The sequence below is a fragment of the Brachionichthys hirsutus genome, chromosome 17, assembly GCF_040956055.1.
Source record: "Brachionichthys hirsutus isolate HB-005 chromosome 17, CSIRO-AGI_Bhir_v1, whole genome shotgun sequence".
Classification (NCBI taxonomy): domain Eukaryota; kingdom Metazoa; phylum Chordata; class Actinopteri; order Lophiiformes; family Brachionichthyidae; genus Brachionichthys; species Brachionichthys hirsutus.
The window spans coordinates 4,314,080-4,384,596 of NC_090913.1; the positions used below are offsets into that span (position 1 = coordinate 4,314,080).

Genomic DNA, 70,517 nt, shown 5'->3' on the forward strand with positions numbered 1-70,517 from the left:
CAAAGATGAAGGGCGGTATTAAAACCCCTGACTTCGATGTCCCAAACATGAGCTTGAAAGCTCCAAAGTTAGATGTGAATGCTCCCAAAGTTAATATCAGTTCACCTAAATCAAAATCAAAGATGCCCAAATTAAAGATGCCCAAATTTGGTCTTCCTGGAGCAAAAGGACCCGAGATCAGTGGCAGCTTTGATGGTCTAGACATGAACCTTAATGCACCAAATGTCAATTTTAAAGGCTCTAAACCTGATTTAGACTTTCCAGATGCAAATGTTGCAGGACCAAGGGGAAAATTCAAGATGCCAAACATAACCCTGCCTGACTTGGAGCTTTCTAGACCAATGTTTAGTAGCCCGAACCTCGACGTTAATTCTCCTAGCCTTGATATTGCTGGTCCCAATCTCAGTGGCGGTATAAATTCACCAGACATTGATATGCCTAAAGTTGGTCTCAAAAAACCCAAACTGGATCTACGTACCCCAGACTTTGATTACAAAATGCCATCAGGTAACCTGATTATGCCAGAACTTCACAATCCAGACTTGGATGTTCATGCTCCCTCTGGTAAATTGAAAATGCCTAAATTCGATCTTTCAGGAACATTACCAAAGGCACCGAATTTGGACCTGAGCTCAGAGCTTAAGTCACCAGACTTTGGTTTTAAAGCTCCAAAGTTAGATGTGAATGCTCCCAAAGCTAATATTGGTTCACCTAAATCAAAATTAAGGATGCCCAAAATAAAGATGCCAAAATTTGGTCATCAAAGCCTAATGAAAGGACCTGAAATGAATGGAAGTGTAAATGGTCCAGAAATACCAGATTTACCGTCTGGAAAATTAAAAGGCACAGACTTCAGTCTGCCTGATTTTGGGCTTTCTGGTCCAAAGTTAAATGATCCTCACTTAAACCTTAAATCACCAAAGCTAGATATTTCAGGTCCTAACCTCGGTGGGATGAAAGCACCAGCCGGACCCAAAGTTGACCTAAAAGGTCCTAAACTAAACCTCAATACCCCAAACCTCAACTTAGGGATGCCATCAGGAAAACTCGATGTACCAGAAATCCCTGCCCCAGACTGGAATGTTAAAGCTCCCTCGGGCAAATCTCCAAAATTCAATCTTCCAGGTACATTATCAAAAGGACCAAATATAAACATAAACACAGACATGAAATCACCAGACTTCAGTCTGAAAAATCCCAATATTAAAGGTGAAATTCATGCCCCCGACTTTGACTTGCCTAAAACGGGCCTTCAAACTCCTAAATTAGCTGTGGATATTCCAGATGTTGAAATTGGTTCACCAAAAGCAAAGATGAAAATGCCAAAATTGAAAATGCCCAAATTTAGCCTCTCGAACCTAAAAAGACCTGCAATTAATGGCGATTTAAACGGACCAAGTGCTGACTTAAATGCACCCCCTGTCAACCTCAGCTTGCCTAAACCTGACTTTGATGCTGGTGTTGGTGGTTCATTAGGAAAATTCAAAAAGCCTAATATGGACATGCCTGATTTTGGCTTTTCTGAGTCAAAGTTAGGTGGGCCTAACTTGGACCTAAAACCAACCAACTTAGATATCTCTGGACCTAAATTCAGCGGTGAAATAAATGCACCAGACATAAACATGCCAAAAGTTGAGAGCCCCAGGATGGATTTTGATGCCCCAAAGATTGACTTGAAAATGCCATCAGATAAATTGAAAATGCCAACTTTGACAAATCCAAAGGTCGCACTTCTTCCCCCAAACTGGGATGTTAAAGCTCCATCAAGCAAATCGAAATTTCCTAAATTGAATATTTCAGGCACATTGCCAAAAGGACAAAACATGGAAATGAACACGGATATAGATTTGCCGGATTTAGCCCTGAAAGCACCAGGAATAATGGATAGAACTCATCAAGCTGGTTTGGACATTCCTAAAATTGACCATAAATCTCCCAAATTTGACATGAAGACTGCAGGTGGTGTCTATTTCGATGGCCCAGATATAGTCAAAAGTGCAAACTTCAAAGCGCCCAGACCTGACTTTGGCAGCCCAAATGCAGACCTTAAAGCTCCAAAGTTGGATATGAACACTCCAGATGTCAGTATTGGCTTGCCTGATGCAAATATTCAAAAGCACAAAATCAGGATGCCAAAAGGCCCCAATGTAGAGCGAAATGGGGACATACCTGGCATGACATTCGCTGCCCCTCAAGTTAAAGGAGCAGCCAAACAACGGGACTTTGATGTAAATGTTCTCTCCGGCAAGATTCAAGATCCTCAATCTGATCTTGATTTTGCAGACAGGAAGTTTAAACTTCCTTTTTTAAAGCTGCCTCAATTTGGAGGCCCAGCTCCTAATAGAGAAGGGTCTGATATTGATTTTGGTACCTCTATGACATCAGCAAATATGAATATTTCACCTCCAAATGCTAAGCCGGGCGCGAAGCCTCGACTGTTGAGGGGTAATATGGCGAGTCTTAATGTTAGTGATCCAATCATTGACCTCACCAGTCCAAGAGCGTCAATGCCAAATTCACCGTTGAATTTCAAAAATCCAGATCTCGACGTTGATGATTCTTCACTAAATTTACAACCGTATAAGAATTCCAGGTCGGATATCACCGGAATAAATGTGAAAGTCCCTTCCCTGGATGTAGATGGAGATGTCCGACTTCGAAACGCTGATCAAAAGTCATCGAGGACAAAAGCAAGGTCGAGCTATCCTCAGAGAAATGCTCAGTTTGGCCCCCATGTTGATTTGAACCGCTCAGACCTGAATGTAGATGATTTCACAGGAAAGGATCACGTGCTTAGAGCCCGAGGTTCAAAACTGGACCTCCAGTCTCTACGGAGAGACGGACCAGTGAGCGCATCAGGACTTAATATTGACATGACAGACTCCAGATATATGAGAGGAATGCCAACTAAAGATATTGACATTCATTCAAAGCCTCGGAAAATAATGCAACCTGATGCTAAAGATGGGAGAGTACGAATACCCAACAGTACAGATGGATACTACGTCACTGTTTTCCCTACGCAAGAACAAAAAGCCTCAAACCATAAAACGTCTACGCTCGGAAGGCCTGGGCTTCATCCTACCAACGTGGAACTCGAAGTTCCAAGTGAAAATGACCTAAAAGATTCAACATACTTTTTACTCCAGTACTAATATGTCAAAACTCATGTAGTTTTCAAACCATTGATGTATCTACCGGAGGTTCCAAATATTTATTTTAGTATTGGTCATGTTCCAGGTGTATTTATTTGATTAAAGCTGCAGTATTTTATTGTATAGTTTATGTAATATTGGCTCATTTATTTTTTACAAAAGAAAACACAAAACTGTTGCTTTGTAATGTTTCAACCTGTATTATGATGTAATATTTTTGAAATTTATTTTCTGTTCAAAATGTTATTATTTTGCACTATATTTGTACCATATAATGCTTGTATTGACAATATTTTTAAAACATATTTAAGTTAAGTAATGTCTCCCCAAACCTCTAAAATCCATAAATTCATTCCCTGGTTGAAAACTAATGAATTTCTGGATTTTCGGATCCCATTACTAAAGATGATCTGATATGTTTCCATCTTTCACGGGAACGATTGTGATCGAACCCTGACCTGCCGATAACTGGAGATCAGTCTCTGGCATCGCTGTGGTGATGGAAATACGATGGTAATCCCGACCGAATGCTGATTGTCAACTGCCGGAAAATAACAGAAGAAAAAATGCAAAGGGCTGTTTAAAGATTAAGACAAACGAGATATAGAGATTTTACTAAATAAACAAATTAAAGGAGACTTTTACATCATCAGTCTTTGCAGTCTTTGCAGTTTTCTTGATTTTGTGGTCTTATATAGTTTATATGTATGTTTGGATTAGAATAAATTTGCATTTACAAGGATGACATTTTGCAAACAATTATTCCCAAGGAAGTTATGTTTTTGCCATTCATGTAGGGCGGGGTCCTCTATTTCACGACCGAATTTCATCTGGATCTGATCCAGCTTGCGGATACTGTCGCAATTCTTTGAAAAATAGGGGTACACATTGCTTTTAGCAGGATTACGGAAAAACTGCTGGATGGATCTTAATTCGGGGGGGGCGGGCGATCGGGGTATGAGAAAATGAATGGAAGCTGAGTTGAGGACAGACGCCTGATCACACCCCGGGTCAGTAGGGGGCGGCAATGCCCTTTCGAAAAGGAAGCCAGCCGCCGTTAAACACCAGAAGAAGAAGAAGAAAATACGTCATCCACATGCGCCTTACGTTTCATTATAAAGGAGGGCGACCTTCCATCGCGTTGTTTATGTTTATGCTGTTTTTGATGTAATGTGTCGTTATATTACTCGGTTATCGAGCAGTGTTTATTGGTGAAATGTTTCTTTGTTGTCAGGTAATTTGTGGCAGAGGAGTTATCAAAAGGGTGAGTGGCGTTTAGCCTGCAGCCACGTTAGCTGTGTGCCTTTATGTATTAGCGACGTTGTTGTGCTTCCGCGGTGTCTGAGAACGATGTTCCAGAGTGACGATGAGGCTAGCTGTGGCATTAAACAGATAAAGTTATAGCTTTGAGGCAGCTAGCAAAACAATGGGTCCAATATTGATTTATAATTGTTCCCACTTATTCTTCCACTCATTAATGAAAGTTATGGAGATTGATTTCCTTTCAGTTAACAATTTCCGTTCATTTTAAATGATACATTTTAGAAGATTTTATATTGTAATTGGAGCGTTTCAGACTCCGACTCGTGCAAATATATGCAATAAATGATCTGGCATCATCAGTCATGATGCTAAGAACCTTAGCTTGGAATGCCATTTGAACATCTTTAAAACTGTACAAAAATAAACTACTGTTTACATATAGTTTATAAGGTGTCTTAACTGCTATTATTCAGGTGACAGAAACAAGTTCGAGTCCTAGTTCTATAACAATGTGCTGACTAGTGAATCAGATAATGTGATCTATGAAGTTCTTGCACTTCCTGCTCAAAATGAAATGTTTATTGTGTGCTTCTTGGACTGCTCCACTAATGCTCGGCTTCTCCTCCTCCTCAGTTTGCCTCGGTGTTTTCCAGTACAAGTGCTCTCCCTCCAAATCTACTGCTACCCACTAACCTTGTGGATCCTACCAGATTAAGTGAGGACAATCTTGTAGTGTCTGTTATGCATATGGGTTAAATCTAATCGAAATCTCTAAAGGTCACAAACCGATGATCAGATCTCCCTCAGGATCTTCTGGTAGCGAGTTGAATTCATTCTCCCATCAGTTACAGTACGTAGCAAAGCAATTACTTTTTACAAAGGACCAGGTCGTTCTTAATGTATTTTTTCTCCCTTAATAAAATCATAATTTGATAACTGCCTTTTGTAGTTACTTTGGCTATCGGGTCAAATTTAAATTTGTTTGAAACACATGTGACAATTATGTAAAAAAGAGAAGAAATCAGGAAAGACAAATACATTTGACAGCACTATTGATAAAGTATCACTATTTTCATCACTGCATTCTTAAGCTAATATCTATATTTCATAGTATTGAAACTACAGAAGCTACAATGAAGCAGAGATGCGATCAGAATTTCAGTCCAAGGCAGCACGGATTATAACTGAATGTGAAATAGGTGTGTGCCTTGTTTAAAAATCCATCATCCATCCTCAACCGTCTCGTCTCCAGCTGCTTTTTACACATTTTTGGCATTGCCATGCTTGTAAAATATAACTGTGAATGTCTGGTTTTATACCACTATTTGTCTTGGTATTATAAACGGCATATTAGCATATCAAACGTCTTCCACGCTAACTGGCTCCTCCTTCTACAGAGCGTCCTCCTCCTCCCGCAGACTGCCCACTGCCTCTCCTGAGAAACTGTGATGCCATCATCCCGGCTCATCTGAGCCCTGTACAGACGTGGGTGGAGACCCTGCGGACGGAGGACAGCGAGCCTTTGGGTTTGGCTCATCTCCACCCAGATGTCTTCGCAGTGCCTCCGAGGTGGGCTGAATTTTTAAAGCTTCAATATTAAAATTCTTGCCGTTTTGTCAGGAAAAAATATAAATTCCTGTGCTCAACATCAATACGTTATCGGTGCTGTGTAGTTTGGGGACTGTACTCTTGAACATTCTATTTATTTTAAAGTTGTGGATACACTAAATATCTACCGGTAATGGAGCGGAATGGAGGTATTGATGTCTGATAACTGTTCATGCATCCTGAGTTCCTAAGGAACAACTGAAGTCATTACCCAGAATGGGAAAATCTGTCTGGAATGACTCGTCTTTTCTTTGCTTCCAGGCTCGATATTCTCCATCAGGTTGAAAGATGGCAGAGAAATTATAAAAGAATTGTAAGTTACAGATTTTCTCACGTTTATATATTTATAATAATAATTTGTCGCCCGTTGAAAATGTTTGGCACATTAGAAATGTAAAATACGGCAAAGCCTGAACTCTTGAGCAGCTGAAATTCTGGATCAGGCAATGGACAATATTTTGTGACACTACTGTCCACATTGAGTAGCACTTAGTTTACATCACTCAATATCTCACGACAAGAAGAAAATATTAATTTGTTAAATGCAGCGTATTTTACTTTATACAGTATTCAGTTTTGGGGACAACTGATAATGAAACCGCCTTAGCTTTTCTCATAATTGTTGTATTCTTAATGTATAATTACGAGATCTATCCCCTTCATGAAATTCAGATATTTTAAGAATGGAGAGCCGCCATTATTAAGAGAAGCAGCTTTATTTAACGGGATCGGCAACCTTTTTCATGATGCGTGCCACTTCACAATATACTCAAGCCCAGAGTGCCAACCCTTCTTTAATAAATTCATTTGTAAATGATCGTTTTTTACAGGGTTTTTTTTGCAGTATTTACAAATGTTCACTTAACTACCAAGTACTACATCTATAAATCTGTGTTGTGTAGACGAGTCTCGTCTACAAGCTCAGCAGAATGACATGCAGTGCTACAGCACCACCTAGCGGTGTGTTTTAGTTATTGCCTTGAAAAACCTCACATGTGAGCCACTTCCACCCACAATGCTTTTCTTCTGCTGGACTATTTTGACACATTCTCATGAAGCTGTTCAGGCCGAGGAGAGGCTTTAAAAGAATCCTCTTCAAATATCAAACCTTTTGATGTCAGTCAATATGAGCCCTGAGAATTATGACGGAACAAACTCAAACCAACTGAACTAAAGCAAGTCATTCCTTTACCGGTCTTTGTTGTGATCTGCCAGAGTCATGCCAACACAAAGGTCAAGTCGGAGGTCAGTGGGGGAGGCAGGAAGCCGTGGCCACAGAAAGGAGGTGGAAGAGCTCGCCATGGAAGCATCAGATCACCGATATGGAGAGGAGGTGCCTTCTTGTAGCTTTTGTCCTCGTTCGCCTGGTTTATCTAATGTACATGATGGATGTCACAGACCATCCTGAAGGAGCTTAAACTCCTACCTCAAAGTGATGGTGCTGCTAGCGGTTCTGTCCTGAATGATTTAGAGGTGAGACAAGAGGATGCTGACAGGTTTCTGTGTTATTCTAAGGCGGGGTGTCTCACGGACCCAGAGGGCCGACAAGTTATTACTACATGCTGCCCATGAAGGTTCGAGTTCTTGGGCTCAAAGTGGCTCTGAGCTCCAAGTTGACCCAGGTGAGTGAACCGATGTTTTGGTTAACTATTACAAATGGTGTCAATTTAAATACCTACCTACCTTTTGATCAACGTTTTGGTCTATAATTAATTATTACTTAGTTTTATTTATTTAGCTGGGTATTATTCAGGATTGAGAAATCTGTGTTTTTCTTGCCAAAACATCAAAGCTCTTCAACTTTCTTTAGAAATAACGAAGCTAAATCGTATTTGAGTAGCTGAACCAGACAATGTGTCCTACAATTAATGTCTTAGTTACTAGTAATGCATCTTTTTTTTGGGGGGGGGGGGGGGGTAGGTCTATCAGATTTTCACTACTTCCTCATCCTGCTCTAGATGAATTCACAGTATTGACATTATTCCTTTCCCTACATTAACAGAAAAATAACTATTTCGGAGGTTGTGGTTATCATCACTATCATCACTCTTGCATGTTGAACTGAATTTCGCACGTTCCCTCAGAACTACCTCTACGTCGTGGACTCTCTAAATATCCCCACTCCGGACTCCCAGTACTTGCTGGACCTCATCAAACACAGACACTGGGGAGAGTCGCTGTTAATAATCAATCTGTGAGTATCGGCAGCAGCACGAGAGGGTTTGGGTGATTTACTCGGTGCTGAAATTGTCCTCGTTGCTCTCAGAGATGAAGAGATTCCTGAAAACATCAAGCAGGCGACGATGAATTTGAAGACCGTCAACATTATTCCAGCCATCGGTAAATTCACACTCGACAATTGTGTGTTGAATATTAAATATATTTACTATCGGAACAAATACGGTTGTTAGAAATGTTTCTACCGTCTATAAAATTGTGCAAATGTCAGTGGCGGGTTTTTTTATTTATTTAATCTTGTCTTCTTCAGGTCTGAATGTCCACAGCATGCTGAAACACGAGGCTGTCCTCCTCACGCTGGACACCATCAGGTTCTTCGAAGACAAGCTGCTTTGGCACGACCAGCGTTACTCTCCTCTGTACCCATTTAGCCTGCCCTACTCTGATCTCCCATAGATGTCACGTGATATCTGTTCATCAATAAAAGAGGATTCAAATATAAAATGAGCGTTTTATTGAGAATTATAAATGTTAATATAAAACATGTTAAAATAGTTTAAATGGAATTTGTATAGAAGCAGAGAGTTGACCAAATTTTACCTGATTTCTCAGTGAGGAACTAACTTCTTGTCTGTTGGCAGCATTTTTTTTTTTTTTAAAGGCACTGGCTTTTGTAGATTTCTCCAGCAGCACAATTGAACAAGACTGAATCATGTACCTGACATTGCTGGCCCATCCCTCCTCATTAGTGGCTTTTGTTTCAAAAAACAGCATGAGGTTAGGAAATCAGGGCTTAACAAAAAAATACATTTGGGTGTACAAACTGCAGAATCTTATAATCTTCTTCTTGTTTTTAATTAAGCTCGACCTCATTCCACTCCATTACATTTTTTTATACAGATACACTGAGCTCGTACACAACACGGCTGAGACAACACACTGAGCTGAAGCTATGTAGGGAATCCGGTGAAGTAGGAATGTGGCTGCTCAGTGTCCTGTTTCTGTGGGTGGGGCAGCAGAGTTGGCTTTAAATCGGGTTGTGTAATTCTCGCATATGGATGATTTCTGAATGAACACGTGATCCCTAACTTGACAGCGGCTGTCAGGCTTTGCAGACGTTTGTCCAATATTTTTTCATAATATTGCTAGAATCAACCAATTAAAAAATGAATGGACAGGAGGTAGGAGAGTACTGGTTGTGTCCTCCTGGGAGGAAAGGAGATAAGGAGACATGGTGGTGGAACTGGGAATTGCAGAAGTGAATGCAGGAAAAGAGGATAGTTAAGAAGAAATGGGACAAGAAGAGGACAGAAGAGAGTAAACAGGAGTACGGGGAGATGAGGCACAAGGCAAAAGTAGAGGTCGCAAAGGTCAAACAGAGGGCATATGATGACCTGTATGCCTGATTAGATAGTAAAGAGGGAGAGAAGGATCTGTAAAGGCTGTACAGACAGAGAGACAGATCAGAAGGATGTTGGAGTGCTTAAAGTGTTGACAGAGGCCAGTAGTGTGCTAGGAAGATGGAATTAATGAATTAGGAAAATGAGAGATAACAAAGGGTAGTAGAGGCACCTGTTGATGACCAGGAAGTGACAAAGATTAGCATGAGTGAATTTATAAATGCATTGAAGAGCATGAAGAATGGGAATGCAGTTTGGCCGGACGACATACCTGTGGAGGTACGGAAGTGTCTGGGAGAGGTAGCTTTTAACGGGGTTGTTTAATACAATCCTAGAGGGGAAGAAGATGCCAGAGTAATGGAGGAGTAGTGTTCAGGTGCCCATTTTCAAGAAGAAGGGAGACAAGAAGGCAGAAGGGAGACATTCAGAGTTGCAGAAACTATAGTGGGATAAAGCTGATGAGTCATACGATGAAGTTATGGGAAAAAGTAGTTGAGGCTAGATTAAGGACAAAAGTAAATATTCCAGAGCAGCAGTACAGTATATCTTTATGCCAAGGGAGAGTACCACAGACACAATGTTTGTATTGAGGCTAGGAATGTGGAAGTACAAGGAAGATCAGAAGGAGCTGCATTTTAACTCTTATGAGCTGAAGTTTCTCGTTGGTGCCTTTTTAGTTACCTTATTTTGAAGTAGCTTTTATCTTTTCTGTAATTGTTGATTTGGCTTTTTTGTTTTTAATCATTGCATGTTTTATGTTTAATGTTTTCTTTTCAGTGTATCTTGACCATGAGGCATAATTATCTATCGATCTATCATCTGTCTCTGTATTTGTGTCACATGGCATATATTTTCCTGCTCATCTAAGTAGGAATCTAATTTGTTCATTTGTTTCCAGCACATGGAGAAACTTCATCCTTCTGTGTCTCACAAACATTCACAACTAGGTTTTAACACTTGTCGTACTTTAAGTGTAGCTGATTTGAGCTTGTAGTAATTTGATTTGTCTGCTAGTAAATTGAGCAGGAATGAATTCTTAGAATTATTTGCAAACCAAGCCCGCAGACAGATTGAGTCAGTTGGGGCGAGGCTCACTGTTCATAGGAGGCCAAACCCGTTTCTGTGTGGTGGGGGTGTGTCCCTTCCAGCTCGACTAACCTGAGCAGCTCGTCTTTGCGATCGATCACACGGCAGGCAGCTCGCGTCTCCTCATTCATTCACTGAGCCTCTCCTGAGAAGGGATGCCTCTCCATAGCACTTTGTCCGGCAGGACGTCCAGCTCCGTCAAGGCCTTGGACACGCAGTATGATGGGAAGTCATTCAAGCAGTTGAGGCAGGAGTGTCTGGAGAGAGGGGTCCTGTTTGAGGACCCAGACTTCCCTGCTGCAGACTCCTCGCTCTTCTACAGTCAGAGTGTCCCTGTGAACATTGAATGGAAAAGGCCAAAGGTATGTGGTCACATATATATATATATATATATATAGTACTTCTGATAATACAGTGCATTATTCTAATGAAACTGCCACTGAGGTCTTTGAAGCAATTCTGCTTCAGGGGCATCAAAGAAAATTAAGTTGACTTTGTGTGCGATGATCCAGTAATGGAAAAAAAGAAAAATGATTCCAGTGAACGTACATTCAAAGTTGGTTTTAACACAAAATAAAACAAGTCTGTGTTTAGCCAGCTGCAGCTGCAGAACCAGTTTTGCAAGAAACCATTACAAACTGATTAACGTTCATCTGTGTCCTGCTTAGTTGCATTCTGCAGACTTCGCATTTGTATTAAGCTGCTTTTAACTAATCCATTTTAAACCCAGTCATTTTTACAGTTTCTGGATTTTTGCATGACATTTTTGCTTTTGGTTGTTGTTGGTTTTTACGTTGCTTCTTATGTCATTTTGCTCTGTAAATGGCTGCTAAATCTAAATTTTTAGCTGTTAGCATGCCAAATGCTGACCTGGATAAATAAAATGGACAAAACTGACTGGTTATGTTCTGTAGAATTTCTTTTTTGGGCGTTCCCTTAGTAAGAATGCTTCAATGGCTTGCATGTAGTGTGTGTGTGTGTGTGTGTGTGTGTGTGTGTAGGGCTGTCTGTGTGTGTGTGTGTGTTTTATTGTTACTATGACTGTGGACTAGGACTATGTCTGGAATTTGAACACACCTATGAAAGAAGCCTGTGTCAACTCTCACCTATCACTCTTTTTTTGCTGTTTGTTAATAACCTGTTCTTCTCACCTGTTCAACAGGAGATCTGTCCCAACCCAAAGTTTATCGTAGGCGCTGCAGACAGGACGGATATTTGTCAAGGACAGCTTGGTTGGTATAAATAATCAGCATGAATCCTTTTATATTCCGTACTGTATTCGATATGCGCACACTTCTTTAACCATGATGACTTTTGTGCCACCGCAGGCGACTGCTGGCTCCTGGCAGCCATTGCATCCTTGACCCTCAAAAAAGATGTTCTGACGCGAGTCGTGCCCCACGACCAGGAATTTGACCACACGTATGCTGGAATCTTTCACTTCCAGGTACACTGCCAAGCTGATTAGATGCAAACTGAACCAAGACAATTGATTGGCTGGCGCTTGGACTGGATTCCATGTAGTCCCGATCCATTAGAATGAGAAAATAAAACATCTGCCATATGAAACATACAAATAAACCTCCCAAATGTATTCATATTGGATGCAATAACTATAGAACATATTGAGCTATGGGTGGTCCTCATGTAACGACGGAGCTACCTTCTGAAGAACCCATCACTGAACAATTTTCTCTTTAAATGAGACCCCCTTTAATTGACATTTTGTGTACATGTAGGCCTTTTATACTGTAGATGTGCACGCACTCACTCACAACTCTGCAGGCGGTGCCTTCCGCTGACCGTAGCAGCGATTCCTTCCTAAACACACACTTTTAAGTTTCGGAAAGCCCGTTAAATAAGCATATCGTTAAGTGAGGACCACCTGCTTTTATTTTCTTTTGATGGCCAGAGGATCAAATGTCACACAACTGCATTTCATCCAGGAAGTGGTGATATACTGTAATGTCAAAGCAATGATTTGCCTTGCTCTGTGCACTTTGCTACATAGAACAGCAGCTTGTAATAGCGGCATTTGAATTTTCCACCCTGCGCAAGATGTCATAAAAAAAGGCTTCCTTGTCTGTTCTGATGCCTTTGATCAACAGCATCATCACCTTATTCCAGTTTGATCAAAGTGTAGCCATGGGCAGATCTCATGCTATATAGATGAGCTCTAACTGGCTGCACTGAACCGCACCACATAAAGTGTTTGATGATGTGATTTCAGTTCTGGCAGCACAACAAGTGGCTGGACATCGTGGTGGATGACAGGCTGCCATCTGTGAGGAATCAGCTCATCATGCTTCACTCTGCCTCCAACAACGAGTTCTGGAGTGGCTTGCTGGAGAAGGCTTATGCTAAGTAATTATTACACTTTCTTTGTTGTTGTTTTTTTTATTAACAGTGTGACAGATAATAAAAAATACCTAAAAATGGCCCTTTCCATCCGCCCAGTTTCTCAAACGTTCAGTCAGTTTCAGCAATTCATTTTTAGTTTACTGTGAAAAGGAATTCATCTTCCACCGTGGAAGATAAGATGGTTTCTGCTCAAAGCCCTTCAATCGCTGGAAGCATTTTTTGTCAAAGTTTTTGCTTGCAAATTTTAGAAATCTAAATTCAACTGATACCATAAATGTTTCTTAACTTTAATCATTAAATATATGAAGTCCATATCAACCCCTGTGATGTTTATTTTAGATTACATGGCAGCTATGAATCCCTGAAGGGCGGCAGCACAATGGAGGCCATGGAGGACTTTACTGGTGGGGTGGGGGAAATTTACGAAACCAAGAAAGCTCCAGACAATTTGTTCTCAATAATGAAGAAAGCCCTTGATCGAGGCTCCATGATGGGATGCTCTATTGATGTAAGGAACTATACCACGGAGAAGAATTAGTTTTCATATTAGGGGATCTGCTCTATTTGGAATCTGTCTGTTTTTTTTGTTTTCTCCAGATCAGCAGCTCTGCAGAGTCTGAGGCCAAGACAACCACTGGTCTGGTGAAGGGACATGCGTACTCCATCACAGGCCTGGAACGGGTAAGGGCCCCGCCCCTTTGTTGCAGAACTGCTTCCTGTATGTCACCGATAAGTCAATGTCAAGTTTCAAATACTGTAAACCAATTTTTTTTTTTGAGGAAAGAGGAATTTTATTTAACTTCAAAGGGAAATTCCAAAGGGGAATAAAATAAAATAAAACACAATAAATTATTGATGAAATCCAAATTGCATTGACACAAACACAAGCCAGCTTTGTAAGAAATCTGGAGACTGCTTTTTCTAAAAACACAGTAAATTAGCCTCCGCCAATGTTGCTGTCATCGAGATACAAAACAATCATCTCCAGGCTATGGCATACAAAAAATAAATATTGTATTGTAATGTTAACCATCCATTTACTTTATATAGAATTGTTAGCACAGCCTACATTGCAATTAGTGGCAGGATATTTTAATTAAAATGTTTACTGCATACAATTACAAACACACATAATGTTTTATTTTAAATGGACAAAAATGACAACAATATCCCAACCTGGATAATCACTGAAATGTAATAATCTCTCGGACCTTCCTACCTGTCTGGTTTTCAGGTGAATTATAGAGGGAAGCCAGTCCAACTGATCCGGATCAGAAACCCCTGGGGTCAGGTTGAGTGGAACGGCCCCTGGAGTGACAAGTAAGCATGAAGGACAAAAAGAAATACGAGATGATGGACAGATGTGCAAAACTTTGCCCTCCATTCGGATCTCTTTGTGTTGTTTTTACATCTCAGTATTCGGAAAACCAAATAAGCAAAAAATATAAAAAGAAGAAAATAAAATTATGTTTTGAATGCATTATAAAAAGCCAACAACATGTTTTATAAAATGTTCATGTTAGTGTTTCTCTCACGTTGGTGGATGATGTGATTTTTCTTTTTTTCTTTTTTCAGTTCCAGAGAATGGGGTTATATTGACAAGGCAGAAAAATCCCGCATTCTGCAGAACTCAACAGACGATGGAGAATTCTGGTCAGTCCATGAGACAAATGTCCAAACTCAATATAATAAAATGACATAATCTTCAGCATTAGGCTGTGCAGACTACATGCTCTTTGTGTGCAGGGATGTAGTGACACATGCATCACATTTAATTTTCACAATGATTTCACACTTTAAATCGATATAATATAACTAGATGGAGAATAAATATGTCGCTGAATCACAAACCTCTAAAGATAATGTCAGTGAGTGTCACAGAACCCTTCACACTACTAAACATGATATTCTCATTGTGTCCCGCAGTAATGGAAAGTTTTACACACCTGTTCAATCCACTGCCAATAGAAGTAAGCTGTCCATTTCATAATTGGAGATGAAGTTGGTTTTGTGTTTGATCCAGGATGGAGTTTGAGGACTTCAAGAAGAACTACGACAAGGTGGAAATCTGCAACATGACCCCGGACGACTTGACTGACAGCACAAAGCGCCACTGGGAGGTGAACCTGTTTGAGGGAAGCTGGATTCGTGGCTCCACCGCTGGAGGCTGCAGGAACTACATTGGCAAGAACAACTTTTTTTTTAATTTGAGACTGAAAAAACTTTTTTTATGGTGTTTAATGTACCGGTATATATAAATTGAAAGTGCCTTTAAACGCTGCATCTTTGATCTGCAGACACATTCTGGACCAACCCGCAGTTCAAGGTGAAGCTTGAGGATGCTGATGATGAGGATGATATGTGCAGCTTGGTGGTTGCTCTCATGCAGAAGAACAGACGAAGAATGAGGAAAGAAGGGTTGGATTTAGAGACCATCGGCTTTGCAATGTACAAGGTCAGAAAGGAACCAAACACATTTCTGCCTCGAGTGTTTTTTTGTTTTTATGGCTTCAAATTTTTCTCTATCGAAGTAACTTGAAAAATCCCTCACAAGTGAAAGTAACGCAAAGACATCAGATTGGTGTTTCTCAAATTTGAAATGAAAACTTCAGCAGAATTTACTTAACTCAACTAAAATAAAAGTAATTTAATCCTATTCTAATTAAATGTTCAGGAAAAATGACATGCAAATATCTGCAATCACAATCAAGCAAAGCCCGCCTTCTGGTAAACACTTCAGAAAGGCAATATTCAACACTTCCTTTGTCTGTCTGCTCAGGCACCAACTAACGAGGACCAAACTGCAAAAGATTATTTCCGTTACAACTCGTCCACGGCTCGCAGCAGAACCTACATTAACATGCGGGAGGTCTCCGAGCGCTTCACATTGCCGCCTGGGGATTACCTGTTGGTCCCGACCACCTTTCAGCCCCACCACGAAGCTGACTTCCTTATCAGGATGTTCACTGAGAAGAAGGCTGAAGCTCTGTGAGTGTTCCCTCCTGGGTTCAGTGTGAAGAACAGAACCCTTCATTGAACAAAAATATTGGTGAAAAATAAGAGGGGTCGGACTCGGTACACAACATCAGCAGCCACTGACTCTTTTTTTTTTTTACGCAGAGAGATGGGGAGCAACATTGATGCTGACCTCCCAGATGTATGTATATCATCAAGGATTTGAAAATCAATGAACACACACCTCCCGTTTCCTGGTGCTGATGCTGTGCCTGTTTCCGCCAGCCTCCACCACCCAGTCTTCCAGAGGAAGAATCCGAAGAGGAGAAATTCCTAAGAAAGTTGTTTGACCAGCTGGCTGGCGATGTAAGCAAAAACAACAACACAGCTTTAATATACTTTCAGCTGCATACTCACAGCATCCAGAATGCTGCTCCGGCACAAAAAATGCTGCTGATTGCAGAGTCGTATGCATGATTTTTAACCGCAATGTTTCTGCAGGACAGCGCTATCTCTGTCAGAGAGCTCCAGCAGATGCTAAACGGTGTTCTCAGCAGACGTAAGTAAATGTCATTGGAGCATTTTAGAATTTTTGGAGCGCTCGTATCTCGGAACACTTCTTATATACTGTCTTATATACTAATATATTACATTATATTACATAATTATAACATTATTTTCCAGGAAAAGAGATCGAATTTGAGGGCCTGACTCTCAGCACCTGCCACAGCATTATCAACTTGATGGACGTATCCTTCTACAGAACCGACTGACTATTCCAAACCTGCGATGGCTAAATTTACCTCACCCTAAAATGTGTATGCAGGAGGCTTTATGATGACCACGATGCAAAGTTTTGTCCTTGACCCTTAGCAGGTGGACGACTCAGGAATGATGGAGTTCCAGGAGTTTAAGGTCTTCTGGGAAAAGATGAAGAAGTGGATTGTGCGTATTGATTTGCATTAATGATGTTCATCCATTTCACTCCATTCATTATCTCTTCATCCACGTGCTGAAGAAATTATGGATGAAGTTGATCTACAAAAAAATGTATACATTCATGAAGCTTCACGCCGCTGTTGCAGCATTCTCCTGAAGCTGAAGCAGATAGGAAGAAACAAACAAACATTAAATAACTCCAGTCAACTCATATGACTGACATAATTCACATTTCCAGAAGCCCTGAGATCCCAGTTTGGTTTGAAAAGATGTTACTAACAACCAATATAAGATGGAATCTACACAGTAGCCTCTAAGATAAAAGTATTAGCATTACATCACGTGCTTTATGTGATGAAGCACCTCCTGTTGTAAAATCCTCCACTTGTGTGTTGTCCTTATCAAGGAATGTAAATAACATCCTTTCAAATACGCCTGGGATCTTGGGGCCGTTGGTTCTGGTTCTGGTTCCGGTGAGGTTCCTCAGTTTGTCCAACTTCTCTTGTCGCAGATGCTTTTCTTGTCCTTTGACACCGACCGTTCAGGGAAGATGTCTTCCTACGAGCTTCGCAGCGCTCTCAAAGCTGCAGGTGAGAGTCGACTGAAACTTGAACATTATTGTCACATCTTTGTTTTTTACTTTAAGAATTTAATGTAAAACTGAAAGAAAAGAAAAACTGAAGGCCATTAGTATGTTTGCATTTCACTTCTGATGTATAATCAATATAACACTGCAAAAAAAAAAAGGATTCTTGCAAATGGCATAAGGTGCTTAGTCACTGCAGCTTTGATAGTGGGATCCAAGGTTGTACAACTTGCTGTTGTACTCTAACAAAAGCATGAATAATAAAACGGGATTAAAGTCCTACTGCAGCTGCTGATAGAGGAAGCAGCAACAGTATGAGTCATCCTCTTTAGGGAATGGCTTCGTGTTTCGGCTTTAATCTGAATGCTGCTCCTTTGTTCCATGAAGGAATACAACTCAACAACGAGCTCCTGCAGCTGATCTGCCTGAGGTTCGCTGATGCCAACTATAACCTCGACTTTGACAGTTACCTCACCTGCATCGTTCGTCTGGAAAATATGTTCAGTATGTGGAAAAAAGACATTAATAGAAAATCCTCTGTCTCGGACTGAATTAACTGCACTAATACTTGAAAAATGGTCACTGCAACTTTGAGCTGACAGAACTTGTTTCTCTCATCCAGGAACTTTCCAGGCCATGGATAAATACAAGAAGGGACGTGTGAACATAAACATGTTACAAGTAAAATGGCATTATATAATTACCTGGTGTACTAGTGGTGTACCTGGCTTATTATGTCTCTTAATATTTGATCAAATTCATATTATAAAATAATCAGAGTTGTTTTGATGTATTTTCATTGAAACTTGTTTTCTGCTTTACCTCACAGTTCCTGTTGCTGTCAATGAATGTGTAGGAACCCTGGGAGGAACCAGGAGCCACCAGAAGAACAAAAGCACAACAGTCGGTTTTGGAATGCAGGGTGTTTAATTGTCAAGCAGAAACGATGAATATGAAGACACATTTTAATTGTTATATTTCTGCAAATGATAGGAGTAAGTGTGTGTTGAGCAATTATTACATGGGTCTATAAGGTATTGAAATTCATATTTTTTTTCTTTCTTATGCTTTTGTGCAATCCACTTTATTTTCTCTGTATGAATGTAAAGACGTTTTGCATAAAATTACTGCCTTTGATGTGGAAAAATGGACAAATATGTTTTTCTTTTTTGATTGGGTAAGATTGAAGGAATATTTGGAATGTGAACAGTATTCAGAACAAGACATATTTCTGCTTAACTGTATCAACAATTTGGCTGCCGGTGAGGTTAATCTTATTGTTAAATGAAGTAAAATAAAATTCAGGGGTTCCACCCTTATATCTTGATTGACTCCAAAACTCTCTTCTTTGGGAAGAACAAATAAGCCTTATCTCCCAATGTAAAAAAGAAATATGAACTACTGCATATCACATAATATTAATTATTGCTGTGAAAGAGATTAGATTATTTGTTTTTGGGCTTGTTTATTTGTTAACAGGATCATACAAAACATTTATGGATTTCTATGAATTTTGTGAATGGGGCCACATTTATGGTGAGTTCGTGGCATTTAAAGCGGGTACAGATACAGTGCACATTTGTTGTTAATAAAGGGAAGAAGTAGACATAAAGGGGATTTAAATTTAGTGGAAAAGACTCAAATGATTTTACAAACAAGTATTCCATAAAGTGCATCGACAGACACTTCGGCAGGGCAGCGAGATCAGATTCCTTGCACTAACAAACTTAACTGGAGACAGCATGTGAAGAAAGAAAAATGCAAAAAAGTTAATTTTATTTGAATTTTGACAGACCAGGAAAAGGGAGCAAACAGTAGGTTTTATATTAAATATCTACTGGGCTTTTATGAAATCAGATTACGACTGTATGACACACATGTCTGCAGAGGAGACACATTTAAATAAGATGGATGCAGAACACGTTCAGGCCCTGCGAACATGTAGTGCCGCATTTCAGACTTCCCCAGTGACTGCAATGTGGACCGAAATTGGAGAAATGCCACAGCAAATCAGAAGAATCACAATAATGTTGGACTTTGGAACCAGTTTGAAAGAACAGAGTGGAACACACCCTAGCAAAACGCTATCCTACATTAGTGCTGGAACCACAGTAAGAAGAATGTGGAGGATAGGAAATAAAAAACCTCAACAATTAGACTAGATGAGCTAATATGGTTTAAGTTTTAATATTCATATTACATCTTTATTTTATGTTAGTTTTCATTATTATATATACCGGTAAATTGTATTGTATTTTATGTTTTATGTTTGTTTCCCCCCCTGTTCTGTTCCATACTCCAGTCCAGTAGGTGGCAGTCTTTGTAAAAGATATTATTCGAAGTGCTTACATCCGGTAATGGCCGGAAGTAAGTAGCATGGCTGAGGAGAGTCAACGTGGGTAAACACCTACAGTTTCTGGATTTAACTTGTGAATTCGTTCACCGGTTTGTTGTAGTTTGAGGTTTCCTCCGGTGGAATGAACTAGAAAGAGAGTGAGTCCGTTTCAAAATGGTAAGCAGACATTTCTAATACAAAATATCGAATGGTTTATATTTAACTTCAAACACGTACAACGTTAGCTAGCTAAAGTTCCTACCTTACTTTACGGTGGTGTTTGACAAAGGGCAGACTGAAGATTGTTGAGAGTTCAAACTGCTTCTTAAACAAATCCGATATATAAATATGAAGGATAGAGACATAAATATGGGGGGCTTTCTTATATCCCTGTGTTACACTAGCTGAGTAAGAAAATGTAACATAGACAAAACACGAGTGATAAAACAAGTAGAATAGGACAAACATGGTAAAACGGATTAGTAAAAGGGTTAATCGCGTTTAAAATTAACCCAAATTAGGAAACACAGAACATTATGAAACAGGTAGGCTTTACGAGATAAATCGTGGAGTTTTGATTATTTATATTCCATTAGATATCTAGGTTATGGAGAGGCTGTATGTATGTATTGTAAGAAACCCATGCATTATTGTACTGTAACAGGATTTGGTATGCGAGGCACAATACATTTTTCACACTTTTGTATGATATGGTTGGGAAACGGTGTGTTTTTCTGAATTTTGATGAAATGCTTGTCAAATAGTGAAATTCCCAGTTTGTATGTTACTTGGCTCATCAATCAAATCATTGGAGCTCCTAGAAAACACCTCGCAGGCGTTCACTGGTGTGTTTCTCTTCCAGCCTCATCGAAAGAAGAAGTGTTTCATTGAAAAGAAGAAGGCCGTGACCTTTCACCTCGTCCACAGAAGTCAGAGGGATCCGCTGGCTGCAGATGAAAAGGCCCCGCAGCATGTTCTCCTGCCTGTCTCCAAGGTAGTAACCGGAAAATGATTCAGAATTTCAGATTTAATTTTGCTTTGGACCTTTCTTTCCTGGCTCATTAATCCCCTCGCTGCCGATCAGATTTATTTTGCACTCTCTTTGATTACAAGCAATCAAATGAACATTAAAGTATGTGATATTTCTCAGGTGGTAGCAGAGAAGAGGCGCGAGGAGCAGAGAGAATTTGGCGTGTTCTTCGATGATGACTACAACTACCTGCAGCACCTGAAGGAGTCGTCGTGCCAAAATGAGCTAGTGGCAGCTGATCCTTCCCCCGCTGACGGGCGACTGTCACGTCTCTGTGAGGACAATGAAGAGGATGATGCGGGGGCTGTTCCTGTAAGTCGGCCGTCAGATATTTTGGATGTGATTCGTCTTTTAAATGAGGGTTTAACAAAGTCATGACCTCACCATGTAATTGACTAGCGTGTGGTCACGCTATCAGTAGTGTGAAACTCAAATAACTTTGAGTAACATCCCTGGCGGTCAGATGTTGGCCACTTTAATCCCCAGAATCCCACAGTATGTTCACGAAAGAGAAACAAAATTAGAGGTTGACCTTTTTTTTTATGTTTGTGCTTCGTGTGGAATCGTGCTCGTCTCGTCGATGAACAGGTACCTTCCATCAACCTGCCATCCTCCGTCTTTGCGTCCGCGTTTGAAGAGGAGGTGGGACTTCTGAATAAAGCTGCTCCTATCTCAGGTGAGAAGCCTCGTATTGCTGCTAAATGGGACCGGTGGCTTTTCACAAAAGCAGTGAACTGTGTGGAAACTGCCCTGTTCAGTCACAGCATCGCTTAAATAGACTCTCAGAAGCACAAAGCTGTCTCGTTAGGTCTCACCAATAGTTGTCATCGTGACAAAATCCAGTTTGATGCCGGAGTTAAAGGTCAGAGTTCATGGCTCCTCTGTTCCAGTAACACTGGACTAAGATGGCATCATGGGAGCCCTGCAGCCAATCAGAGTTCTAAAATGTCTCTGTGACACGTTCAATTCAAGCAGGGAGATGATTCTGGCAAATAAGCAGTACTCTGATTACACCTACCGGTACATTTATTTGTACTGAAGCTCCCCTCAGATTCAGGCATCAATATTTAGTTTTATCCTCTTGCTCACTTTTTTCACGTGTTCCTGCAGGACCCCGTCTGGACATGGACCCCGACATTGTGGCAGCTCTTGATGATGACTTTGCCTACGATGACCCCGGAAACGTCCTAGAAGATGACTTCATGCTCAAAGCAAACAGTTCAAGTGGAGCAGTGGGCAAAGAGTAAGAGGGAATATATCTTTATTTCCAGCTGGTATTGTGATTTTCTTTTCTTGTCTTCTCGGCAACTAAATGACAGGTGAATATAATCATCAGCGATCGTCTCTGGAGCATATCTGGAGAGCAACGTTTAACACAAAGCAACCATGATAAATAGTTGTTGGTTTTTTCCATGGATGTGTGAAGGTCCTCAATAGCGTGTATCAAAACCGAGATGCACCGCTCTCTGGTGACGAACGTGTTACTCGGGGATCAGGTCCACGTCGCCTTCAGAAATGTAAACTCGCTTCGTAATAGTGATGATTCAAGTTGTCTTTTTCGACTTGAGGTTCTTCGTGAGTTCGTCTATCTCAAAAATCACTGCAGCTGCTACGTTTTCTGTAACCTGTGATAGAGATGATGATGATGATGATGAGTGGGAGGACACGGATGAGGAGTGCAACTCCGAGGACGGGCTTTCTGGTGATGAGGGTAGTGACGAAGACGGCGAGTGTCTGTTCATGGACGAGGAGACGAAAAGTCGATTCACGGAGTACTCGCTGACGTCGTCTGTGATGAGGAGGAACGATCAGCTCTCCTTCCTCGATGACCGATTTGAAAAGGTAAACGTTTCATATACTGTAACTCCTTATCGTGGGATTAAAAATGTACTTCAAGAAGTTTTCTGTCATGTTTTCACCGAATGTGTGCGATAAATCAGACGGAGCAGCGTTTCTTTTGCTGCCCAGTTAAATCATATCCCTACGCATAAGAAACATGACGGGGTTAGACATGCAGATCAGCTAATTACCGGTAGTGTATTCCACACACATCCCGGAATCAGCTTTCCAGCTCATCCGGGGGATCTCAAGGTGCCTCCAGGTTGCATCCGGGCCGGTCTGGGAAGTGCGACTCATGTTAGAACTGCCACGAGAGATTTTCTGGCACCGTTTGCTGAATGAAATGTATCAAATTGCAGCGATACAGGATGACTTGGATTCCACATGGGAGATGATGCGGAATATTATTCCTGCTCCCACTTTGAAATGTTCAGATACTCGAGTTGTTTTTCTGCCTTACCTCGAAGCGCTATTTCAGTTCTGTGTTCTGTTCTGTGTTGGTTTAGTTTTATGAACAGTTTGATGACGATGAAATCGGTGCTCTGGACAACGCCGAGTTGGAAGGCTTCATTGAACCGGACAGCATGCGCCTCGAAGAAATTATCAAGGACTACTTCATTCAGAAAGAAAAGGAGTGAGTGAGAGCTATTTTCTCTGCCCTCAATGTACTTGTGCGTCTTATGGGACGTTTAATTAAGATATGGATTCCAGGTGATCAGTAAAGCATCCGATGTTTTAAATAACTCAGCTGACTCCTTTCTACCTGCTTCTGGTTTAGATTCCGGAGACCTGACGACCTGGGTCCCAAAGAACTTCCGGTTTTGAAGGAGGAAGAGAACAGTGACATGGAGGAAGAAGAGCTGGAGACTGTTGTCGTGGTCTTGCCAGAAGAGAAGTGGGACTGTGAAACAATCATCAGTGAGTTGTAAACATGTTGCCAGCATCAAATTCTACATGACCTGTGTTTTTGTGCTATTGCCAATCACATATTGGTCTTCCAATGATTTACAAATCATCGCAGACTGTTTTTTTATTAACTTTTTTCCCCTCCGATGTCCCGAAATGTTCTGAAACGTGTTAATACAATGAGAAGAGTTTATCATGTGGAAGGACTTTTCTTTGACTGTGTAATGTTTCTCGTTTTCTCGAGGCACGTACTCCAACATGTACAACAGACCCAAAGTCATTGAAGAGCCAACGGCGGTAGGAAAATGCCTTCTTTTGCTTGATTTTATTTCCCATTACAATAAGAAGCACATCAAACGGCCATCCATCGGCAATCTGCTCAGCGACACAGGAAGATCCAACTTTATTATGACCAGCTGGTGGCGCACATCGCACCAACTCCTCTAACCCTGCTGAAGACGATAAAGATTCACAAGCAAACAAGTCTGGAGAGAAAATCTTCTGAGAAAACCAGCTAAAATGAATGAATTAGACAACGAGGAGAATTCACGCTGCAGACCAACATATAGAATGTCCAACTTTAGCTTTATGTGACATAAAAACAAGTCAAATACATGTTTTTGTCTGTTCCTGTTCTCTCTGTCTCTCTTTCTCCACACCTGTCAATTTCCTTGAGATGACTTTCTGTTATGATCTGGTGCTACAGAAATACAAATGAATTGAATTAAAAGTTGAGCATATTTTATCTAGGAAAATGATAAAGTAATAATTTATAGTTGACAAAATTAGAGTGGCGATGAATCTAGTATCTAAGCCCATTCGTCTCTGTCTTGCTGAGTCCCATGGACCAGTCTGCAGCAGAGTTTTAATCTACACGGTGGACGTTTACTTCCTCTTCCCATTTTCTGTCGAATTCTTGTACAAATCTTCCAAAACTAGAAGACAACCACGCTGATCCGAAGCTGTTAATAATCCATCCATCGGTCCAGCCAGTCTTGAGATACCGAGGAAACTATCTATACCCTTCTCTTGTTTCCATCTGTCCTTAGCCAAAGTTGATCCATGTTTCGAGTAAGACCGGTATTCCACTTGACGTACTCCACACCAGAGGCCCAACCAGCAAGCAGGCAGAGCGCATGGCGAGGATTAATGACTCGGACCTGCCTCGCGTCTCCACCCAGCCCCGCAACAAGCAGGAAAACAAGCAGGAGAGGAAAGCAAGGAAACAGGCCGTCAAGGAGGAGCGCAAGGTGAGAGAGAACGATGTAAAAGCCAATGATGTCGCTCTGATGGGCTGTGTCTTTAGATGACAATAATTCATTAAGTTAAAACTTGATGTTCTTTATCCATGACTCATCTCTGTTCATAATAAATAGAAGTAGAAGGTTTTTAGTTAGAAATCTGCATCGCTAATGTTAAATGCACGGAAGGGGAAAATTGCGATAATATCCGGTTCCGATCCAGATGAAATGTGTTGGTATGATAGAGGCCCCCACCCTACATGACTGTCAAATACCATAAACATTGGTCAATAATCAACCGAGATATTGAGAAACAGATTTTGAACCTCCATTGACTGCAATGCTACAGGAAATTTCAAAGTGATCCAGGATCTCTAAAGTATTTAGTTATATTGTATGCTCATTTTTGTTCCTTACATTTATGACATTTAGATACATTTTATTTTGTCTTTTTTTTTTTTTTTTTACTTCCCTGCTGCAAATAATGCAAGTTTCCAGTGGGACTGATAAAGGATTAGCTTATTGCTAGGCCTAAATAAATGAAGTTCAAAGATGTCCTGCACATGGTGGCCCAACTCACCGCAGTCAATTTCAAATATGTCTGTGTCAATTTTGCATTTCAGGTTCCAACCAAACACTTTTTAAAATTTCACTTCAGTTTCCACAATTGCTTTACATTCTTGCACTTTTGTGCTTTACAGGAGAGGAGAGAAGAGAAGAAAACCAACAAGCTCGCATTCAAGGAAGAAAAAGCCCGACAGGAGAAACAGATGTTCAACCTGAGAACGAATATTCAACACATGAAACTTTAGTTGCCCTTGCTGTCGCTCTCGCCCGCAGTTTCCAGATGTTAAAGACGACATCAGTGGAGCTCTCAGGACCTCACACAGCCTGAAACAAGCGGACTCATTGGGTGTTAAGATGCTCTGGGTTTTAGACCTGTTTCCACAAATCATCAGGAAAGAAGTTCATTTTCTTCTGTCAATTTAGAAGACAATGATAAAAGTAAAATTAAATTCATGTACTGTACAGTAAAACAGCTCAACTGTATGTGTTGCTTTTTGTGCATCACAAGTTGTCCGACATCAGAAATCTACTTCAGATTTTAACGTCAGACCCTGATAAAGTGTTAAAAGAAACGCTTGACATTCTTGGAAATGTGCCCAAACTGCCCATTTGATTTCTTGTTCGGGGTAAGATGAGATGCAGCTAGTTTAGCACAAAGGATGGAAACGGGGAAACTGGTCTGGCAGTCGTCACACTGCCCACCAGCAACACGTTAGGGCAACTGCAGGTTTTAAAAAATTAAACCGGTTACCCTGCTTCAGGGTATGAGGCGCTACTCGGATCATGGACATTCCATTCTCACAAGAATTTGGAATGACAGAAAACATTCTTAAATAAATACCCTCCTCATATGGAAATGATTGTGTCACATCAAAATCAGTTTGATATTAGTTTTTATTTCCATCATAGTAGCACCTGTTATTAAAGCCATTTGTAGATTAGCCACGAAGCAACAACCCACTTGATTCAGACGAACCAAAGACAGCAGCGGCTCACGATGGGTGTGTCGCTACCAAAGAGTTTCAAAGTTATTTATAACGCCGGCTAATCTGCTGGAGTTCAAGTCCAGCCGGATGAACTGCAACATCTCTGGTATGTCTCTGGAGATTCCCAGTCATCCAGGTCGTGGCAGAGCTTTAGTTTTATTTTTTTGTTATTTAATCAGGCAAGTCAGTTGGGAACCATCTCTGATTTACAATGATGACCTGGACTTATGTTGTATGATGGTGAAACTAAGCTGGAGAGAACCCATACACTGCACACAGGAAGGCCCCAGGTGGAATTGAGCAAAAGACCTTGCGGAGAGGCGACAGCAACACGCTGCCGCCGTGCTGCGCAGATCTCTGGAATTGTGGGAAAAGCTTTCCTGCAAGAGGGGTGCAGATGGTGCAGTGGGCAGTGCACATGTACGGAGAGTTCTGCTTATTATTGGTGGAATCCATGAAGATATGTAGCATCAATATTATCGTGAAGGTGAGAAGTTACTGACTGGATATTTGCTTCTGGATCTTATAATTCTGAAGTCTTATAATTCATTCCTAAGGAAAACATTTTGAGGTAAACACTTCCATTTTCACTCGGATGTCTCTTGAGCAAGGCACCGACCTGTTAGAGGTTCGAATAGATGAGTCCCCTGGGTTTTTTTTTTACCTTCTGCCGTAAGCGATCGCCATTTCTCCATCACCGCCCATGTCCACATGCAGAATGTGCGGGCGGTCGTAGGGCGATCTTTCCGCTTCCTCTTTCTCCAGATTCATATTATCACACGCCGGCTTCACAGAGTCGTCCTCAACCGTCCTGCGTCCCTCGGCCATCAACCCCACTGCTTCCAGCGGCTCATCGCTCAGCTCTGCAAGCTGTCCTGCGTATGATCCCGTACTGCTGCTGTCCCAGAGGCCATCAGTGGGGGTTCCCTCCGTCGCTGAGCCCACTGAAGGATGCTTGCGGGAACTGACCACCAATTGGGCAGCGGAGATCTTGGTGTCGCACACAGGGTCACGGCTCGGCCCCTGTTCCCTGTGGCTGTGTAGCTGGGAGGTCAGGAGTGGGTAAAGTCAAAACCAACTACTGGCACTTATTTAACAGTGTCAGGCTTGTATCATCTGATGTGACACCTTACCAGAGACTTGGGTGGAGACTTGGGCGTCTCCATCAGGTAAGACTTCACCTTAAAGATGACAGCTATCACGACAATTAGGGCCACGACGATGGGCAACAATATAGCAAGCACCAGCACACGGGCATCTGCAATAAATATATATATTGTTTTGTATTCACAGTGCAGAAGCGAGAGTTTGGCACAAACGCAGACATTTTTTACACTTATCGTCCACTTTATCGGGCAGATACCGTGCGTTCCAGCATGAAGTCTGTTTTAATGATGCAGATAAGCAGAGCTTAAGTCATTTAGTCTAAAGGTTTAAGCATTGAATTAAGTTTCTGTACACCCATCAATAAAGGCCTCCAAGCGTAATGTAAAGATTCCTCTGAGCCAACTTGTACATTTCAGAACAAGTTAATAAAACTCATCACAACCTTCATAAAGACAGATCATGAGGCAGACGAGCCTAACAAAAGAGTTTATGATGCGAGTTGGCAAATTAAATTCATTTTAATAAGTCTAACCCTTTATAGCTAAACGCACCATATTTGATACAATTGGCCTTTCTGGATTTTGATCTACTTCAGAAGTTTGATATTTTTTTCTGGAAAAAACTAATGAATACAAGCCAACACATGCGTCTGCGTTTTCCATGAAAAACAATCGGGATTTAGCTACTTTAAAATAAATTAGAGCACATATACAAGTTTATGTAAAAATCTTTTTTTCTTATTTCCCAAAAAATTAAGATTTCTGACGATTACTTAATCGTGCAGGCATTAAAGGGTTAAAGAGACTTTAGGAATCAGTACATTCACCAATTCAAAATCAACAATAAAGAATAACCCTCTAAAATAAAGTACAACTTGAAAACTACTCAACATTAGTAATGCGTTGCTGCACACTGAGTATTTGTGAGTTCATGCTAAGGAACAGCTGATAGATCTTTACTTAAGTGTTTGAAGAAGCCCCTCCCAGTTCACACTTACTAGTTGTTTCACGAGTACAGATGCGGTCGGTTTCTCTGAACAACACTTGGCCGACACCAATCTCATCCGACAACATTCCACTCAGCGTGATGCACTCCGGAAGAAACGTCATATCGTGTTTGCAGTTTTCTTCTTTGACTGAGCAATCGAAATCTTCAGCTACCTGGAAGTGAGACAACACAGACTAAATGCTGGTTTTCCTTTCGATAATAGGGATATTATTGCAATTGCAAAACTAGCATTTGACCTTGTTGTAAGGAGGAGGCCGAAAGCTCAGTGAAATGCTTTTCACAAATCCCTTCATATATGTACGCAAACAAAAATATGTTATAAACAAACCTTTAGGAATGGGAATTCTAGCTCTTGAAGGTAAGTAAGCTAATCAACGGTTGGTTATGTGTAAAAACGGCCTGATAGCAGGCGACCTGGATCCTTTAAATAGTGAATAAAAAAACAAAACATAGGCAAGATAATTTTCGACTGTGCAAGGGCTTTTGATGATCACTACAACTTTGAGATATGAGCTCTGACACAGCAGCATCCGTAGCTCAACTAAAGTCACTCACTGACCTTTTCAGAGTTGCAAATGTCCTTTAAATTCTGCCACACGTCGTGTAGTTAAGTCTATGTCTGTACTCACATCATCCGTAGAGACAGTGAACCTCATGCTGGCAGTGTCGGGCTTCCAAGTTCGCCGCAGCTCTTCGTAGTAGTGGAAGGGATTTCTAAAATGGACCGTAGCTCCGGACTCCTTAGCGTCCAGAGCAGCCGGAGGGACATCTAATTTACCTGCGAGGACATTTCATCATTTTATTTACTGATTCACAGGAATGAAACAATTCCCGTTATTCGCCGTGCACTTACAAATGATGTCGGTCGTCTTTACATTGTTGAAGGTGAACGTTTTAGATGTCACTGGTTCCGACTGGTCGCCTCCCTGTATGGCTGTTACAGTAACATAAAAGTTGTCCATGTAGTACTCTTCAGCTGTCCAGATGAAGGGTGTCAGATCATGGTGTTGGTCTGTGGTTCTCCACACTGATTTCCTTGAATATGATATACAAGTACATGTATTTATGTGAACGGTACAGCAGATCATTCCTTCATAGGAGTCAACATTTTTTTAATAATAATATATATATAAAGTGCTAGTTTTAAAACATGATACACTTTGTGTCACACAACACATTTTTAAATCATCAAAAAGCATATACGTACATATATTTCATTACATTAACTCTTAATTCAAGCACTATCAAATGATTTAAATTTTAAACACACTTTTAAGTCTTACCCAACAACTCCTTTGACAGTGACATTGAAGCTGGTTTGAGTTTGCTGGTTGCCATATTCCCAGCTGACTATGACTTGAACATTTGCACAGCTCACACTCAAATTGGTTGGCGGAAGAACTGCGAGCAATGAAATGTGAAACATGCATCAATATAACCAAAGGTCCACGTGGATTAATCACAAACGACACTGACACTTGGCTTCCGCTATCAACACGCAGCCACACACGCATGACGAAGTGATAAACGACAACGTGATCAACTAGGTGTCTAGAAAAAATGGGAAGTTTTGAGTTTGGTCACTTTGAACCCAAAATAATTTTGGCGCTAAGGAGACCAGCTGCTGTCATTTTGAAAGTGGAATATTTTCCCATTCCCCTCTTATTTAGGATTTCAGTTTAAGGGTTTGCGATGATGTTCTTCATATTTTACAACTTGTAAAATATGAAGAACATCATCGCAAACCGGCTGCTGAACTCAACTTATCACTCTTTCATGGAGCGATGCTGCTGTAGCATGTGCACAAAATGGTTTGGCTTTTTTCTTAAAGGCTTTCCCTGAAATAGACCTTGTCTACTTGGCAACAAATGCTGCTCCAACATATGTATTTATCATCCAGAATTAAGATTACCCATGCCATGAGGACTAATGCTCCCCCCCCCCCCCCCCCCCCCATCATGGATTGCGGCTTTTGCACTGCAGGATGGTCCCTCTCCTCCTCGCCCAGAACGTGCAGTGTCTATGAGTTCCAAAAGGAATTTCTCATTCTGACAGATATTTGTCCGTTGTTGGGCTAATTTTAGTATTTTCCCTGTAGCATGTGTTTAACTGTTTCTGGTGGTTTACAATAATCCTGTTGAACATTTACTTTTTTTATGGAGCGTGTGCTTTAGTTCAGAGTCCTGAGTCGAGTGATGGCTGCTACTTCGGTCTCTTTCCTGCCTCATGTTTTAACATTTCTGACCTGTTTTTTTATATTGTAAAAATGTCTTCCTTTTGTTGTCTCCCTATACTTGCTGGATTTTTATTTATTTATTTTTTACACGTGTTGTGGTTCTCTGTAGTTTTAGTCTCAGTTTGAGCTGAAGCTATTGTGGTGTTTTGATTGTTGTCCTCCACCCATTGTAAAGTTAATACTATTACACCACCGTAAATGCAGCCACATCTCTTATTGTCTTTTTGATGTTTATTTTAGACTGGGGAAAGGGCACTGCTGCTCCTGTGCTTTCCTCGGATAACCTTTGCAGCTTGTATTCCACCATGGTTCTTTCACAAGCCAGCCCACACCTTCATGTTGTAAGGTTGTTGTTTAAGTAACAGAAAAAAAAAAAAAAGTTGGCAAGAAAAACCAGATGGCAATCAAATCTGACCTAAAGGGAGAGCCAGGAGATTGTTACATTATTTAGTAATTAGGAATTAACAAACAAACAAGCAAAAATGTTCTGTTGGGTTTTGAAAAAAATAAAATAATTATTAACTTATGACTAAATAATGACATGGTCATAAAACAGAGGACGACAACTTTGATCCATGATAAATGGAGCAGCCAACCCTGAACACATCTACAACACTACAGACATATTTCCTATTTATTGCAGTCACTTTATTTTCTACGACGCTCATTACCTTCAAATTTGAAGGTTTCTCCATTTTCTAAATGTAAATAACTACCGGTAATTGTTATGGAGTGAATTTAAACACGTAGTTTGTAACGTATGCAAACTGTCAACAACGAGTCTTTCAATTTTAACAGCGAGGAAAATCAACAATTTTTATTTAATGAGAATGAAAAATGGTCAGACCCACTATTAAGAATATTTTAAGGTCATCAACATGTGGAACATCTTTATCCAATAGCAAATTAACTTAACATTTTCTTTAGAAAAGTGGAAACATATATTGATATTTATATTTTGTGTCAAATAAACTATATCTGCAAAATATTTGATAAATTATATTTAAACAAGTAATGGTAAATTGGTAATCCTTGTTATGGCATCAAGTGATTCCTGAGCATTAATATCAGTTTCAGGCCCATCCCGAGATCAAACGACCTGCTTGTGTTTTCAGCATCTGGAAACATCCCATAATAGTGATTTTAACTGGACTGTTCCAGTGTTACCACTTCAATCAGTGGTTTTTTGTTTTGTTTTTCCCACTTCAATCACTGTTAAACCTGGAAAAGCCTCGCGCATGACGTCATTTCGAACCGTAATCAGAAATCCAGTTGTTTCAGATTTAAAATTTTCAACCAAAGAATCTGAAGTCCACGTCCTGCGTGGAGTCCAGGAATCCACGGACTTACCACTTCCAGCAGAAACTCCACTGATCGGGAAGAGGAGGACAGGAAACAACATGTTCACAGGCAGCATGGCTCAAACTGTCCAACCGGCTTCCTTCCCGACACGAAACACGAAACAACGCAAGGAAAAATAAATAAAAATCACGCGGCCTGTCGTTACAAACATATTAATAGCAGTATTTATGTCACGTTCTTTCTCGGTTGCCTTTCTTGATTCCACAAAAACACGCCTGTAGGGCGAGAGTCGCGCGGTTAAACCTCAACCTGTGTATTGCGGAAGGTTGTGACGAAGCGAATTTACCTGTTTCACACCTTTGCGACGTCATAGGTTCACAGCCTGGGGGGGGGAGCCAAGTTGGCAGAGCGAGAGGCAGCAAATGACATACCTAATAATAATAATAATAATAAACTTTACTTGTGGAAACTGATGCCATGACGTTTGGACAAGTCAGTCCTGTAATTGATACCGTTAGTGTTCTCTAAACTAAAGAGCTTTCTTTTAATGCATTACAGTATTTATGTTGTAAAATGTTAGGTTTAAAACTTCGAAAGGATGCCGCGTTACTTTGCTACTGGTTAAGAAAGCGTCGTGAGAATAATGTTAAGCCTATTGGCTCATTAAGCAGAACTGAATTTATCAAATCGTAATTTAGTTTTTTTTTTACTCAACCAAGCTTCCACGTTGATTCCAAAACGTAACTACAAGTTTTAATAGTGTTATAAAGGAGGAAGAAACCACAGATGTCATTCTGGTCCACTCATAAGGGAACAATTTCACTTAGATAAAAGCTTTGTATATCAGCTAGACACATATCAGCCCTTAAATTAACATATGCAACATAACACCACATTTTTCAAGTTTAAGTTTAGGTGTTTAGTTACTTTCGGGGAGGTTTATCCACATTTGTGTTCTTTGTAACATATCTGGAAAAAAGAAATAAAATGTTAATGAAATTTCAGAAGATCTCGGGGTGCAAAAGTGAGAATTGAATCTGTGAAAACTGTATCCTGAATGCAAAAATGTAAAATGTGCAAAAATGTATGGCCTCAAATGTAAAAATATTTAATATGAAAGTGACAAAAGTAAACCAAATGATTTATTCAATAGAATAACATAATTGAATTAAATGTATATTTAATTTGTAAAATCAAATACAAAGAAAAATAAGACCATAGCACCACTGTCTACTGGTGAAATTTAAGTGGAGTATACATTGAACTTCGTTGTGAAAGCTCCTTCCATTGCACACTTGATGGGTCAGTTCACCTGAACTATAACCCGTATGTTCATGCGACACTTTATCCAACTGAACAATTCTGACAAAAAAGCAATTGAAACGACATCAAATAATATATTGCATCACCGCTGTGTGTCCATGCCAGATCTGACTGGGCCTGAAGGCTGAATCAGAAGCATCTGGAACTAGATTGACGATGCTTCACCTGTCATCCAAGAGGCTTCTTCAGTTCTAACTGATTGGTAGAAAATTTCAGGCATTTAGACTTCTCTGAGGTCATGAACAAATTTTGGCTCGTCGGGTCAGGGCTCCGCAGTCTATCTGCATCTGAAAGATAAGGGATAGGAAGACTTTGAAGGCAGCATCTCCGAACAGAGAGGGCAGGTGATGAGTTAAGGAAGCATCTATGTCAAGTGTGAATGACCGTCTCTCAACTTGGGAAGGTGTCTCTGCTACTGCTTCTCAAAAAAACCTTTCCCAGACAGGTGCACCATCATTCATATTTGACTCAGTTGAAGCTGATAATAATCAAAATTGTTTACATGATGGTGAAAACAAACCACTTGAAAGATGGATATGCATTTCTCTATTGTGTTACGTGTATTACAATACAGTATATATATATATATGTAATGCAGGATGTGGGTGTGCTTTTGAGTAATGTAGCCAATCAACTGTCCCCCTTTTCGGGCTGTGGGTGTGCTTTCGAGTACTGTAGCCAATCAACTGTCTCGTCTTTTTGATGGGCGTGTCGAAACATTTCCAAACAATTCCGTAACTTGCTAGCCACTTGGTATGGTCACACTTCACGACTGGGTAGATTTCGCTTTGCAGTTCCTCTTTTTCAACAGTTTGAATGTCCGATGAACTTTTAAAATGTAGTTGAAATTACGATAATTAGGATTTATTACTTTATTTGTTTGAGCGTCACGCATAACTTCGATGTTTGATTAGCATGAAAGCTAACATAGCTCACTGTGGCAATCTTAACTTTCTGTACTTGCTAAAGGCTAAATATAAGCTAGTGGAGTCAAACAAATCAGCTGCGTCAACTGATTATAGATTAATAACGTTTGCACGATCCCTTCTTCTAGAAATGACGTCGATAAGCACGACAGAACCGCGTACTTACCCGGTTGTGTTACCGGCAGCAGAGTGCGCACTGCCTGCGAGTATGTTTGCACCGGACCGAGGACGTGGCGACCATCCACACAGCGGTCAGGGCTTCGAAGACGGCGAAGATACGAACGCTGAGTCCGCGGATCATTTAGACTTGAGCAGCAAGGTGGGCCTCGGTGTAAATTACATGGGCTATCGTAAAGTTTTACGTATTATTTCAACAAATAAATGGTGTACATTAACGCTGCTGAGTCCTTGTTGTGCTCATGGTGCAAATTACGAACTGAAAGTTAGTGCTTGATATAAATACGCACACGCGCACACATATTTAAATGTTTTGTTATATATATATATACACAATTGATTAGACATACATATTAATTTGCATTGCATGCAATATATTCTATGTCCAGCTATATGCAATAAAGTTTTAATATACAATAGTTTGCTTAACTGGTGTGCTCTTGCTTTAACCATTCCATGTATTGTCATTTGTCTCTTTCCTGTGATTTTCAGTCGATTCTCGTTAGTCCAACAGCAGAGCAGTACGATTCTTTGCTGAAGCATCTGAGGGAGCGGTTAGATGAAGGCTGTGGAGAGACAATCTATGTGATTGGGATGGGCTCAGGTAAGGAAAATGCACATTCAGTCAACTTAAACAGACTGGCTGCTAACGGGTCACATCTAGAAATGCATCAACATTGAATGTCACAAATAAAAACAGCAAATCGGTTGATATGAACTAAAACCTTCATTCATATTTTATTTTAACATTCAACTGCACAAAATGTGCTTTGAGCCCATGCTGTATCAACATGCTTTTAAGGAGTGCTATAAAGTGATTCTACAATATGAATGATCATGAACAAGGATTAACATTTACGTCATGGTGGGTGTAGTGAAGTGAATTTGTATCTCCATAACTTTCCTTTTTCTACATCATTTTGAATTCTGTGATGTAAACAATAGCAGTTAATGTGGGGGCGGTGGAAAGAGCATCTTCAAACATCAATTTTCATGGAGCAATCAGTCTTTGTAAAATGCATTTATAATATATTTAATAATAAATCTGAATATCTCTGTCTGCGCCTAAATCAAATCAAATTCGCCCTTCCATCCATCAATCGTTTAGAATTTATACTGTAACTCATTTTCTAGCCGGCACCGCAGCTTTTGTGTTCTCTCTCTCCTCCTACTCCTTAGATGGGGGTGATTATGGGCTGGATGACAAGGACATGGAGGCGTCGGTAGCAACAGTGCAGTCGCTGTGTGAACAGATTGAGGCTGACTTGATCTGGCTGAGGGAGCGGTCCGACACGAGTGGAAAGATTCAGGATTATCTCATCCGTCGGCATGTGGATGAGCAGGACTTCCTGGAAGTCAGGTAATATAGAGGGGCTGTTTACACAGAGAACAGTGTTTCTAGCATAAAATGCTAATCTGCGGTCCTGGTTATTAGAGGTTAAACCAACCTTACTGTATGTCCTGCACTGAGTTCAACCTTTGTTTTTCCCTATGATAGAGGTTAATATCCAAAATATATTAATAATTGTTATTATTATATTAGTAGTAGTAGTATATAAAAAAAAAGAAACATAACAAATAGTGATTAGTAGAACAGAATAAGGTACAGGGTCAATTAAAGCATCCATTATACTGTTTACAGGTAATTTATCCCCTCCGAGTCATTTGAGTTTGATCCGATACCGAGTCCCGATCCGATACTTCGATAAAAAAAATAAAGAAAAGTGAAGGAACGGATCCAGGATGTCCCTTACTTTTTATTCTATTCATCTTATTTCAACATGTAACTCTTAGACAGAGCACTGCTGTGGCGTAGATTGAACATTCAAGTAATAAATAAAATACTTTTTTAACTTTAGACTTGGACTAGTGCAACAGGAAATATTAAATGCAAATTTTATTTATTACTTGAATGTTCAAGCTACGCCACAGAAGGGCTATATATAAAAAAAAAAGGATATGCTGGATCCGTTTCTTCACTCGTCTTTAATAAAAAAAAAAGTATTACAGGAGTAAAACCTGATCGGGATGTTCCTACATTATACTGCATCGACATATATTTAATTGAACTGGTAAGGGACGTTTGCACAGCTTATGTGGTCACTGTTTCGTCTTCGTCCTCATCCGCAGAGTGGCCGTGGTAGGAAATGTGGATGCAGGGAAGAGCACCCTACTCGGGGTTCTGACCCATGGCGAGCTGGACAACGGAAGAGGCTTTGCCCGTCAGAAGCTTTTTAGGCACAAACATGAAATGGAGAGTGGAAGGACAAGCAGTGTGGGCAATGATATCCTGGGCTTTGACCAGAAGGGACAGGTGAGCTGCTGCTGAGGATCAGGACTTGAGTTTTGTTATTAACCACTAACTGTCTGATTACCTTTTTGAAATATTTAGGTTTGAATATTCACAGTTCTGCTTATGCATATTTTTTTTTCTTGCTGATATAAATATATATGGAAATATTTGTAATATCTTACTGATGACCGTACAATGAAGTGAATGTATGAATCTTCTTGCTGGAATCTCTTGCATCTCATTACCATCTCGTATCATGAAATGTATCTCAATTCAGAATTTGTGCTGTAGTTTGTTTTTCGGTGGGCATTTTGTTCCACTTACATTGTCACGTAGTTTCTTGTCATTTCTGCTTCTGCTCCTTTAGGTAGTAAACAAGCCCGACTGCCACGGTGGTGGATTAGACTGGACAAAGATCTGTGAGAAATCTTCAAAGGTCATAACCTTTATTGATTTGGCTGGGCACGAGAAGTATCTGAAGACGACTGTCTTCGGCATGACGGGACACCTGCCTGATTTCTGCATGCTCATGGTGAGAGAAGAGGATGGCATTAGAAAGTGTCTCATCTGGTAATATTACAGAATGTCTTGGTCTTTGCTTCACAGCGTGTCAGAGTGCCTGTTTTGTTTATTGACAAATAATAAAAATGCAGGTACTCTCCGAGTTACGGCCGAGATCGGTCCCGGCCACCTGGCTGTAGGTTGGAACAAAAGAAAAATGGCCAACATGAGTGACATCAGCGGTTCCCAACCTTTTTCCTGCCTAATCAATTTACCTGAATTTCATGCTTTGTGAGGCGGGAGGAACCCGGAGACACAGGGAGAATATATAAACTCCATACAGATAGACACAGATTTGAACCCGGTACCTTTTTGCTGTGAAGCCGCAGTGCTTAGTTAACTGTGTTAGTTGTGCCGCCCCATAATTTGTAATAACTATTAAACCATTATTACACCAATATCTACTCACCATAACATATTTGTTGATGTTGTGGTCTCAGTAACTGCTTCTGTTTCATAAATTCCAAGTTCTTGTCTTTTAATACAGGGTTCCTGATCTCTATGTGCCGAAGCAGCTTTGAAAGCTTGTCTCCGCATATTATGCAGAGCGGATTTGGCGCACGAGTCACCTGTTGATAAACAGATAAACGGATAAACCTGTGGTTTGTCTGTTAAAAGAAGAAGCTTTCTTTTCTTGGAGGTCGTCGGCTCCTCTTCTTTTGCCTCAGTTGAACTTTTCCCCTTTGCAAAGAGCTTTATTGAGATTTATTGAGTAACGTATCACGTGACCAAGAAGCTTCACAGGTGATTGTTACATTATGGAAAAGCCGGTCGTTTAAAATAAAACACCTGTCGGACTCTAATCAGTACAACAGAAATTATGCAAATGATTTATTCTTTCTGTGCGGCCCGCTAACAAATGTCTTACGGACCGGTACCGGTCGTAAGTACGGGTGGTTTTGAGCTGCGCAGGTCGTTGCTCCGATAGTACCTGTAATCCATTCCCTCCTTCCTTTCCCTGCTTCTCCTTTCTCACCTCTCAGGTTGGCAGCAATGCTGGCATTGTTGGAATGACCAAAGAACATCTGGGTCTGGCACTGGCCCTCAATGTGCCAGTATTTGTGGTGGTTACAAAAATAGATATGTGTCCAGCCAACATCCTGCAAGGTAACGGACACAGTGTGCAGTACTGCTCGTATATAATATTCATTATGTGTTTGTAAAGCAGATAGTAGCAGTTAAACAGTTTCAATCTTTAGGTCGTGTGTTCTGAATTTTTGTGAAAGCTTTTGTTGCTTTTGCGCATCGACAGAGACACTGAAATTATTACAGCGGTTATTGAAGTCCCCTGGCTGCAGGAAGATCCCAGTGTTGGTCCGGAACAAAGACGATGTCATCATCACGGCCTCCAACTTCAGTTCGGAAAGGTAAGGGTGCTGGGATGTAAAGAAACAACAACCGCACAATACTTCCATATTTCACTTTGAAGTCAGTCATTTACTGCTCATCCCCATAACGATGGAAAACCGGATGAGGTCTTTTTGTCCACAAAACTTGCGGAGTTTTGCAGCAGGGCGTATTTGAAGAACTGATGATGGGCCAAACGGTTAAAAACGAAGGTAAAAATGAATCCATGCAGCTTACGCGATCTCTTTATGCTCGTTGTTGTGAGTATAAGAAAGAGTCATTCTGAATGAATGATGCGTCATTTATCTTTTCCCTCAAAGAACCCGAATCAGGAACCATCTACAACCGAATGTAGATTAGGAATTAAAATAATTAAACTCCAAACGTTGCCTACAACTAGTGAAGAATATTGTCTAATGATTTTGGGATCTGTATAGAATCAGTTTTCTTTGTTTTTGTTTCTGTTTTTATTGTAAAGGAAGTTCTAAACATCATCAGATTTCCTGAATGGGGGTTTGTAGATAATAAATCCTTTTTAGGTGAACACTTTTGAGTCTTCATACGGCATTTAAGCAGGATTTGAAGGGCGACCCAGCAATCCTGTGACCAGCATCAAAGACGAAAGCAGAGAGCGTATGCTTGCGGACTCGCATGTTTTTGTTTCATGATTACTTTGAACAGTCACGCTTTCTGACGGTTTTGCTTTCTGCAGGATGTGTCCGATTTTTCAAATCTCCAATGTGACTGGGGAGAACATGGACCTGCTGAAGATGTTCCTGAATCTCCTGTCCTCCAGGACCCACTTCAACAACGACGAGCCTGCAGAGTTCCAAATAGATGACACCTACTCCGTACCGGTGCAAAAGAAAACACACGCCGCTGCTTTTTTTTTGTATAAAAACACACATGCATGATAATATTTGCATTTTCACTGATGAAAACATCGCAAGAACATCTGTGGTGTTGACCCAGAAATGTTAATAAGTGAAAGCAGCGCTATTTACATGCAACACATATGAGTAAGTTGAATAGATGACTATCCACATTATTGCTTTCTGAATTTTCCCCGGTGTGCAACATCTTGGTCACAACTTAAGGTGGAGAATAGAGAGGAGACTCCTTATTGCAGACGGCGTCAGCAGTTTTTACTGAAATGTGACTCACATAGGCAGGGAATATCGGATGTATCCACTCAGACGACAGACGCAAACCTACAAGTCTGATTCATATCAGTTTTTTTATTTTTTTACCTCCTATAAATTGGGTCTCATTATCTAAGAATATGAGACACACGCATTTACCAGCCACTAACTAGGAGCATTACAGAAGAGCAGACAGAGCTGATATAAAGGGGCTTCTTAGAACTAGGACCTTAAAGCTATGATAGGATTCCTTTGTTTCTAGGATGACCCGATATTGCTCTTGTCTTTCCAGGGCGTGGGTACAGTCGTATCAGGGACTACGTTACACGGAATTATTCGACTCAATGACGTGCTGCTTTTAGGACCTGACCCTCTGGGCACCTTCATCGCCATCACTATTAAATCCATCCATCGCAAGCGAATGCCTGTCAGAGAGGTTCGTGGTGGCCAGACGGCATCGTTCGCTCTCAAAAAGGTCGGTGCGAGAACAATCGAGTTGATGTATCAGAACACTTTGATGCTGCTTTTATTTTTGACCTGCAGTAAAACTATAATGCTGCCAAATTCAAATTAAGAGCATAGTTTTTTTTTTGTCATTCTCTCCATGTTCAGGTCAAACGTTCGTCTATACGGAAGGGCATGGTGATGGTGTCCCCAAAGCTGATGCCGCAGGCCACCTGGGAGTTTGAAGCAGAGATTCTGGTGCTGCACCACCCCACGACAATATCGCCGAGATATCAGGCTATGGGTTAGTGTGCGCGGGTTGGGCTTCACGTGGTCTTGCTTCATTCCATCTCGATCTGGTCGACATTACAGCCACACTTCATTTCTCACACTTGACTAGTGCACTGTGGCAGCATAAGGCAGACGGCGACCATCCTAACCATGAACAAAGACTGTCTGCGGACGGGGGACAAGGCCATCGTCCACTTCCGTTTCATTAAGACGCCTGAGTATCTGCACTGTGACCGGAAGCTGGTGTTCAGGGAGGGGCGCACCAAAGCTGTCGGCACGATCACCAAGGTACTGAGACCGAAGTGGAGGGTTTGAAATCCCTGAAGGTCACGCGAGCACGTGAATGTCAAAGACGATGCGAGCTGAAACTGAAACAGGCTGTTGGGATTTCAGCTTCTCCAATCAATGAACACCCTGGCAGCCAAGGGCCAGCAGGCAAAGATGCAGGCCAGTAAGAAGGCTTCTAAGGAGAGCATGGCAACCAATGAGGAGACGGGATCCGCGGTGCAGCCAACGAGTCCAAACGCAGCACAAGTACCAGTGAGTAAATCCGCCGCTTGAATAGGACGGATAGGTTTCTTGGTTAGAGCATAGTTTATGTATCTACTCTAGGATCAGTATTACGCTGCACCACTGTTTATTTATTGTGCTCAAAATGGTAGGCAGCTGTGGAAGTAGCGGGGTCATTCGTGATGAGGCGATACCGAACTCCACTTTGGTCTCTGGGCAAAGACGCTTCAGTGGAATATAAGAGGCAGATTGGCTGCTATTGGGTCCTCATCGGCTTTAGTGTACTTTTGGAATTGGTTTGCTGGTACTTCCCTTCTGAATTTGACGAGCGGATGTTTTCTGAGCACGCAGACTCCCTTTAGAAGTGTTGTTTATTTCATTAGATATTCACACAGCAATTTATCTCAAAGGTTGCTGTGAAATGGGCAAAATGTGACTCTTCTGAACGCAAAGATGATCCAGTCCTACTACCAGTATGCCTTTTATGGTACATGGACAGAAAAACAACGACTGTTGAACAGTCTTTTATTTTATTTCATTTTTACTCACTCTGCTGATATTGACACGTCAATGTAGTATTACTGAAACAACACTGTGATCTGGATGAATTAATGCTTTTTAAAACCACACTGCCACCTACTGGCCTAATATATGTATTGCAGCATTCATTTTTTCCCCCCACATCCAGCAAAGTCATTGTTGAATCCAACGAGGCCTTAAGTTACAGAATCACCTTAATCAATTAATGATTAATAATTAATAGTGTAACTAGAAAAGCACTCAGAGAGTGCAGACCCCCGCCAAGCAGCTCATTCCCGTCCTAACTGGGTTTACACCGTTGCACTGTATTTTTAACTGATTCTCGAATCAGAAAATTCTGTTCAACTAAGTAGAAGAATACAACAGCGTACTATGATGGTAACCCTCAGAAAGAGCAGAGGTTCTACATCACATCCCAATAAGCCATATTCGTTATAAATCAGGAAACGGCACACTTTACACCTCTAACAAACATTTCCTTGAACCCTTCCGTTTTGCACCGTAGCCTTTTCATCTTGTCGCATTTGAAGGTTTTCTCCTACATGCATTGGTTTTCGCTGCTGTCTCATTCTAGTCTGAACTCAAACAGCTCGCTCCCTGTGGTCTTTCTGTCTGCAGCTCAAGTGTGGCGGACGCAGGAGAGGTGGCCACAGACACAGAGGGAAAGGCTTGAATGCTGCTCCAGCCTCAACAGCAGTTCCAGCAGGAATGGCGGGCTCTGCCTAAAAACACAGCCTTTCATTTCTTGCTCTTTTAAAGAGGGAACGTGAATGCAGAGCCCTCCAGTGATTAGAGAAAAACACTGACTGTGTTTCTTTACTGTAATATAATTCAACTATTTTGAATCATAAGAGTGAAATATTTTCCCCCAGTAATTTCATTAGGATAAAGGTTGTATTTTTGGAGTACTTGAGCTTGTAGATTATTCTTCAGAACTTTTATATAGTGTTAAATGTTCATCTGTCCCTTTCCCTGCCCTCCACTGTTTTTGTATTTAATGTGACACTCATCCTGTTCACATCTGCCTGACTTATATCATCAAAGTTGACTGTGTACATTCTAGGAAATTAAATGTCTAGTAACAAAAAAAGTTATTCATTGTTGAAAGACGGACAATTGTAATCCTTGTGAAATGGAAAAAATAATGAATGCCAACATTAATACGTATTCATGTTCCGTGATGAGACAAAACTAAATCAGATGCGATCATGCCATGTGTCAGTTTAATATATCATTGCATCGCTTTACTCCTTTACTCCAGTGCCACAGTTTGTTCTATCTTGTTGCCATTTGACAGAATAAAAGCACAATGTACAAAGAGCTGGTGTTTTTTTACAGTCATACAGCATAAAGTAACTGAAGTGATTTGGTTAGTGGAAGGAGTATTTCCCACCGTAGCTGGGTTTGCACTGAGGAGGGGAGAAAAAGAAATGAACAGGGCCAGGTTTATATTACTTAATATATTAATTTTTTGGTGGCTAAATGTGTGTACCCAGTAGCATGGCTGCCTTTTATAGCAACGGGGTTCTTGATTCAAATATACCAGGAATTATTGGTGATTGCAAATTGTCCATATTTTAATGGTAAATTACAGTAGCTGTGTTTCTTCATCCTGTGACAAATGTGAGGCATCCAGGGTCCGCCTCTCGCCCAGTGTCAGCGAGGACAGACAGACTCAGCTTAATGCCTGCTTTGCAAAACACAAGTTGTAAGTTACTGTCTGGAAGGATGTTGCTCTTACCTGAGATTGAAATGCTGAGCATGCACAAAGTGAGACCAAATACGCACGCATGCACACACACACACACACACACACACCTCTGTGTCTCTTCCTTGTATAATAAGTTGGTCTAAAACTACCCTTCTTGGAAAGTGTCTTATTTGCTGTGATATGATTGGTTTGTGACTCACATTGCATCACATTTGTTCATGGAAAGATTGGCTAATGACATTATGTTTCAATAAATACAGTGCAATGAAGTGAAGGTGAAACATTCAGCAGCAGGTAATATATATAAAACAAAGTCCTAAGAAATCATAGAATTGACATTCACAAAAGAGAATGACAGTATTTTGCTTTTCTTTTCACTTTCATTTTTAAGCACTTATTAATGTGACATACATCAAATCAGCGTACGCATCATAAACATTTGATGAAAATGCGAGAAATCATGCAAATATATCACTTTATTTAATTTGTCACAACAGACATTGTTTCCATCATAATACTCTGGTTCTTAATAAATACAAGCAAACATTGCACAGTCCCCGACCAATTACACAAAAATCTTACCCCTCTTACCTTATATACCCCACCATCCTCAACACAGTGCATTGTCCATTCCCCCCCCTCCACAAAATAAACAGAGACAACAGGCTTAGAAGAAACATTTTCCTATACCTTTGTACAAAATTCACAGATTTATTTTTGCTTCTCCTCTTAGTTTATAGTACATAATTAGGCAAATTAAATCACACCAGGAAGAGATCAAAAGATGCAATATAAAGCAACCGACAAAATGTACATAGTCGAGATGAAAATGGATCACTGTCCTGCTTTCACAGAGATCTATCAGCAGCAGCCGCCGTTGGCTCGGGCACTCCAGTGTATGTTTCTCAGTCGTCGCTGTGCATGTCACATCCGAAGCTTCATGGTTTCTCTCTGATCTGTCACTTGGCACAACTAACAATGATGGTCGACACGAATAAAAGGCAGTTAAGAAGTAGTAAATGTGTCTGTCTTCGCTGTCTTCTAATGGTGGGTGAATACTGAAACTTCATTGGTCGAGAAGCAGCACTGCCAAACAGACAGTAGGACTGCAGGTCTGGAGACCAGACCACTTTAGGTGCTGCTTCCAATTCTTTTGTAGATTTGGAATGGAACGCACAGCAAAATGAATAAAAGTGTGGCATTTAGAAAAAGGCCTAGACAGGAATTCCTGGGGGGGTGGGGGTGAAAACCTTCTACTTTTGACGTATTCAAAATACATTTTAAATTGGGAGTTACTCTTTTATGATAATACATTATTCTTAGACTATGTCTCATCATTACAGGAAGCTGTGCATTCTCAACCATGGTGGCTCAGTGAAATAAATGAGGGCCTGTTCTTATCTGGTACCGAGCAACCTTAAATGGCCCGCCTGTCACCCCTGGCAACTGCCGCCGCCGCTGCCTGAGATCAATTACGCCGAAACGAGGAACAAGGGCGTGACGTCACACTAAACCACAGCTAAACATTGCTATGAGGGGTGGGGTGAAGAACACTCGAAGGTATCATTGGCCTAATTACTGGCAGTGATGAGATGACCTCCATAACGGTTAGGGGGGGGGGGGGGGGTAATGTGACCTAACCTGCTGAGTAAATGCTAATCAGGGAGCAAGAGTTTCGAGCATCAAGACAAAACATATCACAGAAAGGGATGGAAGTTATTTTTCTTACGCAGAAGGGCAGAGAGATGACAAAGATGTGGAGGGGGGGGGGGGCATGGGGGGAGTGTCAATATTGTGGGGTTCATGCGTGAATTAATATGGAATTATATTGTATCGCAGTCAGAAAAAGGAGTGCTTGCAGGCATGATAGAAGCACTGGTAGTTATCGCAAAGCGTGAGACGTGAAATCTATATGCTTGACTGATTGGTTGTTTTGTGAGAAAGTGAAAAATGTGTTTGAACAGGGCAGCAGGCAATTACAACCTATTGTTGTGTGGAAAAAGTCAGCATGTGTGCAATCGAGTGAGCGGTGGCGTCTGTACAGCCCTCCAAAGAGGCTGGACTCGTGCCACACACTCTGAATGCGACTCAATTTCATGTTAATTACACACTCCTGCAGAGCTGCATTGTCAAATATGACAGGTAATATGACCATGGATACATGTGTATACAAACGTTCAGATTCACATGCAATATTAAAAGTACCGGGAAACACAAATATTCATGCGCAGAATAATATTCAATGCTGCCAGCGTCTTCCCGATGGACACAGTCAGGCAGGTCTATGTTTCTTTTCCCTCTGACTCCCACTGACCAGTGCTGAAAAGCAAGGCCCTTCTAAAGTGTGACAGGTGCTAGAACGCCCGAATCTATAAAGCTGAAGACATCAAATCTTAAAATCTACATTACGGCTAGAAAAAAGTGGCAGCTGACTAAAAAAACTGATTCTAGTTTTAAATAAAATCCTCAATATTTGCACATAAATACATTTGTTATATATATTAAACTTTATTACAGGCTCTAGAGACCCAATAGCAAGATTAGAAGATTAGATTAGATTATAGATTAGAACATTTGTGCTCCCAGTAAATCGGACTAAGTAAGACACAAAGAAAATTATATGTGGATATGTTTGCCTGACAGATCAGATGGACCCACAAGAAACTCCAGATGTGACAATAAACTATTTCACTACAACATACACAGTGATAACACATTAGGACTGATAGCTGCTGAGCTGAAAAATAAATACAAATACACACAGTTGGGAAAATAAATGCATTATAATTATATTAAAAATAAGACATGTCGGCCCGTAAAGGTGAATCTCATTTCTACCACTAGCCACATAGAACCCGGCATTTTGTCACGTTTCAACTTGGTTCATGTTTGTATACAAACATATAATATATTTGTTGTGGTCATTTGTGAATATGGTATGAGTGTGTGTCTGTGTGTAGGAAGCTGTTTGAGTATACTCAGCTATGCGTGTTGTTTCTTATCAATACAGTTTGACTAATCTACTGAAAAACATACAGTATAATAATTGGTCCTCTACATTAGTGTGTGTGTGTGTGTGTGCATCTAGTGTGAGAATGCTGAGTTGTGTGAGAGTGTCACAGTTGGCAGCAGGTGATATTTAATACACATTTGGATTCACAAAGGAAGTGCCTCAGTTGATCATGATTCTTATAATCAATCGATCAGGTTGAACATTTGACAAAAACATTTGTTTGTTGCTACCTCCGTCCTGCTTCCCCCTTAAAGCCAGTAGAACTAGCGAGAGCAAAGGCCAACCCTGATATGTTACAAGGGATTGAATTTCCCATGTTTTTGTTTTTTTCTGTACACACAGTGAGCTACAAACGTGTCACTGAAGAACACAGCAGTGTTGAAATTGGCTAATTTCTTGAGGCAAAGCCCAAGATCAATAAGATAACTAGGATAATATTCAGTGGAGATTGTACCTAGACCAAGGCTAAAAAAAATTCTGTTTGGCTCCAACCCTCCATAAAGTTGTGTTGAGGAAAAAAACAAAAAACAAAACAAGCAATAAATGAGAGACGAATCTCTTTCACCTCATCCTTCAGCAGCATTGTACGAGGGTTCCCACATGCTCAACTATAAGCAACAAACAAACAAAATAATACTTCCTTGGTGTTCGTAAAAAAAAAAAGTCCATATGACACAACAGCAGAGAACAGGAAATAATTTCAATAAATTCACAACATTAATGTAGCAAATTGAAAGCGAACTTAGCAATGTAATTAGTTGGGCCTTCAAGCGCGAAACCAAAATAAATAAATAAATAAATGATCTGATCTATAAAGACCACTATTAGATCTTCTGGCCATGTTTATATTTTTCTTGCAAGTTTCTGGCTTTTCCTGTAGTCAGGCTCAATCTGTGCTTCATAAGGGGGGGGGGATCGGGGGGGGAGTTGTGCTCTTTCAGACAGTACTGTCTCCAAACCTGCACATTGCCTCCAGCAACTTACGTCAATCAATTCATCCGAGTGATGCCCAGTGGTTCAATAAGACAATGCAGCTACAGTGTAAGATGTAGGCCCGTTTTTGAGACAGTTGAAAGACACCTCCAGGACCTTTGGCTCTGCCTGCAAAGATTCAGGATAGACTGGACTATAAAAATGTAGACCCCCCCCCCCCCCCCCCCCCCCCCACACACACACACACACATAGGAGCAGCAAGGATGTGAAGAAGCTTCCATGAAGTGTCAGTTTGACTGTGAGTTCTCCTCGTGGAAGCAGTGTAATCACACATCTATCACAGATATACTTCATAAAGCACCGGACGGCAGCTACAATCTGAATCTAATGTAAACAGGTAGTTTATATGTGATCTATTTTAAACATGAATATATATCATTCTGAATGACAGTGTGAGTTTGAGGGAGAGTGCATGCTTGTCACCGTCGGCCAGCTGGATATAAATGCCTCCATTTTTTTGGTTTGCTTATTTGAGTTCTGAAGGGAAGCCCCTTGGTCAGTCTCTCTAAACTCAATTTGCTTTAGTAATTAACAAGCTGGTCTCTATTAGGACAATGTTTTATTGTGTAACACCATTAAAACAAAGGCCGTGTTTCCTCTGAAAATCGTCTCACTCAAACTTTAAAACATGAAAACTGACCTCGATGCCTTTCCTATGGAACCATTGCAAAAAGCTTCCCTGCTAGAAGTTTGTATTTAAGGCCAACTATATCTCTAAAGGGAGGAAACTGTGTCGTGTTGTGGAGTGTTTGCTCCATGATCCTCCATGATTGATGTTTGTTCATTAAACGCAAACTTCAGAACCTGAAATGAGAAAATGAACCTCCTTGGCAGTGACTCCTGAGGCAGCCAGCAGTGTTTTAATTGGAAAAATGTAAACCCGTGAATCAATCAGTTTGAGGCATGTGGAAAACCGTCCTTCCATTTCTAACTTTACCACAAAACGTGTTGCCTATTAATCAGAGTAGCTGCCCAAAGCACAAAAGCCATTTCATAGATTTGAACTCAAACACCTCCTAATAGGTTGGATTATTGTGTTATGGTTGCCAGTTTTATTCAGCCTATGGAATTCAAAGCTCTATTCATCAGCGCTTCATTCGCTGATTGATAAATCATTGTTGCTAATTGGCCAGACTGAAGAAAGGACACACAAGACAGTCCCTCACGTATCTTAGTTGCACGTCATTCAGCCTCACTGTGCGGACTTTTGCTCGGTCGGACTGGAGTAAGAAACCTCTGCCTGGAAGACGAGACCGGAGACGGTGCTGTCAACTTAAATGAGGCAGAGCAGCAAGGCTCAGACATTGTGGATGGCGTGTCGAATTCAACACATTCTTGCACAAATATATTTACAAAGTTTCCACCTCTGCATGCAGCTTACTGATACTGGTACTAATCCACGGCCAGTTGAATTTAAACAATAGGGTGACATTGAAAATGGTCCCATTTATAGATGAAGGCTGTCACGAGTTGCCCGAGAGACTTTTCTCTGTGTTTGTTTGGTCCCCACTCGCCCTAGTGAGGTACAGATGTGATGGTCCACTGTGAAAGCTAGTGGGGGTCTGTCACAAATGACATCAGAGGGAACTTCATAACTTCTGCACGAAGCACACGCTGGAGTATTAAAGGCAAGTGGGCGGGTCATTGGAGCGTAATTAAAACAACGCGATGCATCAAGGGGTTCCACACATCTGTCTGAGATTTCTGCGATACTGGAGGAACGTTATCGTGTAAACAGCACCGACTTCAAGGGACAAACAATCTACTGGCAGTTTTCGCTGGAAGTATTTTCTACTTTATAAATAGAGGGTAATGATAAAAAAAAAGATAAGCAACAGAGAGAGATGGAACATGGCTGTTTAGGGGCTTCATAATAAAAAATACTTAGACAACGGCAGCTGCATTTCATTTCAATAATATCCCCAGTCTGGCAGAATTAATCACATCAGCCTCCTTCTGACCTGAAATGATGGTAAAACCTCATTCATTTATCTCATTACGTTGGAGGGAGGGGAAAACACAGAGGGAATTAATTAATTGGACATTTTGCAATGGAATTTATAACGTATCAATTGAAATGTTTGGAGTAGGAAGGCAGAGGTCAGAATGGAAATTATGAAAAAAAGAAAGAAAATAAAATGAAAATCATTTCAAAAACTAAAATTTTGGGGAGCATAAGCATAATTGACATGTGTGAGTGCATATCTAAAGGGCAGCCATGGTTAGAATCTCGTGAGAAGGCTCTGTGCATTGATCAAATTATGATGCTTGGCTCGTTAAAATACCAAGCCTTGCTCCTATTTAACAGATGTCAGAACCAATATATTCAAATTCTTCAGCTCGGGCAAAACGTTGCCTTATTAATCACATTGAAAGAAAAAAGCAAATGTGTTAAATAAAAAGAAGGTGTTTCTGAAATCGCAGCTCCTGAGGGCACTTTGGTCCACAGCAAGCTTCCGTCCAGAGCAGAGTAGGGTTGTATATTTTTGAGCTCAGAAGCATGTCAGGAAAGCACTCCGACCTCCGCCAAGTAGGTCATTCCATTGGATTTACACCAGCCACAGCCACACGGTGATCCGGATCATTAAAAGGTTATAAATTGTTCTTGGGATCTTTAAACACCAAACATGAAAAGCAAAAGTGAATCGGAGCTGATGTGTATTTTTAACTGATTTTGGAATCTGTAAATGAGGTTTTCAATGTTAAAATGTCATATTTTTTCCTGACCTCATTCTGAATCAGCTCCAGAAGACAGTTTTCATGATAGTTCATATCCGACCCCTTTATGACTGTGCTTTCTGATGATAGAATTGAATGCATGTTTTACAAGACATTATTATTATTATTTTTTTTATAAAGCCTCCATTATAAGTAAATGGGAAAATCTGGATTTTTTTTGTATCCAGACCGGATTCCGGATCGCTCTCAAAATTTGATGGGATGCAAGACCCATCTTCAGCTTAAAAAATAAATAAATAAATAAAGATGAGTGAGCCGCAATCTGGTAAACTAGATTTATGGAGTCATGCAGAGATCCCCACTCTGCATGACTGCATGATAAACATCAGTCAATAATCAACCGAGATGTTGAGGAACACATTTTGAAGCTCCATTGACTGTAATGTTAACAAAAATGTCAAAGTGATCCATAACCCAGGATCTCTTCTGGATCATCACCAAAATGTAATCATCTGTTCCTGTTAATATTCCCGACAATTTCATCCAGATCCGTCCGTAACGTTTTGAGTCATGTTGCTAAAAGACGGACAGACGGACAAACAACCTCCTTGGCGGAAGGTAATTATTCTCCCAAATATTCAGTCTAATAAAGACCAAAATACATCCAATTCCTCCTTACGCCCCTACAGTGCTATGGCATGATGCTTTGTGACAGGTGGTACGATTGGCTTGGAGAAAAGCAGGATGGGGTATCAGGTATTGGGCTGCTTCTGGTAAAAGAGCTGAGTCACAGTGGTCCAGTAATGAGGTAGAAGGCGCTTGTCAGCACCTTTATGTGGTAATGGGGGGATTCACAGCTCTATGGAAGTCTGCGTGGACCAAAGTGCCAGGTTTCTTACTCAGTATTGTAGTGAAAACAGGAACATTGTCATAAAATGTCATTTAATTAACAGAAATTTATAAATTTCGACTCTCCAAAAAAAAGATCACGCAGAAAGGAGAATAATAATAATAATAATAATAATAATAATAATAATATAATAATAATAATCTTGTTACATTAACATCTAAACCCCCCCTCCCCACCTTTTTTGGCCATCCCAATTCTATATTTCTCTATGTGGAGGACTTTGGTTCTTTGGTTCACAGCTTCTGTTGGGCAGAAACCTCCTTCCAATAATCCAAAATATCATGAAGATCCTCATCCTTGGCAAACTTCACCTTCTTCCGCAGGGCATGGCCTGCTGCTACACAGGACGCTCCTGCTCTGGGGCTTTTCTTGTAAGGCCGAAATCGCTCCCAGATACGCAGTGTGTTTTCAGACGAGTACTCTGGACTGGAGGAGTAACCGCAGTTGTAGTTGTGATGGCGAGAAGGGGACAGCTGGGAGTAGGCGACTGCGGCATTCCTCTTGGTGCGGCCGAGAGGCTTGAGGGGCGAGGCCTTTTGGGCAGGTGGTGGCGAATCACCCTGATAGTAGAGTGCAGGAAAGGAGTGGCGGTGCTCGGCGCTGCGATAGTCGGGCTGAATCTCCAAATGGTGACTCGCCGCCACTCCACCGCCACTTCCACTCCCATTACTGCAAGCCATATCGCTCCCATTCATGCTCACCCTGCCATCATTTGTGTTTTCCATCCCACTACCATTGCAGTTCTCTATTTTGCCATCTCCTTCACTTCGGCCTCCACCACAGCTCGTAGGGCTGCCTTTTCCTGTCGGGTACTTGGGAGGGTCGCAACGCTGTTCAGGGATATCCACGCTGTACAACCTTGTGCTCTTGGCAGATCCCACAGAGAGGGCACCGCAACGTTTTTTTGCCTTGTCGGCACTCAGCTGTCTTTGAAATGGCCGCACTGCGTTGGCTGGAGGCGGGTCACGGTAAGGAGGGGAGAGGAACCCCCCACCGCTGATTCCTGGGCGCTCAGACAAGGGCATGATCAAAGGAACTGGGGCCATAGAAGGTGGATGAGGCTGCTGATGCGCCTGAGGATGAGGTTGAGGATGTGTATGGGGATGATGCTTTGAATGCAAAGTTGGCGATGAGGCCATGACCTGATCGCCACGTTGGCAAGGAGAGAGAGGCAGGAGGTTCAGTGGGAGGGATGAAATGCAAGTTGGAGTCTGGGCGGGGGGCGCAGAGTTGTCATCATCAACTGTGGTAACAGCATTAGAGGAAACGTCGGATTTTAGGGCATCGATGCAGTTGTTAATTATCTGGTTCACCTTGTCCACCTCCTTGGCGATGGTGGAGATCTCTGATGCTGAGCCATGGTCCTCATCGGAATCTTCACCAGCCTCTCTCTCATTCAGAGGCCCGCTTAGCATATCCGCAGCTACTTCCCGCCCCACCCCCAGTCCTCCAGCTACTGGACTCTCCTCCCTGCTTTCGACTGTCATGCCTGTCATTCTCATATCCATGTAGTTGCCCTTGCCGCCCGTTGCCTCAGAAAAAGTATTTCCTATTTTTTCCACTTGCGGTAAGATGGAGAGTCGGGAGGAAGTAGCATTTGCTGAAGCGTGGAGCATGCCCGTAGTAGAGGAGACAGACGGAGGAAGCTTAGCGCCTGCTCCGGCTGAATGATGGCGCTGGTGGGGGGTCTGCTCCTGGTAATGCTGCGTGGCACCTGGGTCGTTAACCACCGCGGCTGCAGCCTCTGGACCGTATCTGAAGAATTCAGACAGATTCACGTAAGAAAAAATATATATATACATCCATTTCATTGTTCACTAACATTTTGTGCTTTATCCTGAATGTGTTTTATTCTAGCCTAACACCTTTTTGTGAAGTGTGTTTATAATAGGTCCTCTCGTTAAATAATAAAGATCAAGATGATTATCACAGAATGCTTTTGCTGTTTTTTCAGTCCGCTAGAAATGACGAATACTGTAGTGGCACCAAAGCATGACCCAAATTTTCAGTAAAACGTGTGGCAGTGAAATCCAAATATACCCAACAGCCAAATATAGAATTGGAGTTTCTGCCGAGCACAAAACAAAGCCAGTTTCAGTGGTGGCTCTCCAATTAATTGCCATGAAAATGTGTTGTATTAATGCCCTCAGGACACTGATTAAACAAATATTTAGACAAAAAAAATTGTGTTACCTCATCTCCAATATAGTCTTCTTCACACAAATGTCTTTCTGCTTCTCCTCGCGGACGCGTCGCCGTCGTAGACAACAGTAGACAAATCCCAGTACGATCACCATGCCAAGCAGACATCCCACGATGGTCGTGACGTAGTGCGTGATTGTGGACGGATTGCTCCGCGGGTCGTCTGGCCCGACAGCTCGCGTGGTGAATGAGAGGCAGGTGTGGTTGTAATGCTGCGATTTGCTGACGGAAGACACACAAAAGGTGTAGTTTGTGTGCGCTTTCAGCTGGTCCAAGGTGATTACCTCCCTTTTATTCTTGAGGGGCATGATGTCCGTAACAAACGTGTGGTTGTATTGGGAGAGGATGTACATCTTACTGTACGGCCGGGGTATCCGCACCATTAGGGAAGCAATGTGGAGGGAGACATCTTGAAGCTTCATCGAAATCTGATGGCTGTAATGTGGGTCAGTGGCGGATGATGTGTTCGGCTGGCGGTACAGACCCTGATCCGGATTGTCCAAACCCATCCCCGAGCCGTCTTGATCTGGCGACTGGGAGGTCATGCCGGGGATTATCACACCATCGCGGCACATGGATATGAGAATATAGCGGGCATTCCTAATGTGGCCAGGTACTGGGCTAAGGAGAGTAAAGCCAGCCAGTTCATTTGGCGTTTCGCACTGGAGGCGGTCATAGGTGTGGGTGACATTGTTAAACGCCTCCAGCCAGGTGAGAAAGTCAAAGAGATCGCACCCACAGTGGAACGGGTTTCCTGCTAGTTCACACACCATCAGCCTGTTGAGGACAATGAAGGTAGAAGGGTCAAGGCGAGCCAGTTGATTAGAGGATAAGTCCAAGCTGCTTAGGCTCGGACACTCCCAGAAGGCATTGGTGGCAATGACCTCAATGAGGTTGTGCTGCAAGAAGAGGCACTGCATTCTACCCAGACCCCTTAACATGCCCTCAGTCAAGTTGGTCAACTTATTGTAGCCCAGCTGAAGAACCTGAGACAGAAAGGGGCGAGAAGGGCAAATGTTCTGGCAAAACCATAAAACTGAAAGGTAAATGTGAATCGATGGATGTCTTGGGAATCTATAAACAGCTTATAGACATTCATAGCTCAATTTTTCTTAAAATACAAAAACTGAAGACTTCAACAGACAAATCAAACCAATGTAAAAAAAAAGAAATAAAATTAATTTCCATTAACCGTCTTTCATGATGCGCTCCCAACTTGGTTTGATACTAACAAGGCAACAAACATTATTTTTACCATATTTGGTTGGGTGCCTGAAAACCAAATAGCTTTTCTCGCACAAAATCAGAAACGTAAATGAAAAAGATAAGAAAAGACAAACAAGTAACAAATCAGATTCATTGTTCTTCGAGGCTGACCTGCAGATTGGCCTGTCCGGCAAGGGCTCCTTCCTCGATGTAGCTGATGTCGTTTTTCGTTAGATTGAGATCGGTAAGGTTTGTGAAGCGGAACATGGATGTGAAGAGCACTGCTTTAAGTTTGTTCTCATTCAGTCTAAGGTCATGAACCTAGGGAGGAAACAGATCATTGTGATGCTGGTCAGTCATAGAGGAGGACCAGAAAAGGGCACGTTGGGCATTCAGTTTGCTGATGAATAAAAAAAAAACATCCCTATAATTAGATACATTTTGAAGGGATTCTAGTAAAGGTGGATGAATTACGCTATTTTTTTGCAAGGAAACCAAGCATGAAATAGTCAGGATCAATTATAATGAAAGATTAGAAAAATATATGCTGGTGAGATCATGGTTTACGCCCACTGATGACATCATCATTTCATTATTATCATGAATATTAATGTGGCAGGTTGAGGATCAGACAGCCTTGGTTTACTCGTTTGTATCCAAATGAAGCAGAAAACTCCCACAGCACTAAAATCAGGTTCCTTTATTCCACAGTCTGTTCAACAATTTTACTGGATCATTCACAGTTAAGTGTTCCTACTTATTGAACTACAATACGGTAAAGAAACCGTGTGGCTCAGTTCCTTCAAGATCCCAAACATTCTGCCCTACCTTCACACTAATGAGCAATTAAGAACTCCCTCTCTTACAGTGACAGCAACATGCCTGATTCCCAAAGCAGCAATATCGTACTGCTTTTAACAACAAAAACCACATAAAGTAAATCAGATTACCTTGACTGATGTAACACTTTTATGATTAAACCTAAATAATAATTCTCCAAATTAAAGATAAACTTTCAACCCAAAATTACAATGATTGTTTTTTTTGTCCTTTAACATATATTAATGTAACTTGCCCCCTACAATTAACATTAGTAATTATACATACTACAAACTGTAATCTGTGCATGTGATTTTTGGCTGGCAGCATCTTAGCTGAGAGTACACAAAGGCATCCAGTTACATTTAAATAGTAATACCTTGACATACGAGCACTTTGACATACGAGCATTCCGAGATACGAGGATAAAATTGAGATACGAGCACGCTTGTAGATGCTGACGCTAGATTGCAGCTTCACTCGCTGTACATGTATTTGTGAATATTATTTATAATAAGTGACGGGTCCGAAGAAAGCGAGTGGTAAGTGAGAAGAAAAAACGCATGATGATGGCGATGATACTTTGAAATAATCGATCAACATGACCGTGGGGTTTGCGTAAGTGTAGTGTAATGTACAATCCTCAAACAGAAGGGATGCTATCAAGATCACAAAGCCTTCCAATGGCAGAACTATTGTGTAAATGTACGCATAAGGAACAATTATGGTACGGTATAAAGTGTCTTTTAGAGGGCCGGAACAAATTATACTCGTATCTCAAGGTATTACTGTACCTCCCGATATAGAAGTGTATACTGACCGTGCTGTTGATGTGCTGGGGTATGGTCTCATACGGAGGTTGGTTCTGACTGCAAATAGCCAGCCAGACATAACCTTTATCCCCCTCTATCAGCCAGCAATCCCCTTTCACCATGCAAGGAAGGAGGAGACTCGACAGAGCAGGGAGCAGGAGGCAGAAGGAGGGGACAAGGGAGGGCATACAGTGCCTGCTGGCCATGACGTATGATCAGTTTTTAAGGTCACCTCAGTAGTAGAGAGGAAAAGAAAGGGGTTGAATGGTATAAAGAGAGAGTGAGCAGCAGTTTCAAATCAAGAGGATTGCAGATCCATGGTGAGTAGAAGGAATGTTAGCGAGGCAGGTGAACGGCGGGGCGTCTTCACTGGGATTAGCGCTGAACTCGATGCATGGTAGATGTCCTTTCCCTATTCCAGATGTTCCACATCAAGAGACTGTCACTTCTTCCTTCCTAGATGCACAGAGACAGAGAGAGAGAGAGAGAGAGCAAGATGCACAGAGACAGAGAGAGAGAGAGAGAGATAGCAAGATGCACAGAGACAGAGAGAAAGAGAGAGAGATTGCAAGATGCACAGAGACAGAGACAGAGAGAGGGAAAAACAATAATGGCAAAATTATTGCTTGCTCTACCTCGTCTAAAACGTAATGCACCACAGTAATAAACCCACTCACTGTCATTATTATTTATTTCATTAAATAAAGCGGTAAGAAAAAAGGTTATTGGTTACTGGTTACTAGTTACTGGTTATTACAATGTCTCCCTTTTCGCTCAGTGTTTTCTTTTTCTTTTCTTTTCTTCTATCCTGCCCTCTTGGCAGACTAGCCTATTATATTTTATTGAGTTTAATTTTCCTGCTTTGCGCCGTAGAGGTGCAACAGAGGCGCTCTGTTTTTAATTTCTGTTACTGATCTGAAAAATAACGGAGCTAATATGGGCCAGAAACGCTTCATAAATTCAGCCGGGAAGCCGTCCGGGCCTGGTGCTTTACTGTCTAGAGCGCTGTAGATGTCATTTATAGACAGTGGAGCTTCAAGGATGTTCTTATATATATTTCATTTAATCTCAACAGCTGTTGTTCTTTTCATTTGTTTCTAAAGTTTTGATTTACACCGAAAGTAGAGTAATCTAACCATCATGTGAATTATTTTATTTCCCTGCTAAGCAAAGAAAATACAACGAGCTTCAAGAATGTAAATGTGTGTTGTAACCCACTCTAGTCAGCAGTATTGAAACCTTTGGATGTTTCTATTACACCGGCCCAATCCTAAGATCTCTTCCTCCTTCTTCTCTATCCAGATATGCACCTCGCTCGGCCTGTGTGTGTGTGTGTGTCTGTGTGTGTGTGTACAGGGGGTCGTCCACTTACGACGACAATTGGTTCTGAGGGTTTTGTCGTATGCCGACTCGGTCGTAAGTCGCCCCATGTTAAATTACTGTAAGTAGTGATGCGGAAAACATTGGAGTAGAAAGAGATATTTTCCTCCCGGTAGACATCGTGGGTGAGACGGCAGAAACTGTCGGACACTCGATTCGGTCGCTCGCTTAGGATGTATGTCGTAAAAACACCTCTCAAATAGACATAAAAAAACAAAACAACAACAGTCGTAAAAGTCGAAGAGTTGCGAGTCACACAGGTCGTAAGTCGACGACCGTCTGTAGCTGATGGAAAGGTTATGGTTCAGGATGAGAAGATGGAGCTTCACATGGTGGTCTCTGACACCGATGTGAGAGCGAGTGAACAGGCGGATCGGGTTGCAAAGCACTTCAGTGGTCAACCGGACGACAGAGTTGAAATGTAAGCATACCCATTTTACAATTTTACAAATATATAATGTGCTAAGGCTTCCCATTCAGCTGTTTCTTCTTCTGGAGATCATCTTCACAGCATGTCCGATACAATATGGCTGTTCTGTCATTTAAAAGCTGCTTTACTGGAGTTTATCTCAGCGCCCCGTCATCGTAGATGTGTAAAGTAATTGTTTTTATAGAGCTGTAACCATCATGTGCCGAACCCAGATGACCCAGATGATAAATATATCTTTTCCTTTTCCGAAGGTTCTTCGGTCTTTATTTATAAATCTGACTGCCTCCTAATTTCGATCTTCTCCGTCTTCTACTTGCTTTATTTTAAGCCTTCTCATCTGCTCCGTCTTTCATCCAGAAAGACAAATTAATATGCTTCATTGCCAAAATACGGGACGAGCAGAAAGTACCGGTACAGTAGTAGAACATTTCTTAACGCAGCATTCATATCATTATGTTACAAATGATAAACAAAACCATTCCACAGGTTGGAATTTGCATTTCTTATTTGTAATTAATCAACCAACAATTTTGTCCTGCCGTTGTCTGTGCTATGGCGATGCTGTAAGGGCCGCTCGCATTAATCTGCAAGAGAACACGTCACATAATGCTCGTATGTTTCAAATTAAACCTTCTGCTATTTTTAGTTTGCAAATCATTAAGGCATCAGATCTGAAATATATTTAATCTCAACAATTCTGAATTTGTACGTATTAGATATTAGTATTTACAAGAACAATCTGCCTAGTTGTTCCTTCCAAGTCCTTCAATCAGTGGTCGTATTTGAACTTTTTGTTGTTGATATTTACGATCACCCCTCCCCAAAATATATAACATGAATTAAAGATGAAACGCGACCACGTTGGAATGTGATTCCTCAGTATTTATTTTTCTCTAAATGAATTACTACTTATCAGCTGATCATTTCTTCTCAGACATGCTTCAGCCTGACAATAATGAGATTTTTTTTTTTTTCCCTCTGTTAAAAATAAATATATATATATTCAAGCTGTGGGAGAGGGTGAACACAGAAAATGTCAAGTCATACTACCATTGACATATATTTAAAATCGAAAGCCCTACTATGTGTAGCTCATGATCCTGCGTAACAGTAGAGTGGTCTGACTGGCTTGCAGTCCTGTCAGCATCAGCCTTTTTTTCTTTGAAGGATAAACTGTTTGTAATGTGTACGTTTGTACATAAGAGTATTTATAAGACCTGCATGCTGCTTTGGCTCAATACACCTGAGTAAAGCTGAGCAGATTAATTGTTAGCTTTAAGCCCCTAGTTGGCTTTTGTTTGATATATATGAGGGAGGGTTTGTATGAGTAGAATAGAGGTGCAATTTCTATCTGTGAAAATATTTTTCTATGAGGAGAAAAATTAATGTAACTGTCTATTGGGCTGTGGCACGAAAGCGATATACAATTGGATTTTTGCACAGCAGCCATTTCAATGGAAACTATAATGCGAGAACAACAAATTCCATCACATATAACCCGGTCAATCAACACATCTTGTGTAATACTTCTATAAAATGTTAAAATCACTCTCCTCTGGATTTCCTCGGACAAGCTGTTGTTGTCTGAAAGCTGTCAGACTTAAGGATGACGAGCTGTCGAGAAACATAAAAGGACATTAAACAGGCCCTGTAGAGCTCTCAGAGAGAGTATGTGTGTGAGAGATGGGAATAATGGGAGCGATGCTGTGTCTGAAGGTGATGACAGCAAACAAGAGGAGCACAGATGCTGAGAAGTGGTCCATTACCGTACCCCTACACATCGCCACGTCAACCTTTTCTCTTTCTTACTGTAATTATCCATGAACTCTGTCTTAACCCCTCTTATTTCATTCTTGTGTAGTATTCTACTCACACCAGAAGTTGCTTTCCATTTGTGCATATATTATATATCAAGGTAGCTTCTCGTTGTAGTAATGCAGCACAAAACCCACATGCATGTTCTATGCAACACGCGTACCTCCTGCAGTAGTCTCATCAGCTCTCAAATGCAGGAAGAAGTGTACCTCTTCCACAACAACAACAACAACAAAATGACAGCCATCACATTGCAAATAGCTTTGCTGTTGATTAATGGTGGGCATGGGTGTGTACTGTGCCAAACAGCGATGATGACAATTCTCCCGGGCCAATCAGCAAACATCAGTGGCTTCACATCGGTGCCTGTTCAGCCTTTTTGGAATCTCAATCGAGCAGATATAGTACCGGCAGGCGGTAAATGGACTGCACTTATATAGCGCTTTTTCCACCTTAACGGTGCTCAAAGCGCTTGACATGAGGCCCCACATTCACCCATTCACAACAAACATTCACACTCCAGTGGGCGACTGCTGCCATGCAAGGTGCTGCCAGACACACTGGGAGCAATTTGGGGTTCAGTGTCTTGCCCAAGGACACTTCGACATGCAGACAGTCAGAGCTGGGAGTCAAACCACCGACTTTCTGATCACTGGACGACCCACTCTAGTAACTGAGCCACAGCCGCCCAGATGCATTCAATAACATTCTGAAATGACTAATTATCGTATAGTTTGTGCAATAACGGCTGTAATTATTGTTTTAGTGGTGCAATACATGGAGGTTGGTGCAATAACAAGAAGTATGGTTATGTGTATGTTTTTGTCAATTGTGTTTTTATAGATTGTTTATATGTGTATTTATTAGGGATTGTTGCACTGTTCGGTTGGCACTTTTAATTTCTTTGTACATGTTACATGTTACAATGACAATAAAGATCTATTTTATTCTACATAGTTCCATAACATAATGTTCTCATACTTTGAATGTGCGGAGTAAACCCCATGATAGGGTAGCCATCTGTTTTAATATCTACTCCTGCATTTAATGCTTCATTTTATTTCTCAGATGGAGCTACACTGTGTTTCTGAAAGCTGTGCTTGCACGTAAAAAAATGTTGTTTTTGCATGCATGTTCAGTTCAGTTCAGTTCAGATAACTTTAGTAATCCCAAGGGGCAATTCAGTTTATGCAGTCTACCAGACCATGCATACATGCAAACCATGTGCTGCTGTTTGTGTGTCTGAGCATCAATAAGCTCAAAAATGCCTGGAGTCAATCTTCATTCATGTTTCGGATAAATCGCAATATCCGATGATGTGCTTGCTTGTAGAGCTGAGAACAAGCGAGCGCAGGATCGGATGCTTATACAAGAGCTCAGCTATCCGATGCAGCACCACCAATCCTATGACAGTGAAATGCTGCACTGTGAGCTGCAAGACAGATGAGTTGACATTCACACCAGCACAGCATCTGCAATCTATTCCTCAGCATGCACACACACCCTGGAGCCCTGAGAGTGACTTATTGTTGGAACAGTCTGATTTAAAATCTAATCCAGGTAACAATAATAATGCATTGATTTTATGTATCACTTTTCAAGGCACCCAAAGATACTTCACATTATTCATTCACTCCATACTTGGTGGTTCACTCGCTCACTACATTCAACCAGGCAATGTGGGTGAAGTGTCTTGTCCAAGGACACAACAACAGTGGGCAGATGCGCCAGAGCCAGGAATCGAACTGCCAACCTCTTAATCATAGGATGACCCGCTCAACCACCTGCGCTGCCGTCCCCCCAGTGGCACGAATTCTTTAAGTCAACCCTGAAAATACGAGTCAATGACTCAAATACAGACACACACACACACACGCACACACACACACACACACACAAACGCTATTTGACATGAAGCATGAAAGTCTGCAATTAGGAAAGTCAGTAATATTTTGCCGAGTGTGCTGCAGCTTCTCAGGACTAATTAAATACAAACAATTGTACAACACAAAGAGTTTTGTATTAGGATGCACAGTACACTGCCCAAGTAAAAGCTGCATATTAGATGTGATCTATAGTGAAAGCAAGAGTAAGAGCATTTGCACATGGACAATGCAAAGAGAACTCAAAAGGACGGGGAAGAAACAGCTGCGTCACCTTAAGAAAACCATTTATCAGCGAGAATAAAAAAAGGCTTCAGTTTGCTCGGGTTCATAAATATTGAACTCTGGGGCAATGAAAAAGGCCGTGTTCTGATGGGTTTGGCTTTGCCCTGTTCCAGAGTGATGAGTGCATCAGGGTCAGAAGAGAAGCAAATGGAGTGATGCGCACATCCATTCAAGTACCCGCCGTGTCAGCCTGCGGGGGCTGTGTTTTTATCTGGAGCAGTGGCGGATGCTGGTCAAACAGTCACTCATGCACACACACACACACACACGCACACATATATACGGTCAATTTTGAGTGGCCAATCCACCTAAATTGCATGTTTTTGGAGAAGTTAGAGAAAACCCATGCTCCCCTGCATTTATTCAATCTAAAAAATATATATAAAAAAATTACGTCAAGGTCAAAATGAATCAAGTTTGTGAAATGCATGAAACGGGCTCATATTGTTACCGCTGATTTAAAAAATGACCGACATAGTTTATTGTTTATATTATGCACTGATCTATTATGCATGAAAGACTTCAGTTGAATTGACAAATTAAACTGGCCCATTGATGCATGTGCATCTCTCACCCATGCCATTTGGAGACACTTGTCTTCAGCCTCTTACATGCACCATTATGAGGACTTTTCTTGAAAGGAGTGAATCTGTATGTTGTAGTACTAGTACATTATGTAGTACATTGGCAACATGTGCATGTCTCAGTTGCCTTTACGTACACCTACGTCATGACACGTGCTGGTCGAAATGTGAAATGCAGATACTGTTGACATTTCACCCAGGCTGCTTTCGTTTTAATTTAGGTTAGTAAGGATATCATGGAATAAGTAATAAAAATGCAGCTTACCATCAACGGGATGCAGACGCACCATATGACCAGCTGCTCCTGCGGTGAACATCAACATGTTAGGATGTAGCAACAAAAGTCAATGAAAATATAGTCTGACTCATGCAAAAAAAGCTAACAACTTAATGAATAAAAATAAAATGTATTAAGGAAAATAAAAGTCTATGAGTGAAAGAGAAGATTAAATTACATTTATGCAGGTAATTGTGAATCATTAATGGGGTGGCACCATGACACAGTGGGTAGTACTGGTGCCCACAGCTCACAGCATGAACCTGCAATGAGCTGGTGATGCACCCTGCCTCATGCCCATCGTCAGCTGGGATCAGGTGCAGCTTCACTGGGACCCTCAATTGTTGCAGAAAATACATTTCACTGCATACATTTAGTTTTTAAATATATTTTTGGTGTATCTTTTCTGCCTTGTTTCATATGGTGTTGAATAGCTGTGCAACAGAGGACTAACTGGAATGTAAACAGTTCATACTGGCTTGTTCTACCCATTCATTTGTCAGTTTAAAGCTCTGTGTATTTTTCCATTGCTATTTGAAGTGTGCTGTTTTTTTTCCCTTAATGTCATTTTAACTTAGAAATCCTGTGTCTTGAGTACATTCTGTTTCCTGTGACATCCTCTTGTCAATTTTAGTCGTGAAGCTCTGAGGTTTGGAAATCTGGAAATCTGGAAATTTGAAAGACAGGCTTTAGTGCTGCATTTAGCACTCCTCCCTTTTCACCCTTCTATTATTATGTATACTTGAAAACTGCATACGGATTACCGTATGCAGTTTTCAAGTATATTTGTGAGTCAAGCACACTAATTAAAGCTTAAAGTTTTGTTTTGATTTGACTAACAAGCTAATTAGGACAAAACCTTCTCCAGCAAAAGTGCTGATCGCCATCTTTCTGTCCAATTACCAGGTGGAAGTAGAAAATCGCTTTTGGGCACGTGTTTCTTTTCTTTTAATGATTTTGTGTACAGTATGTTGGTGAATTGTTATGCAGCTACAAACATGACAAATGCTCTTTCTGTACTGGTTTATATACTTAATCTCTCTCTCTCTCTCTCTCTCAGGATTCATTCAGCTGTTGTCTCAGTGCTCCCTTATTCCATTGGTTGCCTGCAGAAGTTAGCAGGTTTCTAATGTCACACGTGCATTTTATCATCTTTGTCATTTTACTCCAGCATCATCATCATCATCATCATCACAAGACAGGACATTTTTTATAAATTCTAAAATAAACCACCTGGAAGAACATCTCAGAATTAATGAGGCTAACTGGCAATGGGTTAAAAACTGAGCCTCCCAGAGAGGCGTAGTCTTTCTTAATTAAAGACGGGGAAATGGTTCAGTAGTCTGTGAAAGCCTGCAAACTATGCAGTGGTGTGCATGGCAAGGGTAATCTGTACATCTGTGAAGGCACCATTAATGCTAAATGAGGAATATTCATGAGTATATAATACAGGTTTTGGTGCAACTTATGCTTCCAAGGGTGTTTTTTTCTTTTTCAAGCAAATCCTTGAATATTTCATCACAAAAATGCCAAACAACATTCTTTGAGAATGGCTCTGTAAGTAAGAGTCTGGGTACTAAACTCGCCTGCCTACAACAAAGGAAACGCTGAATTCTCGCGCAGCTGAAACGAGTTACGAATTCTAAATGACAGCAATTAGTCTCCTTGGTTCCAAAACGCTTACAGAGTGCTGTTAGGAGAACACGTGACGCAACACACCGTTTATGAAATAAACTGACATCAACTCTTGAATGAAGATATAGTTAAAAAAAACAAAAAAAAGTGTTTTCTTTGAATGATGCCCAAATCATAATTATATGTAAATCACTGTTTTCATTTAAATGTCACAGCCTGCCAACAGTTTTGGAAGTGGGATTGCATTTTGAGAGCTGACCAGAACAGGATGATCACTTTACCTACAAATTACCAGCAAATTTCATTCTCCATCATTTAGTCTGTATCCAGTGCCACGCTCTAAAGACCACAGTGCAATGGAAATCATTACCTTTGACTTGATGTCCCTGGATCCTTTACCGCCTGTTACGCATGAACATCTGCAATAATACGAAAAAGCAAAAAAACAGAACAAGCTGAGTCAACTATTTGTGACACCCATGGAAGAAGCGGCCTGACTAAATACTGAGTGGAGACTAGTGTCTTTGATTGGCGCATTTATCTGAATCAATGAGTCCAAATGATAAAATCAAGCAACTGGGAAGGCTTTTGGGGGGAATAGCTGGAGACAAATCCCATAGAAATATGACTATAGTGACAAACAAATAGATTTCTCTTTCAAAATGAGGAATATATGTTGACCAGAAAAGCTTCAAAGTGCCTTGTGGCATTTTGCAAACACCCTGATGATACTGATTCAGTGGTAAGATAGAGGCCCCCACCCTATATAACTGTGTCAAATTCCATAAACATCCATTAATAATTAACCGAGATATTGAGGAACACCCTGGACAAGCCGCCAGTTGATCGCAGGGCCACATGAAGACAGACAAACGTTCACACACAGACATTCACACCTATGGGTAATTTAGCGTAACCAATTTACCGAGCTTGCATACTTCCATGCATGATGGATGGATAATGGTGGTGGGAGGAAGCCGGAGAACCCGGCGAGAACACATGGAGACACGCGGAGAACATGCAAACTCCTCACAGAAAGGCCCCAAGTCAGATTCGAACCTGTGACCTTCTTGCTGTGAGGCAACAGCGCTTACAGCTTCTCAACATTTCCTGAAAACTTCCTCAAGATCCTTCTGTAACTTTTTGACTTCAATGTTAACAGACAGACAAACAAACCAACGTGGGCGAAAATATTTATGCTCCTCAGAGCGTAAAGATGGACTTTTCCAAGCTCAACTCAGATATTCTTGTTTTCTAATTTTAAATATCTAGAATTATTTTTATTTTTATATTATTATTCTCCAAAGAATGCACAGTAGAACCATTAAAGCACTTTAAAACGGATCTGTATTTTCCTTGTCAGAGATAGACCAGCTGCTCAGTCTAGGCAAGAGGACCACGAATGTCCATTTAGCCAGGTTTGATGTGTGGAGAAACTCAGCCCTTGTAAGCCACCAGATAAGGTACTGGTACCACACAGAAACTTTACTAAAACTTCACTGGACTGTGTTCCCAGCTCTGATACAGAAAATGTGATTGCAGCTGCTCCGACTACCAGCTGCTACACTGAGTAGTGGGCTGTCAAACTGTCACTTCGCTGTAATTAACGTCGAACATTAATCTACAAATTTAATCCTCCCTTACTCTCTATAATTCATGAGCACCGAGGCAGCACTAGTCCAAGTAGAAATGACCTTCAGATGTCAGCAGATGAGGCCCCTGCCTCTGTACTCGCCTTATTAGACCTTAGTGCTGCATTACTATCCCAGCAGTGGGAATCCAATTGCTACAGGTTTGTTTTCATGGCTAAGGAATCTAAAAATAAAGGTAAAATAAATATTTTGCCATTATTTTTTGTGTAAATTAAAATATAAGGAGACGTCTGTGCTCTCCGAGTGCTTTTCTAGTTCATGTTAATTTCCGGAATTTCTTTGTTTTGACGACTTGTGTAATGTTTCTGCCTGACTTTAGGATTCTGTCTCTTTGCCTGCCCCTTGTCGGATTTCTTTGCCTGTCTGGATCGATTCCTGGTTAATGACTATTAACCGGACTAAAACTATTTCCTCAACACTGACACTTCTACACTTCCGTATGAATTTGATAAATAATTAGATAAAAGTTGGTTGTCACTGCCCGAAATGAATGTCTATATGCCCCGGGCAGCCGGGCAGCCGGGCAGCCGTTAATGTCGAACCCTGGTTTAATGCACAAACCACTTTCACAAACCTGATAAAATCTTTATTGCGGAGCTCTTGGCTACTATAAAAACAACAACAACCAATGTCTGCAAAAAGACACAGGTTAAAACCTAAACATTTAAAGGAAATGCATAAATATGCAGAAGCAGGTCTCACCCAGCCTTCCACCTAATCTTTATTGATATCCTGTCCTAAAAGTATGTATCACATGCAAACCACGGGTTTCCAAACCCTTGCCAAATATTTTTTTGGGGAACCAAACCTAACCTCGATCCTCCCTGCAAGCTACCAGTGGATACATTGGAATAAACAACTATTCACACTTTTTTCTTTAGACCGCAGAATGTGCCACCTGCTCTTTTTTCCATTATTATAAATAAAAATTACTTATGTTAAAGAATACAGTGGGGTGTGTGGAATTACTTATGGGTCAAACGTGCTTTGGAACGAATCTCTCAAAAGAGCTGGGGATGGAAAATGATAGAGAGCACTCAGGGGGAATTGGTACTTTGATGTGAATTAATATATGAATAAATGGATGAAGCATTAGCCAGAGATAGGAAGGAAAAGAGAAAAGAATAGGGGAGAGGACAGAAAGTGAGAAAAGTCAAGTGGTAAATGACAAGACGGGACAGCAATGCCATCATGAGTGAAAGAAAACGCTGGATAGAAGAGGGAATGAGGAAGGAGAGAAGTGAGAGAATAAACCGTGAATAAAGTACACTGGCAACACTAAATATTTTAAAGTGCATCAGTATTCTTCTTGTCCATGCAACTTAATCCCTCCCACTGAGGGATGGGTGGGGGAGATGAAAAAAAAAATGCAAGGAGAGAGGGAGTCTGAAAATGGATGTGCTTGTAAGAGAACTCTTGTTTCTGATCATGCCTGGATGATTACAACTGGATCAGTGGTCGGCAGGCTTTCTGCGCTGGAGAGACCGCCAGTGTTGTATTTGCATGTCCACTTTGCTAATAGAAATAGAGACATACTCATCTCTGCAGAGTCAATTCAAGGAATGAATTCTGCTAAGAGCCTTCAGCCTGTTAAACCGCAACAAGTTCTGATTCCAAAGGATGAAGAAGCGAACCAATGTCTAACTATCAATATACGTATTCATGAAATCTTGATGGCATCTTAAGAGAATCATTTTTCATATAGGCTGATGACAACTTTTTCAGCTGCTTCAAATTGAATAAACTCAACAGTTGTGGGGGGGGGGGGGGGACTTGACTCCGACACCAACAAGAGTAAAACAACAGTTTTCTTGAGCAGTGACTCCAAACTCGAGATACAACATATAATCTCCTGAGACAGGAAAAGGAGAGTCAGACGCTGATAAGAAGCAAGTCAGAGCAGCGGGAAAAAAAGTATGATAAGAATGTAGAAAAAAAGTGAGTGAGGTGTGTAGAAGAAAGAGGTTTCATTGGTGAAAGGCTCTGTTACCTCATTGCTTAACATTTTAAACTAACCCACTTACATGCATCGTTAAATACAGCAGTAGCTCAGCACACGAGCATTCCCACATTCAACTTGCACATGTTTTAATACGGTTGTTAGGATGCGTATGCAACGCCTCATTTGCATAATGCTGATCTAAAACTCTGATCGTTTGCTTGCCCCTCTGGCAGTTGAATCACTCAACTTGAGGACCTTGACTTAATTGGGCCGCTCTCGATGATATGCACTTCTGCCCATAATGGTGGCCCGCAGTTATAATCGGTGCACTGGTGATGAGACAGTTTGAGTCCGTGAAGCTCTATCGTAAGCTCAGACAGGAACATCTTTGACACTCAGGGTATATTTAATTTCTCACGCTGCTCTATTATTCACACCTCTCATGCCTGCTCTTATTTCCTTCCATCTTGGTCTGGGCCATCAATAGAGTTATCAGCTGTTAGCGTAGCGACACACCTTCCTGTGACAGCCTATAAATCTGATGCTGTCGTTTTAAAAAAATGTGTCTGTTTCTCAAGTTATTGCCGATTCATGCACCCTTCATCTTCCCCATCAATACCTCCAAAGATGAGCCATCAGCTTCATCAGGGTCATCGTCCTGCACCGGAGTGTGAATCCCAATGTCCCAGAAGAGTCACTGCAGCAAAGACATTGTGAAAGCAAAGTCTTGCTAAATCACATATCCTTTGGTGTAAGAAACCTTCTGATTGGCTTTTAATTGGCTTCGCCCTCGACTATTTAAACAAATCGCCTACTAACGTCTTCTGTTTTCATCATCTGACAATTCACTGTGTTTCCCTCCTTATTTCATTTCTTCCGATTGTCTTCTACCCCGTTTCTTTTTTTTACAACTCTTTATTCCCCTCTCTCCTATAATCTATCATCTCCTTTCACTCGTCTCAAACCGTTCCCCTGCTCCTGCTCTCCTCATCCTTCTCGCTCACGTTCTCTCCACCTCGCCAATCGTAGCGGAAGGCAAGGCAGCCATTTCATTTATATTTCAAATGAATAAATAAAGTTATTTTCTACACAGTAACTAGTAACCACACCACAGAGTACACCTTGAACTCCCTGACACACACCTGAATTTAGGTGGTATGCAGGATGAAGTTCAGTGTAAAACTAAATTAAAGTTACAACTCAGAAACCTTTCATTTGATCTTTTTGGAAATATTGTCAAAGGATTTATGGACACTGTATTGTCTGATCAAGTATCTGCGAAGATCAATTACCAATTCGTTATGTCCTTCCAAACAAAACAACATACCGGTATGCTTCATTATCTCTATAAAACATTTCTGCCCATCAAAATACTTAACTACTGATGAACTCACTGGTAGCTCGTCTGTAGCGCACAAAGATGTATGTAATTTTCAGGGAGCTTCCCAGAGATAAAGATCTCTTCTATTTGCAGGACTTCTTTATGCTCCTTCTCTTTTAGCCACTAGGGGTCCAACCCGTGTCCGTGTGATTTACCCCAATCAGCTGCTGCTCTATGTCGAATACGCTCAGCTGCAAAATTACATCGGTTAATCAGCACCAGAGGATGAGCTCAGCACAAAGTGCTTACTTGCGTATCATAAAACTAATTGTGGTTATCCATGGCTGTATTGCCATCTTGATGCAGCAGAAATTGATTGCAGTATTATTTGAACTTTCTTTTTATATATAATGTAATAATTCATTCATTGAATGTTTACGGGGAATAATACTACATATTTGCAAAGTGGTTTAGAGGTAAATGTGTTTCATACAAAAAGCTTTGGCAAATGCTTAGTCATGAAAACTCTTTTTTTCAATACTTGATTGTTGTTTCTCATATTATTTCATTCTCATATGTTCTTGTTGTCTTTGTCTGGAGCTCTCAGCCTACCACATTGCTGCCTTTTTTTTTTTTAAATGGCTCCCTCTGTTCCTCTCGTTCTTCCATGCTGCCGTCACTTTGGCCACTGGCTAGATATCAGAGCATCATTAATTTCAGCATTCATCATCTTCACCAGGATCATCAGCCTCCACCACCACCTTCAAAGGGGCAGTTTGTTCAGTTTTTCCTGGACCGTGTTTCTGGTCTGATTCTAATAGTTTGTACAACAATATTTTTGGAATTAAAGAGCCTGAAGCAATTTTTGATGGATTTCTTTCCTTTAATTGTCTTGGCTCATCCTCAGGGAGTAATTTTGATTCAGGACAGCATTTGGACAAATGGAATCTCCGCAGGATGCCTGTTAACACACTAAATACGAATCACAACTTTGAAGAATAAATGCAAGCCATTGAATGAGATTCCAGGACCTGGTATTTTTCTACTTCTCTCTTTTTTATGTATGGAGGTGCTCAGTGGTTTGAGCTAGAGGCCTGAAATCAAGTCTCAGTCATGGACATGGGTGAAATTGAGGGATGATGAATCTATAAAAGCTGATCTTAGCAGCCATTGGCTGGTTAAAATGTGACTACCGGTAAATATATCTTTCTTTTTGTTATGCTGACAAAAGCAGCTGATTCCACACAAAAATAAATCAGTGAATCTTAATCACCGAAACGGTGTGTGTGTGTCTGAGTATGTCAGTTTGAAAGTGTGTCTGTCTC

General features: G+C 41.0%; 6 protein-coding genes across 6 annotated transcripts; 4 read left to right on the forward strand and 2 right to left on the reverse strand.

The window, feature by feature from the left end:
- Positions 1-4,265: 4,265 nt before the first annotated feature.
- Positions 4,266-8,689, forward strand: mrpl4 (mitochondrial ribosomal protein L4). Its single transcript, XM_068751219.1, has 9 exons — positions 4,266-4,419; positions 5,052-5,133; positions 5,816-5,987; positions 6,288-6,339; positions 7,242-7,359; positions 7,542-7,648; positions 8,111-8,220; positions 8,293-8,366; positions 8,515-8,689. The coding sequence occupies exons 1-9, from the start codon at positions 4,372-4,374 to the stop codon at positions 8,658-8,660; spliced, it is 909 nt and encodes a 302-aa protein (XP_068607320.1). The 5' UTR covers positions 4,266-4,371; the 3' UTR covers positions 8,661-8,689.
- Positions 8,690-10,845: 2,156 nt separating this feature from the next.
- capn9 (calpain 9) lies at positions 10,846-19,142 on the forward strand. Its single transcript, XM_068750895.1, has 20 exons — positions 10,846-11,052; positions 11,853-11,922; positions 12,019-12,137; positions 12,921-13,054; positions 13,391-13,559; positions 13,649-13,732; positions 14,286-14,371; positions 14,627-14,704; positions 15,075-15,235; positions 15,349-15,506; positions 15,831-16,039; positions 16,172-16,208; positions 16,292-16,372; positions 16,508-16,565; positions 16,691-16,755; positions 16,883-16,951; positions 17,457-17,535; positions 17,919-18,035; positions 18,154-18,212; positions 18,361-19,142. Exons 1-20 carry the CDS (start codon positions 10,846-10,848, stop codon positions 18,385-18,387), a joined length of 2,067 nt encoding a protein of 688 aa, XP_068606996.1. The 3' UTR covers positions 18,388-19,142.
- A 762-nt stretch (positions 19,143-19,904) lies between these two features.
- Positions 19,905-25,922, forward strand: ltv1 (LTV1 ribosome biogenesis factor). Its single transcript, XM_068750729.1, has 11 exons — positions 19,905-20,043; positions 20,729-20,860; positions 21,017-21,208; positions 21,485-21,572; positions 22,007-22,139; positions 22,531-22,738; positions 23,242-23,369; positions 23,514-23,653; positions 23,886-23,938; positions 24,691-24,891; positions 25,584-25,922. Exons 1-11 carry the CDS (start codon positions 20,041-20,043, stop codon positions 25,692-25,694), a joined length of 1,389 nt encoding a protein of 462 aa, XP_068606830.1. The 5' UTR covers positions 19,905-20,040; the 3' UTR covers positions 25,695-25,922.
- Positions 25,923-26,078: 156 nt separating this feature from the next.
- ifngr1 (interferon gamma receptor 1) lies at positions 26,079-32,275 on the reverse strand. The gene is made up of 7 exons (XM_068750730.1): positions 32,137-32,275; positions 29,834-29,951; positions 29,404-29,585; positions 29,180-29,328; positions 28,540-28,702; positions 27,569-27,693; positions 26,079-27,479 (listed from the first exon to the last, which is right to left on the reverse strand). Exons 1-7 carry the CDS (start codon positions 32,201-32,203, stop codon positions 27,096-27,098), a joined length of 1,188 nt encoding a protein of 395 aa, XP_068606831.1. The 5' UTR covers positions 32,204-32,275; the 3' UTR covers positions 26,079-27,095.
- A 2,192-nt stretch (positions 32,276-34,467) lies between these two features.
- Positions 34,468-42,954, forward strand: LOC137906509 (GTP-binding protein 1-like). Its single transcript, XM_068750786.1, has 13 exons — positions 34,468-34,656; positions 35,007-35,118; positions 35,694-35,874; positions 36,645-36,828; positions 37,175-37,339; positions 38,352-38,475; positions 38,621-38,735; positions 39,428-39,572; positions 40,150-40,332; positions 40,470-40,605; positions 40,702-40,880; positions 40,986-41,132; positions 42,261-42,954. The coding sequence occupies exons 1-13, from the start codon at positions 34,468-34,470 to the stop codon at positions 42,366-42,368; spliced, it is 1,968 nt and encodes a 655-aa protein (XP_068606887.1). The 3' UTR covers positions 42,369-42,954.
- An 8,228-nt stretch (positions 42,955-51,182) lies between these two features.
- On the reverse strand, positions 51,183-56,110 carry LOC137906941 (protein phosphatase 1 regulatory subunit 29-like). The gene is made up of 6 exons (XM_068751239.1): positions 55,997-56,110; positions 54,529-54,678; positions 53,143-54,137; positions 52,389-52,704; positions 52,092-52,340; positions 51,183-52,010 (listed from the first exon to the last, which is right to left on the reverse strand). Exons 1-6 carry the CDS (start codon positions 56,108-56,110, stop codon positions 51,183-51,185), a joined length of 2,652 nt encoding a protein of 883 aa, XP_068607340.1.
- Between the last annotated feature and the right edge of the window lie 14,407 nt (positions 56,111-70,517).

Bases quoted from the DNA above. Each gene is read 5' to 3' on its own strand.
- mrpl4 (XM_068751219.1), top strand. From the start codon at position 4,372: ATGTTTCTTTGTTGTCAGGTAATTTGTGGCAGAGGAGTTATCAAAAGG. The intron at 4,420-5,051 runs GTGAGTGGCGTT...CCTCCTCCTCAG, and splicing joins GCAGAGGAGTTATCAAAAGG to TTTGCCTCGGTGTTTTCCAG. The intron at 5,988-6,287 runs GTGGGCTGAATT...CTTTGCTTCCAG, and splicing joins GTCTTCGCAGTGCCTCCGAG to GCTCGATATTCTCCATCAGG.
- capn9 (XM_068750895.1), top strand. From the start codon at position 10,846: ATGCCTCTCCATAGCACTTTGTCCGGCAGGACGTCCAGCTCCGTCAAG. The intron at 11,923-12,018 runs GTTGGTATAAAT...GTGCCACCGCAG, and splicing joins TATTTGTCAAGGACAGCTTG to GCGACTGCTGGCTCCTGGCA. The intron at 13,733-14,285 runs GTAAGGGCCCCG...TCTGGTTTTCAG, and splicing joins CCATCACAGGCCTGGAACGG to GTGAATTATAGAGGGAAGCC.
- ltv1 (XM_068750729.1), top strand. The intron at 22,739-23,241 runs GTAAACGTTTCA...GTGTTGGTTTAG, and splicing joins TCGATGACCGATTTGAAAAG to TTTTATGAACAGTTTGATGA. The intron at 23,654-23,885 runs GTGAGTTGTAAA...CGTTTTCTCGAG, and splicing joins GGACTGTGAAACAATCATCA to GCACGTACTCCAACATGTAC.
- ifngr1 (XM_068750730.1), bottom strand. From the start codon at position 32,203: ATGCTGCCTGTGAACATGTTGTTTCCTGTCCTCCTCTTCCCGATCAGT. The intron at 28,703-29,179 runs GTGAGTACAGAC...TCTCACTTCCAG, and splicing joins TCACTGTCTCTACGGATGAT to GTAGCTGAAGATTTCGATTG. The intron at 27,694-28,539 runs GTAAGTGTGAAC...TATTTATTGCAG, and splicing joins CTGTACTCGTGAAACAACTA to ATGCCCGTGTGCTGGTGCTT.
- LOC137906509 (XM_068750786.1), top strand. From the start codon at position 34,468: ATGACGTCGATAAGCACGACAGAACCGCGTACTTACCCGGTTGTGTTA. The intron at 34,657-35,006 runs GTGGGCCTCGGT...TGTGATTTTCAG, and splicing joins ATTTAGACTTGAGCAGCAAG to TCGATTCTCGTTAGTCCAAC. The intron at 39,573-40,149 runs GTGCAAAAGAAA...TTGTCTTTCCAG, and splicing joins ATGACACCTACTCCGTACCG to GGCGTGGGTACAGTCGTATC.
- LOC137906941 (XM_068751239.1), bottom strand. From the start codon at position 56,110: ATGGTGAAAGGGGATTGCTGGCTGATAGAGGGGGATAAAGGTTATGTC. The intron at 54,679-55,996 runs GTCAGTATACAC...TTTCCTCCCTAG, and splicing joins CCCAGCACATCAACAGCACG to GTTCATGACCTTAGACTGAA. The intron at 52,011-52,091 runs GTCATGGCCTCA...GCGCATCAGCAG, and splicing joins CTTGCCAACGTGGCGATCAG to CCTCATCCACCTTCTATGGC.